Below are 72,089 nucleotides of genomic sequence, written 5' to 3' on the forward strand. Positions count from 1 at the left end.
CACACTTTAGGTGGTACATTGTTAGTCCACACAACTGTAGAAGGGAAATCAAAAGAAGAATCATGGTTGTCTAAAGCCGAGTAGCAAGAGCTTACCGTGAAGATATCGTCTTTCGTCCATTTCCAATGCCTTGCGTCCTCTTCCAAAGTGGGAGTGAAAGAATGAAGCTGATTTGTAAGAGCTGACGCTTCTATAATCTCATTGTGTGTCAGCCTCCTCCTCAAGTCTAGGTTCCAATGAACTTGCCCATTTGTATCTATGGAGTAAAATTGGCTCACTAGGTGTTGTTTTTTCCTAGAGACCCTGCATAGATTTGGAAAAGTAGCTTGAAATGTCCCCTCACCCATCCAATGGTCTTGCCAAAAAAGGGTTATATTTCCTTTGCCAACTTTGTAAATGATCCCCTGTTTGAACTTTGACATCCTGTTGCACACACCCGCCAAATGCTATTTCCATAGGAAATCTTTGGGATCTTGGTATCCCACCCCAAAACAGCAGCACCGTACTTCTCATATATTAAGATTCTACAAAGCACTCTTTGTTCCACAGAATATTTCCATAACCACTTACATAACAGAGAGTCATTCATGGTGATTAAGTCTCTAATACCAAGCCCTCCCTTGTCTTTGTCGGTGCACACCTTTCTCCAAGCCACCAAGGGGTACTTCTTAGCTTCTGAAGTTCCTTTCCACAGGATGTTTCGCATAATACTGTTTAGTGTTTTCTCCACAAATTTTGGCATTGAGTAAACCGACATCATGAAGATTGCAATTGCACTAAGAACGAATTTGATTAATATTAATCTTCCTCCATATGTCAAGCATCTTCCCATCCACCCTTAAAGTCTTGCCTCAAAATTTTCAATGACAACATCCCAAATTCTTCTACATCTGTATGAGGCCCCGGCTGGCATTCCCAAGTAAGGTATAGGGAAATCTGTGATAGTGCACCCTAAACTCGAAACTACAGGCTGTTGACAATGAGTTTCGCCCATTCCAACAGTAGTGCTCTTGGCAGCATTGATACTTAAACCCGAGCACAGACGAAAGCAAATAAGGGAGGCACTAATGTTGTGAATATGTTGAACAGAATCCGATGAAAATACTAGGGTATCATCCGCAAATAGTAAGTGAGACACTTGAGTTCCATTTTGGAGAACGCGAAAACCCTCATATAAACCATTTCCTTCCAGTTTGAAGATCATTTTGCTGAAAGCCTCCATGACCATAGTAAAGAGGAAAGGTGACAAAGGGTCGCCTTGACGCAACCCTCTAGAGCATTTGAACATGTCGCCTGGACTCCCATTCAATAAAATTGAAAAACGCGGAGTTGATACACAAATCTGAATCCATCTTCTCCACTTTATCCCAAAACCTATTCTTTGCATCACCTTGTCCAAAAAATCCCAGCTCACCTTATCGTAAGCTTTCTCAACATCTAGCTTGAAGACCCACCCTGGATTCTTAGACTTTAACCTTGAATCAATGCACTCATTTGCCATCAGAATACTGTCAAAAATCTTTCTCTTCGCCACAAAAGCATCTTGAGTTTCCGAAATTATTTTTGGAAGAACTAGCTTCAGCCGGGAGGATAAAACATGGGTCACAATCTTGTATGAAGTATTAATCAAACTGATCGGCCTAAAGTCTTTGACATCTTCGACTGTAGTCCTTTTAGGGATAAGACGAATGAAATCATTATTTGCTCTCCAATCCATAAAGTTTTTTTCCTCGAAGAATTTCACGAACCTCATGTAGTCCACCTTGATGATATCCCAGAAGTGAACATAGAACTCAACAGGAAAGCCATCTGGTCCCGGGGCTCTGTTCTTACCCATTTCGTTGATAGCCATCTTGACGTCTTCTTCGGTGATTGGACGTTCTAGACTTCGACAATCCTCCATATCGAGAGTAGTGAACTGCAATTCCTCCATGAAAGGTCTATTACGATCTTCTTCCTTGTACAGCTCCTCATAGAAATGTTTCAAGTGATGTGATATTCTTCGTTTGTCCTCTATTAACTCACCATCCACTTTTAAGCACCCTATGTTATTTAGTCTTCTTCTTCCATTTGAAAATTTATGAAAATAACTTGAATTTTTGTCTCCATCTTGAAGACAATGATCTTTAGCTTTTTTCTTCTTTCTTTTATCTTCCAGTAAAGCCCGCCCACAATAATCAGACTTCAAATTTACTCTCAAAATCCTGTCCTCTGCTGTTGTTGTACCCTCCGTGTCTTCTTCATCCAAGTTTTTAATTTTTACTAACAACTCTTTCATAACCTGATCCACCCTCCCAAAACTTTCTTTGTTCCAAGTGTTCAAAAGATCTTTAATAGCCATTAGTTTTTGGCAAAATATGAACCCTGGATTACCCATAAAATTAAGATTTTCCCACCACTCCTTCATCAAATTTGGAAGTTCTTCATTCTCCAGCCACATTAGCTCGAACCTTTTCGTCCTTGGACTAATGTCGCCCATTTCAGTAGATAATAAGAGACGAATATGATCTGACACAGGCCTCGGCTTTGCAATTTGAGTAGTACCTGGGAAGTAGTTGTCCCACTTTGAGTTCAGCAAGAATCTATCGATCCGAGTGAAAGTAGGAGGGTCCTGAAAATTAGACCAGGTGTACTTTGCCCCACATAACGGTAAATCAACAAGGTTAAAATCTGACATGAACTGGTTGAAATTCCGCATAGCACGAGATAGAGTTCCCTGTCTATTCTTTTCTTCAAGAGTTGATATTACATTCCAGTCGCCACCAAGACACCCCGGAATATCCCAAATTTCCAACACTTCTCCTAGATCCCTCCAAAGAATACTCCTTTCTTTTCGATCATTAGGAGCGTAAACAAAAGATACAAAGAACTCAAAATTGTTTGCAGTACATCTAAACATACACGAGAGAGAGAAAATACCATGTAAACTGTCCACTATATCAAATTTATCTCCATCACACATAATACATATCCCTCCTTTAGTGCATTCAGATGGTTTGAAGAAAAATTTTGCGCTTGGCTTGTTCCAGATTTCATTCCTTATCATTTCTGTCATATCTTCCAATTTTGTTTCTTGAAGCAACACTATGTCAGCATTCCATTTTGAGAGGACTGAGTTAACAACAATTCTCTTATTCACATCACCTAAACCCCTTAGATTCCAAGAAATAATTTTGTTCGTCATTTCAAACGACTTCCCTTAGCTCTCGCCCTCCGTTCCTCCCTGGATCCCGATGGAGTAAGATAATTTAACAGACTAGACAAACGGGATTTCTCCCTGGCAGCTCTAGGAGTTAAAACAATTTCGACTTCGCCATAAATCTCTTCTTGGGAGCCAAAATCTTCCTCTTCGTCACTCACTTCAGAATGTCCTTCTTTGTCCTGTAAAAGAAATTGAACTCCTTCTAAAGATTCATCTGATATTCCTCCTCCCACAAAACCCTTCTCTTTTCTAGTGAAATTAGTTGAATTTTCCTTGAGAAACGCTTCTTTAAGAGCATTCATAATACTATCATGAATTGCATCTTCTTTTCCATTGACCGGTAACCCCATAAGACCTCTAACAACCTTAAAAGCTCTGCAAAGTTGCTCCTTTTCCCGTTTGAAATTTGCATCTCCCTCTATAAGCTGAAATTGTTGTCTTAAGGATTCTTCATTTGAAGATTGTTCACCTTTTGGGGCTTCTATTTCGAAAAAAAAACTTCATTTTCTTCTTCTTCTTCTTCCTCGGAAGCTGATGCCCAAAAATCATTATCATTTGAGAAATTAGGGTGTCTCTGAGAAAGAGGGATAACATCTAGGGGTTCATGAAATTGATCTTGGTTTTCTACCCTAGCAACTAGCATCATCTGTTCATTGCAATCCCTAAAAACATCCCCCTCTAACTCTGTATGTTCTTTATTTGCGAAAAAAGAATTATCAGCACCATATGAACTAAAATCATAGAAAGGGAGTTGAGCTCTAACGAAATAAATTGAACCAACTTGCTCAAGATGGGCTTTTACAGAAATCCGTTGTACCGTGCCAAGATGGACTTGGTCTTCTTCTACCAAAGGGCCCTTGTTTTTGTTTTGTGTTATCTGATTTTGGAGTTTGTCTGTCGAACTTACTCTGTCGTCAGCTATAAGATTGTCTGTCGACGATGCTCTGTCGTCAGCTACAATTACCCAATGTTTCTTCGAACCCTTGAATGTAGTTACGACCCCAGAGGCTTCCCCATCCTCCCCCATTTGTGTGGTTCTAGTGGTGCCAACGTCTCCATCTTTTGTGTTCTTCTTGTTTTCCTTAATGTTGTTTCTCTTTCTCAATTTATTTCTCTTTTTCCTTACCTTTTTCTTCTCATAGTACGCATGTGACCGAGTTCTTTTATTTAGCTGATGGTCCTTCTGGCTCTTCCTCTTATCTATGTTTTCCTGAGTAATCACATCACCGTCCCCTTTTTGGGCTACTAGTTGACTAGGCTGATGACTCTCATTCATGCCGTAAACCTTCTTTCCTCTGTCAAACTCTCTCTTTCCCACATGGGATGTACTATACTCCCTATCTTTATTCAGAATAACTTTATTGTCAATAACTTCTTTGCCCTTATCTTCCCCGTTACCAGAGTGGTATGCCGGCTTCAAATCAAGTACTACAATTCCCACCGTGAAAATCAAACCCTCCTCATTCAATGTCAAAATGTGTGGCAAATCATTGATACTGCTTTTGCAATTAATAAGAACCTTAATTCCACCAATCTCATTAAAGTCGATCTCAATGATTGAGACATGTTTTTTGAGAATTACTTCCACTGTATTTTTGGACCATAAGTGAAAAGGTACTCCAAGCAGAGATATCCACACCTTTTTATCATTAATGGAGGAATTCATAGCATTTACTGATGGCCACCATCAGGAGAACTTGATTTCACCACTTAAGAAAGCAATGAATTTTTGGTTAATCAACATATCATGATCTTTAAATGATTTAATGAACAATACCCCATACTCTCAGAAAAAGTACTGATCTTAAACTGTTCTTGAATATGGAAAGTCGCTTTAATACGATCTTCCACCATCGTCCACTCTAACGGTTTTTGCTCCACGGTACAAATGATAACTTCATCCCAATGATCAAAAGTTCTTTCTCTCCCTTCATACGAGATTTGTGGACCTTCTCTTGTTGCAACTGTTACATATGAAGTATTCCCACCTACTCCTTGGATTTTGATATTTCCTCCATGAGTATTCTGACTCCGCAACTCTGGCCATCCATTGTTAAGCTTCAAAGATTCAATTTTGTTTTTAGCCGCTCCCCGCTGGTGAAAATCCTCATATTTGTTAAAACCCATTCGCAGCAGACCTATAAAATTCCTCTATCCTTCCTGTCTATAACTTTCCGGGATCACCAGGTGATGAACCTTTTCACGACTATTACCGATAAACCAATCAAGAGCAATATATTTCCCCCTGCTATTTCTTCTCTCAATCAATAATAGATAATATCCATGGCCTAAACGAAATCTCCATTGATACGGCTTGTTTGTGCTTTGACCTCTAGATTTTGCTTCCCTGATTATATTGAGAAGCCATAATGCTCCCTCGAATGGAATAACGCAAGAGTTTGTATATCCATTAGATCTCTCGATAATTGTAACTTTGGGTTTAATCTCTTTCCAGAACATACATACTTCAAAATTCTTATCCCCCACTTGAGCATAATATATTGACATCCCTGAACCTTACCACAGATCGAACGCTCCAATAGAAAAGTGGAGATTTACCACCATGAATCCCACTGACCAAGTACCCTCGGACCTAAGGGGAAGGATCGATACCAGACCCGTCCTTAGTCGCCGGAAGGAGTCAATCAGCACAGTCCAAAAAGACTCAGACCCAAGGGGAAAGAACAACACCGCTGCCCCGTCCTTGGATGCCGGAGTTTCTAGGAGGATGGATTCATGAAAAATTAATAGGTATTTTGGGGTGGTATTGGAATTATAAGAAAGCAGTTTAAGATCTCTTATCAACCAATAACAAGATTCTTAATAAGGGATGATGAGTTAAAGTTCTCTAAGCAAGAAAAAATTGTGTCTCCGAGGAGGAAAAGTTCTTTACAAGACGAGTACGATGAAACTACCTATTATGATTTCATTGAAACTCAGAAACTATGCTTTTACTGCAACACTAAAGGACAAGTTTAAAGAAAGTGTACACCGAGGTTGGAAAACTATCAGTTTGGTCGTCTTCAAAACACCTTGGATTTAATCCTGAAGAGTGTGATTGATATTTGGATGTTTAAACCTCCTGGGATGAAATCACATTCAAAAAGCAATGTTAGTACTTCATGGTCCACGAATATTCGAATAAGTCACCAAGGTAGTGAATAGAGTTCCTTAGAGCACTTCCTATGGACTCAACAAACTTGAAGTTTGTTGATTTTGATCCCACTATGGACTCAACAAACATGAAAAACGGATTTACAAACCAAAAAAATTTTGTTGAAATGTTGAGTGAGATGGAACATGTAGCGCACGCGAGATGTAAGATCGGACGATCTTGGAAAAAACGCTGGCGCGTGAGCCAAAAACGGTAGCGCTTGTGGCAAAACCGCCCGTTAGTATTTCACACGCCAGTGTTAGTATGAAAATCTCCAGCGTTTGACACAAAAGCGCCAACGGCTACATCTGGAGGGTTGTAAATCCTTGTCATCCAACGGTTAGAATTTTAAGTTCTATAAATACTCACAATTTCAACTCTAAATTCTCACATCTAGTCTTCTTTACTCTTCTTCTCTGAGCTTAAAAAAATTCTTCAACTTCAACAAATTTTTCAATTCTTGAAAATGTCTCGCCCTTGTTAGTTCGGAGAACTATGTATACTAAAGAAGAAGATGAATCTATTTTCAGAAACTATGTTTTTTTATTTACTCAGCTTGCTTCAGCAAACTATCCATGGGTGAATTTCTGGGAAGTTATTCACGATGGTTTATGCAATGACACCAATAATACGATTCGTCGTGTTATATGCGAAATAGAAAATCGTTTTCATATAATTAAGAAAGAAGTAAGTGAGTTTTTATCTTTAACGATGCATGCCGATCGATATAGACTGAGAGGTGAGACTGATGCTGAGATGGTAACAAGATCTTTGGATGAATGGAGAAGATGGAGAAATGAGGCTTTCCTTTCGAAAAATATTTCGAAATCCTTAATGTGTTGAACAGTTTCAACCCCTTCTTTGTAGTTGTTGTTCCACCTAGTACTTCTCATCAGTGAAGCTAATTTAGTCCGCCGTAATTCAGTGAAGCTAATGTAAAACTCATAATTTTAAACATATGTAATTTCATTTAATTCATACCGTCGTACTTTTAAAACTAAAATTACAAATGTAGCATAATTTAAAATTACAAGCTCTCTAACGTCGCTCATCGCTAGCTCTCCCATTGTTATCTTCTGGAGTCAAGAATTCTCCAAGACCTGGGGATAGACCTGGGATGTCCCCACTTGCCAACATATTAAATAAATTTCCATTAGGGGATAAAGCTGGTTAAACAACATTAGACGATTGGAAAGCACTCGGTCCTCCAAGCATATAAGATGTTTGTTGTTATGGTGGTCGTGGTGTAACATTGTAGCAATCATTTTGGTTGTAGGGAGAGAATGATGATGAAATGCGCCTAGGATCTAGCCGAAATACTTGAGGTTGAGATACATGCACAGTTTGTGGTAAATTACTGTGTCGTACACGTGGTGAAGAACTCTGTCGTACTTGTGTTTCTCCCACCATTGTATTATCACTATCGTGTAATGATCTGTTGCTCCTGGTGGAATCGGTAGACGGTGAACGCCTATCATCATTTACAGTTGGACTCAATCCAAAAATTATGTCCTTGTGCCATTTAAGACACACATTCAAGTGTATAGCCTTCATTTTCCAATTCACCCAATAAAAATCGTTCAGTTGGCTCCACAACTCTTCGTCATTGGAAGTCACGTTGTAGTAAGGATAATCACGTTCCATAGATTGGGATGTTATGGGGATCGTGGTTGGCTCACCTTGTGAAATAATACTTGGAATCTCCCAACGAATTTTGGGCATATTTGACGAATATGATGAAGAACTTTCACCCATGGTGGGTAAGTCATAAAGCATGGATCTTTTGGAGGTGGCTGGCTAGGAACGATATTTGCATCATGAGACAGGCGTGATAACCCTGGGAAATCAAACCCATAAATGTGCATGTTGTGTGTCCTAATTACAGGCTTCGCAATCGACGTGTACCAATTGACATACTGCGCTTCACCGATTTCCGTCTGTGTATTTAGTTCATACCTCTTCCAATTGGTTCTTCTCAGTCGATCAAAATATGATCCATAGGTTTGCGCCTGTTGTGGCTGGCTAATTTCAATTGCATATATACCTTGTATTTGGTACTGCAGTCTTTCTCCCAGGTACCAAACCCCTCTTTCTGCTTCTGGAGTGTAAAAAACAACTCTAAGCAGAGAATAATCAAGAATACGATATCCATCATTAACACCATACTGAGGAAAATCAATATAAGGGTGAAATACTATGTTGTTGTAGCTCCGAGTCATTTGATGAAACCTCTGAATAAAACTGGAACCCGAGACGTCGATGCCAGTGTCCTTCGCTAAGTTGGTCAAGATGTACATGTCCAACATTGGAAATCTAAGTGTATCGTCTTTAAGGATTGGTTTACCAACATGGAATTAGGTATATCGCCAATACTGCAAATTACTCCATAATTTTAGTAAAAAAGTTGATCTTTACCTCTATGATTCCCCAAAAACCAGTGAAATTAGGCATACATATGGACGCTTGATCCATCCAACAGTACAATTCTGCTAAAATTGCAGATCCTCAGTCATAATCAGATGCTTTGTCAAGATCTTCTAACGCTTGAAGCCAACCAACACGAGCAACATTAGTTGAGTTTGGAAAGAGTGTCTGACCCAGTACCCATAAGATAAACACCCTTTCAAGTGCAGAATAATCATCTACATCTTCTGGGTTTCTGCTTTGGATAAAGAAATACTTCAACGCTGAACATTTAGTCCCACCTCCTTTCAATTCTTTATAGGTCGTGTTTGGTATCCTGGATATCCCATTCTAAGTTGGGTTATCCAGTAAAAATCTGTTAAAATGTGTTTGTCTCGCTGCAATTCCAATCCTGGATAAGGATTACTAAACCTTCCTTGATTTTAGGAAGCTTAAAAAGTGAGGTTAAGGTATTCTTCCAAATACCTGGAATACATGTATCCTCACCTGGGTTAGACAGTGATTTTCCTTCAAAATAAGTATTTAGCTAAGAAATAATCATTTATATTAACCTATTTATGTAGTCAAACAAACACAACTTAACCTAGCCCAAGATACGATAGAATTTTAGACAAACACCATTAAAACTAACCATTAACAAGGTTATCATAAATTAAATTAAGATAAACTTTTCCAGGATATGTTATCCCGTTTCCAACCTCCCAAACAGACCCGTAATCTTCATGTATTTCTGATTCCATAAAAAAGGAAAAAAGCGTCTCCCATTTACTATTTGATATACATTCGTCTTGATTGAATGGTGCCAGCTCTCTGATTCCCAGAAATGAAATACAAATCAAAGGGCGTAATTCCTATTACAAGTATAATATCAACTATGATTAATTCTTTTGATTATTTAATAATTATTTAAAAAATATAATTTAAGTTAAGTTAAACAAGCTTACCAATTTCAAAATCCATAAAATGTATTGTGTGCGTCGTCGGCCACCACCTTTCTACCACTGTTTTCGTAATTATGTTGTTGTGTCTTCTAGGCTTCACACCATATATAAAGCGCACGCCAGGGATATCTGTCAACCCTTTCTCGGAATTGAGAGGGTAGAACTTCATAAACAACCTTTAAGTATGAAAATCCACCTCTCATTCTAAAATAATCCTCAGACCGATCTTGATGCCCTGATGAGTGCCAAATATTGTATATATTTATCCCATTTTGTTGGCATTTAACTCATCTTTTGTGCATTAATTCTACATTTTATCCCATATTCTGCATTTTCATTGTTTTCAAGAATAAATATTTTTATTAATTAATTTTGTATTTTTAGGTAATAAATAAAGTTTGGATGACTTGAGCAGAAAAGTGGTGAAAAGCCGGGAAGAATTACGCAAGGAAACCGCGAAGAATATTGTGTGCAAGACCAAAGGCTAGAAAGTGGGCTTAATAAGGAAGAGATTTGTTCTTAAAGAAGAAGTGGGCTCAACATATCCCAAGCCCAAACTTATTTCCCAAAACTAAACCCATTTTCCAAGCCCAGAACTCCAAAACCCAAACCCATTCTTTTGTAGCCGTCAGATTGGATCCATCTCATCATCCAATGGTCGCTTCATCATCGTGCATCGAAGTCTGAAGCTCCTGCTAAACACTACAGCACCTAACTCCATCTGGAGCCGTCAGCTTAGTTGTATCTCGCAATCCAACGGTCTCTCCAAGCTTCATCCCATCGCGCCGTTCATTTAAATCCAAATCTGGTCATCCGATGATTTCCCTCTCGCTGTGCATCAAACTCGCTACACTTGCCTCACACCCTAGCACGAAGCACATATACCCAACCAAACACTCCCTACATCCCAAAACACTCGAGTCTTCTCCTCCCTCTCAACCTCTCTGTCTGCAACTCCCTCTCCGCCTGCTCTCACTGCCACCACCACCATACCCTGCCGCACCACCACCCTGCCATCGCCACTTCCTCCACTGTCACAAACACCACCTACACGCCGTAGCTACCTCCCCTACCTCTATAGCCATCTAACTCATTGATTTTTCACCACTGAAACCCTAGGTGATAAATCAATAAATTAGGTGAGGCTATAAGACGCAATTGAAGGCATGGAGAGGAGCAGAGAAGAGAGAATAGGCATGGGTCGACATCAATTCAGGGATTAGGTGAGTGGACTTTTCAATTCAAAAATTAGGGTTTGCAAGTTAGGGTTTTGAAATTTGGGGATATTTTGTAAAACTATAAAAGGCAACTGATGTGTAGAGAGAAGGGGGTGCTTGGGTTAGCCGAGTCTCCCCCAATTTGGGATAATTTTTAGTTTAATTTTAGTTTTCAATTTTAATTTCAATTTCAATTTATGCTTGTTACTGTTTTAATGTAATGTTAATTTCTTGTTTGCATGTTGTTTTAATCCCACTGATAATTCCATGTTAATGTCTAATTTCAATTTCTTTTGATTTTCAACTTCAATTTCTTTATCAATTTCACTGTCTTATATACACTGTCCATGTTTAGTCTAATTTCTAGTTTCATGTTTAATTTGATGTTAATGCACTGTCCATGCTAGGTTGTTTTGTATATGTTAATCCTCATTGTTTTGTCATTGTTAGTGTTAATATAATCCCATGTTTTGTCACTGTTTTGAATCTCTTGTTTTGTCAATTGTTAGCTTCTCAAATGTTAGGATTAGTTTACTGTTGTGTGTCAATGCTAGGTTAGAGCCTTAGAGCATTGAGTTGATTGAGCAGTGGGGAGAAACTAGTGCTCACTAGTGACTGTGAGCAAGCTGGTTCTCTTCCCACTCTAGATGAATGCCTAAAGCCATTGCCTTGGCTTTGCTTTTTTTCCTTTTTTTTACTTCACTGTCTTCTTCACACCCCTGCCCTTGGCTTAGGCCTTGGTTCCATTGTTCTTGTTTAGTTTCATTGTTCTGTCACTGTCACATTTACTTCACTGCTTTGGTTTTTCTCTTTGCTTCATTTCCATTGTCTCTTTATTTCACTACCATCTTCATTGCTTTGTAAATATCACAGTTTCACTGCCACTATTTGCTCTTGCTTCTCTTTTCTTTCTCCTGTTCTTGTTACTGCATTCACTGCTTTTACTACTTGCTACTGCCTTGTTCTCCCCTAGTGCTCTGCTGCCTTGTCTCCCCCTGCTGTTGTGCACTGCTTCTGCTGCTGCTGTGCACTGCCACTGAGCTGCTGCTGAAGCCACCACTGCTGCTGCTGCTTCCTCTCCAAGGCCCAGACCACAGTTCAGGTTAAGGCCTAAGGCTCAGTTCACTACACTGAGCCCAAGCCCAAATTCAAAATCAAAGGTCCAGTTCACTGTTACAAGGCCCAGTGCTATTCAAAAACCTAGATCCCAATTCACAGTCACTGTTAGCCCAAGGCCCAGTGCAATTTCAAAGGCTAAAAGCCCAGGTTCATAGCTAAAAAGCCTAGCTCTAGTTCACGGCCCAAATCATTCAAAGGCCCAAGGCCTAAAGCACTTCATCATTACAACAAACCCATTAAGCCCAATTTACTCAAAGGGTATTCAAAGCCCAACAATAGCAATTTTAGAGCCCAAAATAGCTAGAAACTCCAAACACACCCAGTCTTTGTGGATCGACCCGTACTTGCACGAGCTACAACTGACGACCGTGCACTTGCGGTATTACTGTAGGCCTGTTTTCATTTCGCTTCAATTTTATACGCTTTCCCGGGCCCACCAAGTTTTTGGCGCCGCTGCCGGGGACTCGGGTTGTTTTCTCTAGTAGTTTTATTAGCTATTTTTGCATTTCACTGTATAGCACTTGCATCTGCATCTGCTTCACTTCTTTTGCTGTTGGACCTGCTGTTCTGAACCAGTTTTTCCTCTGCTGGGACGCCACCAAGGAAAAGAACCAAAGCCCAACTGGGTTTTTGCAACAATATCAGAGCAGCTGGGCTGTGCTAAAAAGGTAAACCCATTTAAGAGAACCCGAATTGTGGGCTTCCAATTTTTAATTGTGGGCTTGTAATAATTAACCCAATTTTTGGGCTTTTTATTTTCTGTTGGGTTTGTAATTAATTTTTGTGGGCTTGTTTGTTTAATTTGTGGGCTTGTTTAAATTCTTTCATTGGACTTGTATTTTGGACTCTGGGTTTAAACCCAGCTGAGCTTGTAACCGATTGTGGGCTTGTTTCCACTCAAGAGTGGACCTCGAAACCAAAGTTTTAAAAGAAACGTCGGGCCTTAACCAACTGGGCCAAATTAAACTTTCAAAATTAAAACTTAGTGTTTCGTGGGCCGCAGCCTTCCTCCCATTCCATTAGAGGACCAACAGTGGGCTTGCTCCCAATTTCAAAAACCAAAAATTTCTCCCATAAAAACCAAAGTTTTCCAAATGTTTCCCTAAAAAACCAAAATTTTTCTTTTTCCATCAAAGCCAAACGTCTCCCGACAAAACCAAATTTTTCCCAAAAAGTCCAATCCCATTAAAAACCAAATTTTCTTGTAGATAATGTGTTAGTTAAAATTCCTTTTGTATATATTTTGTGCTCATCCATTGTGACTCCGAATATGTTGGAGTTTTGCCTTGGATAACGAAGTTTTAATTCTGCTTTCGCCGAAATCGGGTATTCTCTCTCCTTTTACTCTACTCAGCATGTCCCTTTCCATATGTTGCATTCTAATTCTTTCCATATTTTTAAACATTGAGGACAATGTTTAGTTTAGGTTCGGGGGTATAGAGTAGATACCACGATAATATGCTATAATTGAAATCGAACTCCTTCTTTTTTTTTTTTTTTTTTGAAAAAATCGAAAAAAATTCAAAAAAATTAAAAAATGAAAAATCATAAAAATGGAGCTCATTTACCTTGAAATGTTGACTCTTGTGCAAATATGTAATTATTAGGAGTCTTAGTCTAGATATTTAGGCACCCTGATTCTAGCACAATTCACACAGTGATAAGAAATTTGCACGCGCACGATCTACCAATACATGTATGGCCTCGATCTTCAAGGTGTTTGATAGGAAGTTACGATTGCCAATCACTTTAGAATACTGAACGAAACTTGACTAGCTTGTTCTTTGGTTGGTTGGGATAGAAGGTGGAGGTTACATTAAGAAAGACAACCATCGAATTTAACTGGGTGCATCAAAAAGGGCTACCTCTTGCAAAGTGTCATGTAATCTTTTGTTTCCTTTTGTATATGTATCAAAAGTGTTTCCTTATGTTAAAAAAAAAAAAAAAAAAAAAAAAAAAACGATGTATATATTCAGAAAAAAAAAATCAGAAAAATACAAAAAAAAAAAAAATCAAGTATTTATCAATTCCATCATCTCTTGTTCCAAAAATAAAAGAGAGTAGTCAATGTAAATAAGAGTCATGTAAAGAGTCATTTTGTTGTTTCATTGTAATAAGCAAGGAGGGTGTATGCCATTGATGTACAACGCGAGTAATTGTGAAATACCTCCAACTCATTCACAATTCTCGTAAAGTCCGGACAGCTAGCTAGATTTCGACCTTGGTTCTTAGCCTGAGAAACTATCTCTTGGTGATTAGTAGTCATAACTTCAGATCTTTCTTTACACATGTGTAGATACACTTTACACTCTTATCACATGTCTTTTTTTGTTATCAGTGCTAGGATTGTGCCTTTGATAGCTAGATTGACATCTCCATTTTGCTGTGAGCTTAAACTATCTTGCACATGTCACATTTGATGGAATCTAAGCTTATATTTTGACCTAGAACTTTGTAGGTACGTTCTAAGCAAACCTTCACGAGACTTAACTCGTCCACTAGGGACACTTAGTGGTTTAAAAGGCTTAGTGCATACGCTAAATGCATTCGAGAGACCAGCGACAGTGGTATAGATAGGATTTCCTTAGTTTTGTTTTACTTGAGGACAAGTAAAATTCAGGTTTGGGGGTATTTGATGAGTGCCAAATATTGTATATATTTATCCCTTTTTGTTGGCATTTAACTCATCTTTTGTGCATTAATTCTACATTTTATCCCATATTCTGCATTTTCATTGTTTTCAAGAATAAATATTTTTATTAATTAATTTTGTATTTTTAGGTAATAAATAAAGTTTGGATGACTTGAGCAGAAAAGTGGTGAAAAGCCGGGAAGAATTACGCAAGGAAACCGCGAAGAATATTGTGTGCAAGACCAAAGGCTAGAAAGTGGGCTTAATAAGGAAGAGATTTGTTCTTAAAGAAGAAGTGGGCTCAACATATCCCAAGCCCAAACTTATTTCCCAAAACTAAACCCATTTTCCAAGCCCAGAACTCCAAAACCCAAACCCATTCTTTTGTAGCCGTCAGATTGGATCCATCTCATCATCCAATGGTCGCTTCATCATCGTGCATCGAAGTCTGAAGCTCCTGCTAAACACTACAGCACCTAACTCCATCTGGAGCCGTCATCTTAGTTGTATCTCGCAATCCAACGGTCTCTCCAAGCTTCATCCCATCGCGCCGTTCATTTAAATCCAAATCTGGTCATCCGATGATTTCCCTCTCGCTGTGCATCAAACTCGCTACACTTGCCTCACACCCTAGCACGAAGCACCTATACCCAACCAAACACTCCCTACATCCCAAAACACTCGAGTCTTCTCCTCCCTCTCAACCTCTCTGTCTGCAACTCCCTCTCCGCCTGCTCTCACTGCCACCACCACCATACCCTGCCGCACCACCACCCTACCATCGCCACTTCCTCCACTGTCACCAAACACCACCTACACGCCGTAGCTACCTCCCCTACCTCTATAGCCATCTAACTCATTGATTTTTCACCACTGAAACCCTAGGTGATAAATCAATAAATTAGGTGAGGCTATAAGACGCAATTGAAGGCATGGAGAGGAGCAGAGAAGAGAGAATAGGCATGGGTCGACATCAATTCAGGGATTAGGTGAGTGGACTTTTCAATTCAAAAATTAGGGTTTGCAAGTTAGGGTTTTGAAATTTGGGGATATTTTGTAAAACTATAAAAGGCAACTGATGTGTAGAGAGAAGGGGGTGCTTGGGTTAGCCGAGTCTCCCCCAATTTGGGATAATTTTTAGTTTAATTTTAGTTTTCAATTTTAATTTCAATTTCAATTTATGCTTGTTACTGTTTTAATTTAATGTTAATTTCTTGTTTGCATGTTGTTTTAATCCCACTGATAATTCCATGTTAATGTCTAATTTCAATTTCTTTTGATTTTCAACTTCAATTTCTTTATCAATTTCACTGTCTTATATACATTGTCCATGTTTAGTCTAATTTCTAGTTTCATGTTTAATTTGATGTTAATGCACTGTCCATGCTAGGTTGTTTTGTATCTGTTAATCCTCATTGTTTTGTCATTGTTAGTGTTAATATAATCCCATGTTTTGTCACTGTTTTGAATCTCTTGTTTTGTCAATTGTTAGCTTCTCAAATGTTAGGATTAGTTTACTGTTGTGTGTCAATGCTAGGTTAGAGCCTTAGAGCATTGAGTTGATTGAGCAGTGGGGAGAAACTAGTGCTCACTAGTGACTGTGAGCAAGCTGGTTCTCTTCCCACTCTAGATGAATGCCTAAAGCCATTGCCTTGGCTTTGCTTTTTTTCCTTTTTTTTACTTCACTGTCTTCTTCACACCCCTGCCCTTGGCTTAGGCCTTGGTTCCATTGTTCTTGTTTAGTTTCATTGTTCTGTCACTGTCACATTTACTTCACTGCTTTGGTTTTTCTCTTTGCTTCATTTCCATTGTCTCTTTATTTCACTACCATCTTCATTGCTTTGTAAATATCACAGTTTCACTGCCACTATTTGCTCTTGCTTCTCTTTTGTTTCTCCTGTTCTTGTTACTGCATTCACTGCTTTTACTACTTGCTACTGCCTTGTTCTCCCTTAGTGCTCTACTGCCTTGTCTCCCCCTGCTGTTGTGCACTGCTTCTGCTGCTGCTGTGCACTGCCACTGAGCTGCTGCTGAAGCCACCACTGCTGCTGCTGCTTCCTCTCCAAGGCCCAGACCACAGTTCAGGTTAAAGGCCTAAGGCTCAGTTCACTACACTGAGCCCAAGCCCAAATTCAAAATCAAAGGCCCAGTTCATTGTTACAAGGCCCAGTGATATTCAAAAACCTAGAGCCCAATTCACAGTCACTGTTAGCCCAAGGCCCAGTGCAATTCCAAAGGCTAAAAGCCCAGGTTCATAGCTAAAAAGCCTGGCTCTAGTTCACGGCCCAAATCATTCAAAGGCCCAAGGCCTAAAGCACTTCATCATTACAACAAACCCATTAAGCCCAATTTACTCAATGGGTATTCAAAGCCCAACAATAGCAATTTTAGAGCCCAAAATAGCTAGAAACTCCAAACACACCCAGTCTCTGTGGATCGACCCGTACTTGCACGAGCTACAACTGACGACCGTGCACTTGCGGTATTACTGTAGGCCCGTTTTCATTTCGCTTCAATTTTATACGTTTTTTCGGGCCCACCATGCCCCGACACATGACCTTGGACTAATGATGGAGCAGCAACGACACTCAGCGAAGCAAATTCTGCTTCCCGATTTTGAGAAAAATCTACACATGTGGCAGGCACGGTGCCTGTTCATTTCTTCGATCTATTCTCTTCTTTACATTATTGGCCGCTTTTCTTAAAATGCCACTCATATTGTATCAAAAAAATTTGATGTAGAAGAGTTTTAGAAGAAGAAAATATAGTGGTGTGACTGAAAATGAATTGAGTTAAAGGAATTTATAGCTTTGAAAACTATAACGTTGAGAATATGGACGTTGGAAAATCGATAGTTGGCGTTTTTGTTTCCCAATCCCATGTTGATAGGACCAACGCCAGAGGTATTGTCTTGAGCGCCAGCGTTTTCTCTTCTAGCACCGCATTTTTCCTACACACGCCAACGTTTGACTTAGCTCGGGCGCTTGATGATCAACCACGCAGCGCTATTCCCACAGCAGAGAAACCTGTTTGGCCGTCCACCTGGCTTAACAAAAAATTTCATTTGAACATTATCATACAAATTGCCCTAACAACGATAGTGTACCCCTTAGTATACAACAAGGCACCGACTAACAATGCATTATGGGTAAACTGCGGATCTTTTTTATGTATCCGATCCATTTCACTATCCACATTAGCCCATTTAACCACCACAGTGACCACACCTCTTCCATCATCTTCTTTATTCAACATGAGCCTATTAATTCAACTCTATAACCTAAGTATGCCTATTAATTCAACTCTATAACCTAAGTATTTATAAGGGTAACGCATCTTAGATAGACTTAATTCACTCTTCTGCGGAGATGGTTCTAATGAATCGTACGTTATAGAGTAGATTACTTCCTTGAGGTTTATATCATAACCTCCAACCAAGAGATTGTAAGAGTTATCTCAGGGAAGAAAAATTTAGATGAGCTATTATAAAACTTGGATCAGATATAATGGAAAACCAACTCTTACAAACACACTTGCATATGAAGGTTGATCTCGCTGGTACCCTTAACAAGATGTCGAGGTAAAGATCTTCTGGAATGCTTGACATCCTCGTTTCTCTGTATCTCCCCTTTCTTAGACGTCGATCTTAAAACCTCCAAACTGATGATGAAGACGTACAGAGGAAGTATGTTACCTAGATTTGGGGCTCAGAATTTGGATGGCCTTTATTGCTTATATAAGTCGTTGGGTACGGCATACTACCAAGGGATATACTCGGCACCCTAGTAGCAAACACTATGGAAGGGAATTTTCTTTGCTTTGGATAGATTATATGCCACAATAGGAACAACTATGGCAAGAAATTATAGCCAAGTATACAACACCCAGTAGCCAAGGCTTGGTTTCCGTATTTTGTCACAAACGGATACTTATTTGTACATTGAAGAACCGATATGTTGGATCAAATAACAACTTTAGAAGTGCTTGACCACTGAAAATTCAAGAACTGCTGCCATTTCCCATCGGCCGTGGAACAGTTCTGCTTCTCTGTACCACTTGAGGAATGCTAGGCTAATTTTTTTGCGAAGTATGTTTAATTAGGAGACATTGTTTCTGTAATTACTGCTACTAGTATTGTATTTAGTTCTGCTGTATTTTTCTTGTATCTTCTTCTTGTATAGCTGACTTATCTAATACAAATACAGTATATTTCTCCTTTTCATCAAATTAAAAATGAATCAAACTAGAAATCCGATCTCCCGGAAATCTGCTATTACCATAAAAAAAATGTTAAAACTTTGCAAATATATATTCATATAAATTTGGCCCTTATGTAGAACATCTTTCCTTTTTTTTCTTCTTCTTTATTTTAAGAACTCTTGATGACTTGTTTTACAAGTCTAGTCATTTACAGTTTTTAGACTTCTTTTAATTTTCCTTTTTTAGAATTCTGATTCATGCCTATATAAACAGGCTAATATCTTGTGAATAAACACGTTAAGATTATTATTCGAAAAAGTTATTAACTATCTTCTCTACCGCTTATTCTTCCTGTTCTTTAGAAATTCTTCTCTTTGATATTCTGTATTTTCTAAAACCAGAAATATCATCATGGCTTCCTCTTCTCTTTTTGAGCATTTTGGTTGTCCTCTTAGTCGCCACAACAGCAACAAGGGAAGTTAAGAATTTCGGCAATATCAAAGTCTCGATTGATCGAGTTTGTTCACTGACGAAAAAACCTGTTTTCTGCATGGGTGTATTAAATCCTGAGGTAGAGCAACAAAGCCTTGAAACCGTATCAAGCACTCTTATTAACGAAACAATGGTTATAGCCACTGAAATACATAACCAAATAAAAGATTGGATTCCGCAAGCTGCTGGTGCTCAACAGGGTCATCTTAGTGATTGTCTAACGCTTTACAGTTCAGCTATTAGTGATATTGATGCAGGTGGCAGTTTACTTGGATCCAAGGATTATGTGGGACTCAACCAAAAAACTGTTGAAATTGCAAATTATGCAAACACCTGCGAAAGTTCGTTCAGTGTATCTCCATTATCGCAGCAGAATATTGACTTCATTAATTTGGTGGATGTGCTATCAGCCACTTCTTGTCTTCTTAGTCGCTATGGTTAGAATTTTTGTCTTTCGGTCCAGAATTATGTTCCACATTTATGGTTAATGAAAGTAAAATCAAACCCAAAATTAAGATAAGCGTTGTTTCCATAATTTTGTTTTGTTTAATTCTATATTGTTGCTACTAGTGTTGTTTTTAGTTCTGCTGAAGTCTCCTTATACCTTCATCTTCTTGTATGGCTGACTTAATCTAATATAACTATAGTATATTGCTCGTTTTCATCAAATAAAAAAGGATCAAACCCGAAATCTCCCGGAAATCTGCCATTACCATAACAAAGTGCAAAACCTTGTAACAGTATGTACACACTGTGGTCTAATTATACTTCCCCCCGAACAGATAAATTATATGTAGTATATAAAAAAAATTGCTAAACCTACGAGCCATCCATGCCATTAAGGTACAGCTTTAACAGCAGGAATCCATAGATTTCGATATATATATGGAATCCATAGATTTCTATATATGCACCAACTGCAGCAACGAAAACGAGTTTGCTTGACAAAGATTAGGCCCTAACGTGTACTGTTATGGCTGGCATTTGTTCCCTTGTGTGCTTGGGAGTATATTGATTTACAAAGATTTTTTATTTTATGTTTTCATTAATTGCGTCGCTATTACTTAAGTTAGTGAGATTTCAGAATTATTTTTTTATTAACTTAGTGAAGACTCATGATATGGATGTTAATTCATGAGATCCTGTTTTCGAAAGGACTCGAGATATTCTAAAAAATATATTGATTATTCATAAACTTGGTTCCATACTATATAAGACAAGCAAGCTTCTTCGAGTTGATTAGAGAACACACACTGCGTGTATCTTGTAAAACCAGAATATCATCATGGTTTCCTCCTCTCTTAGTCTTATGGGCATTTTGGTTGTTCTCTTAGTAGCCACAACAGCAACTGCAACAAGGGAAGTTATTAAGAATTTCGGCAATATCAAAGTCTCAGTTGATCAAGTTTGTTCAAGGACAAGAAACCCTGGTTTCTGCATGGGTGTATTACCTCCTGGGGTAGCGAACCATAACCTTGAAACCGTATCAAGAGCTGTTATTAATCAGGCAATGGTTGAAGCCATCGAAATATATAGCCAGATAAAAGATTGGATTCCGCAAGCTGCTGGTGGTCAACAGGGTCACCTTAATTATTGTCTCAGGCTTTATGGTTCCGCTATTAACAGTGTTAAAGCAGCTAGAGATCTACTTGGATCAAAGCAATATCTTGGACTCAACAGAAAAACTGTTGAAATTGCAAATTATGCAAACGGTTGCGAAAGTTCGTTTAGTTCTTCACCCAGGGCTGTATCTCCATTAACGCAGCTGAATAGCGATTTCTCTAATTTGGTGGATGTGCTATCAGCCATTTCTTACCTTCTTAGTCACTAATGATTCGAATTTTTGTCTTTTGGCGCTGCGTATCTCCAGATTTATGTTCAACATTTATGGTTAATAAAAGTAAAAATCACGTTTTTGTTTAACCAAATTTACAATTTTTACTCTCCAAGAGAGCCTGCAAATTTACAAAATACCTATGTGTGTAAGATTTCTACATTGGTTCCAGAAATCTTAATTTCTACTCCATTCCCACACAGCTTCATAATGTTGGGCTGCCAAGTCTCTGTTGTCTGAGCATCGATCTTGTTCTAGATTTGGCAGATGGCTCTTCCTCCTGAAAACAGCAATCTGAAAGGCGAACCCTGGTTCAACATCCCCCATCCCACCCATTCCACTGAATTTAATTGTGTCTTGTGGCTAAGTCGGGAGTCCAAGAGTTAAACTGCTCTCGAGCCCACTCAAATTTATGGTCATTGTTGTGGAATTTGTAGGAAATAGACGATTTCTTCTTATCTGCTTCATCATCTCGGGAAGTAGAAATCTTCTGTTGTATTGGGTTATATTCGTGATTTGCAGTCGACACTATCAATTTTTTTGGGACAGAAAGCATCTGCTCAATCGCCTGCACATGATTTCAACATGTTAATTACATTGTGTAGCTGAAATATAAAAATGGAACTATAACCATCTCATATCTTCGTGAGTGTGTGCAACCTAGACGGCCAATACATAAAACTTCATTATAGACCAAAATTCTAAAAAGAAAAACAGAACATCTATAGGTATGAGATTGGGATAATATTACAAAACATAAACTGTACGAAAAATTTACCAATGTTGCAGCACATGACTCATTGATGTGTTTCACTGCATATTTAACCCGTTGCTTCAAATAGGAAGGCTAAATAATGCCTGCTCCATTCAATCCTTAAGAGGCTCTTGTACCCGCAGCAAATTGATAGAGTACTCAAGGACACAGTCTTCTGAAAAGGAGATAGTTTTTGTCAAAATAAAGAGAAGAACATTCAGAAATGCCTGAACCAAATATGATAGACTTAGTTTAAAAAGATTAAGTTCAGAATTCACGTGATTATACTCGTGAAACTAAAAAAGACTGTAAACAAGAAATGATGCAGGAGCATAATCAGTTTTCTATTTCCTATCTTTTAGCTGAATTTCTATTCTTAGGCGTTAGAAGGTTTTCTTATAGTAAAGGCTAGGATTTAAAGTATCGTTATTTGGATGCTTAGCCAAGAAACCCTAGTAGTATAAATAGGTTTATGAAACTCTTTTAGAGGCAGTTTATTATTATTATTGAAGTTATTTCAGTTGAGTTTATTATTAGAACTCTTCTTTTCTACGTTCGGTTGAGAATCAAACCCTAGTTTTCTTATCTCTATCTACTGCGCCATAAAGAAACCTGAAGAAGCAATAAGACTCTGTTATATTTATGTGGAGGCGAGTTGATTTTCACAATCCAAACAACACATAGAGCTGACATGAACATAGAGGAATTGATAACAACAGAGACATATAGAAACTCACTTAAAGATGGCAATCATATAGGCATAGCAGAACCACCAGCTGAACGAAGAACCAAGAGCTGAAGTAGCAACTCAGTGATGAAAATACAACTTTATGTGTTGTTTGGATTGTGAACATCAACTCTATGTTTTATGCTATATGTACTACCAAGCTGGACAGTATGTATCGAAAACACAACTCGTAGAGAATTCAGGCTCAGGTAACCAATGCAGACGGCAAAATGTAGATAGAAGATGCCTAGGATAGGAACCTCTCCAGTTCTTTCGTGTAGTGAACGCTGTGGGCAAGTCTGCTGCAATTATTGCATCTCTAGACAACTTGTAACCTCCATCAGGAATCCTACCAATAAGCATTCTGAATAAGCAGTTTCATCAAGAATATGCAATAACTAAAAGCTGGAATTTAAGAAAATAAATATAAAACAGTGGAAAAAATCAAAATATGAGAAGTCATTAGCTATAATTCACAACCTTTTTTCCAGAAAAAAAAATTGATAAAAATAAAATCATTCAAGCAAGTTTAAAGAAGATGGAAAGAATAAATGATGTATGTCATGTACACGACATTCCCACATTTCTTCATCCTAAATGCAATTATACATGACTGACATAATTGGTGGGCAAAGCAAACATTGTGACAAGCAGAGGAATACATACCTGTAGTAGGTACCTAGTGTTACGTCTTCATGAAAAAGATACTTTGATTTCCACGTGTATCCAAAAGTTGCCATGATTGCACCTCCATGAATATTTTGACCATAAAAATATGATTCCCTTAAATTTATAGTTTCTGCTTCATATGAAAAAACTACCAGTTTTGAATCAGATTCCAGCGGAAGGCCCAACGAAGAAAAATACAATCTCATCTCAGATGAAGATTTTCCAATCGTCCTGCAAAAATAAAATTTCCGTTAATGGCAACACGACGTGGTCAGAAGATTGGGGACAAGATTCTATCCTACCTCCCCTGTGCATCTAGACCCAACAAAAATCTCATTATTTTCCCACCTATAAACCCGACTAGTTTAAACCTTACTTGAAGATAAACAACACAGCTAGCAGTGTATACAGGTCATGGGTCAAGAATGCTCAAAACCTAGCACTGAGTTGTCCTGCTGTTTTAGTGTGTTCCACCAATAGTTTGGCAAATGTAAACCGTCCAAAAAATGTTTTACTCTATCTAGTTGAAGCAGATTGAGATAAATGTAAAGCAACCACAAAATGTTGCTGTAGTTTATGTTCTACCCACCTGGATAGATGTTCTGCAACACCCAATTTTTCTGCAATGACATCAATGTAATATTCCTGGAGGGAATATTGAGAGATAACAGTTGAACAGGCTTTTGAAGTGAGCAAGGTATGCATATGGCTTCAACACGAATGCTTTCTTCTGAAGGATTCCCAGCCTCAATAGTATATGGAGAGTACGGGTTCTGCTTCCGAATCCAAAGGTTTCCCTCATCAGTGGCTACTGAACCAGATAATGTAGCAGCCCCCATGATAAGTAAGGCAAGTGATCAGTTTCCACTAAGTGATTAATGCAGTTGCATAAATTTTTAACCTTTTGATCACATGCAACAAGAATAGACGCAGGAACTAAAAGATGACATTTTGTCGCTAATGCAGCTCGTAAGTGCCCAGCCAGCGGATGAGCAGATGGAAGAAACTTTACCACATAAATCAAAAAATAGAAATTAGTTAAAATTCAAGCACAACATCATGAATGAGAATTATATAACATGGTAACAATATAGTAAACTGACTGTCAAAGCATGAAGAGCCACTAACCTTATCTGAAAATACATAAGATACACGAGTGACTAATTCATCACTTGGTTCTTTTAAAGTGAGACCATTTGTCGTTGTCTGGATACCAAGCTACATAATATCAGATAACACGAAAAGATTACAAAACAATCTTTGCGAATACAATCAACATTCAAATCCGAACAGTAAAAGGGAAAACCAAAAACAAAACATATACCTTCACAAAAGCAATCCTTGCAGCAGACTGCTCAGCGTCTTTCTTTCTTTTGCAGACCTCGGAAGTAACAGTCATATCCGGAAGCACAACATCATGAATGGGAATTATATAACCTGGTAACAATTTAGTAAATTGCCGTTAAAGCATAAAGAACCACTAACCTTGTCTGAGAATACATAAGATACACGACGAGTGACTAATTCATCACTTAGTTCTTTAACAATGAGACCATTTGTCGCTGTACTCTGGATACCAAGCTGCATAATATCACATAACACAAAAAGGTCACAAAACAAAACAATCTTTGCGGTTACAATTAACATTCAAATTCAAACAGTAAAAGGGAAAACAAACAAATATACCTTCACGATAGCAATCCTTGCAGCAGACTACTCAGCATCTTTCTTTCTTTTGCAGACCTCTGAAGTAACGGTCATACCTGGAAGCTGCAAGCAACAGCGGAACAAACAAGGACCTTGCTGCGGAATGGTTAATTCTGGGCAAACATTTTGTGCCACTTCTTTCACGTCTTCTGTCTTGTAAACCGCCTTGACACCAAATTTCTGGTGTATAATAGCTTTAGGAGTTGGTGGTGGTGCCATCTTGGGCACAACCGATTCAGTTCCAATTAGTCCTTTTCAATGTTTATAACACAAATCAAAATACCTGTTAGATGTAAACCCAAATAAGTCAAAACTATAACCCATTAGGCCATTAGAGAAAAACAACAAGCATAATCAAGATTTCTCCTCATACTCTAGGTCTTCCTCTAAATACTAAAAAGGGGGAATAAACCAAGTGACCTACATTATCATTTATACTCATAAAAGATGATCTTTTTTCCATTAACCCAAAGAAACTCATCTTGCATTTTAAAGAAACAACACAAAGATCTCAGATACATAATCAATCCCTAATTTCTTTAATTACCAAAAAAGAAAAGAAAACTAGCTGCACTGATTTTATACTCTAAGGGTTAGTTCAAAAGAATCAAAACATGAAACAGATACGATCTTGGATCATTCTAACAAGTAAGGACTGTTAACCTCAAGAAATCGATCTTGCTCGATGATGAAAAATAATCAAAATTTCAACAATGTTAAACCCCCTAAATCCTACTTCAACCATGAAAAATAATCAAATTAAGGGGCTTCTTCGAATTCGTACTAAGAAAGAATGAAAAAAACTTCAATGCAATTTGGCGATTTAGGGTTTTACCTCTAATTTCTTGTTTTCGGTTCCATTTCCTCCTTCCTGCTCAATTTCAGGCAGTGTGTGTGACTAAATGTATCAAAGGGGATTCTGTTTCTTAATAGCCTCGTGACTTCACAAAATTATTAATATATGGAGTTTATTAATATAGGGAGGTATATTCAAAAAAATTGCTTGACAAGAAGCTTTAAAAATGCTCGACGAGTTGGAAATATTTTGGCTTCAACAAGAAGGGTGCACGTAGTAATGAGGTCTTATGCATACGCAAAGATGCAATAACAATCCTACATAAGTTTCTCAAACAACTATAAATACATATTATTTTTTATCTTAAATTTTGATGTAAAAAGATGTATAATTTTCCGATTGAGGTAAATTCCTTATGGTGGGACTAGAAAAAATCTATTAACATTAAAATGTGGAGTTTAGTACTATTTATAACTGGCCCAAATTGGGACCATGATTTTTTATTACTCCCTCCGTTCTTTTTTTAGGATGGTTTTGTTTTTAGCGAAATTTAAGGAAATTAAGAAAACTAATCATTGGAAGTGGTCTCATGACACTTGTCAATAAAAGAAGTGAAGTGAAATGGTCCCCGTGACACTTGTTAGCAAAAAGAAGTAAAATGAAGTGGTCCATATGACACTTGTCATCAAAAGAAGTTAAGAGAAAAGTGGTCCCAAAGTAACATTTGACTTTCTCAATTAAGAATCTGGCCTATTTTTTTGAAATTTTTATTTATAGAAACTGGCCTATTAAAAAAGAACGGAGGAAGTAATATATAGAGTTTATTAATAAATGGATTTTTAACTTTAGAAAGAAGGTGAGGAGGGAAATAACAAGGAAATACCAATTGGTCCTAAGAATAATATATTAGAGAGAGTCTAGTCCAGATCAATTGTTTGTTTGGTCCTATTTGGTAATATAAGTTATAGTTTGGTCCTAAAAATTATAGTTTGGTCCTAGGGTGATGTCATTGATGATGTAAATGTCATCTTGTAGTGGCAGAAATACCCTGTTGGGACCATTACATCATCCATGACGTCACCATATGATATATATAGTCAATTATCAAGAGAGAAGATATTATTTTCAGATTTATTTTCTCTCACCTCCATATTTTCAGATCTACTTTCTTTCTCCTCTTTTTTCTTCTCCTGCTGCATAAACAATGAAGATTGTGTGAGTTCTAAGGTTTTGATTTTGCAGAGATGATGAATACAATTTGCAAAGATGATAAACGTCATGAGTATATCAAGATGATGAACAAGACGACGATTTTTTGACAAAGATTTTGTGTTTTCTCCCTGTTTTGATGTTGTTTGTGGTTGAAGATGATGATGAACACGATGAAGATGATGAAAACGATGAAGATTTATGTTCTTCTTCGTCACTGCTGCTGCTACTGTTGAAGACGATGAATTTGATGAACTTCATTCTTGAAATGAACTCTATTTTCTTTAGAAGATGATGATGCAAACGAATGAAGATGATGAAGATCCTGATTTTGATGATAAAGATCTTGTTTTTGACGATGATAAAGATGACGATGATTTTGATGTTGATGTTGAAGATCTTGATTTTGTTGTTGAAGATCTTTGTTACTGATGTTTGCTGCTCGTGTTAAAGATGAATTTCTGCTGCTGTTGAAGACGATGATGTTTTGTTGTTGCTGTTGAAGACGAAGACGAAGTTGATGATGCTGCAATTCATTTTTACGAATGAACTCTATTTTTATCAGGAGTTCATTTCTGGAATGAACTCTGGTTTATGTAGGTTTTTATCAGCAGTTCATTCTGATGAATGAATTCTGGTTTGTATAGGTTTTTATTAGGAGTTCATTTCTGGAATGAACTCTGGTTTATATGTTTTTTTATCAGGAGTTCATTTTCTGGAATGAAGTCTGGTTTATATGGATTTTTATCAGGAGTTCATTTCTGGAATGAACTCTGTTTTTTTTTTAGGTTTTTATATGGAGTTCATTTCTGGATTGAACTCTGTTTTTTTAGGTTTTTATATGGAGTTCGTTTCTGGAATGAACTCTGTTTTTTTAGGTTTTTATATGGAGTTCATTTCTGGAATGAACTCTGTCTTTTTTAGAATTTTATATGGAGTTCATTTCTGGAATGAACTCTGTTTTTTTAGGTTTTTATATGGAGTTCATTTCTGGAATGAACTCTGTTTTTTAGGTGATTTCTGAAAAAATAAGTAGAAATTAACAGGAGTTGATTTTAAAGAATGAACTGCTACAAAAAAAAAAACTAACACGAAAGGGTATTTTTGTCCAATTAAATATTTTTAGATAATTATGGACCAAATAGTAAAGGCGTTTGACCAAAGGACTAAATAGACATGGGCCCACCTAAAAAAGTACCAAATGATATTTTTCCCGGAAAATAATGGGACCGACTTATGGACTCCGGTGGGACTCATGGTTTGGGATACAAAATCAAGACAATGACTAAATACAACCCCTAATAAAGTTAAATGCAACCTGTAACTAAAAGTCTAGATATTTGCGAACCTAAGTATCGCGGGTGATCAAAACCTGCTATTCTCACCTTCTTCTTCGTGTTCTCTTAAATCTCTGTAAAACGGATTCACCAATAACTGTAATCTCGAGTTGTTTTTCATGCATACAGAACCGTACTCCATTATTATCCAAACCATATTTAGACAATACAATCAAATGGCAATTCAAAATCATTAAAATCAAATTAAAATTTAAAGTCACGATATTAAAATTAGGGTTGGTAGTAGCAAGAAACTTTAACTGGTAATCCTCATAAGATAACGTGGTCGTTTATGTAAATATGGATCTAGTCGAAATCTTATTATTTTACTCGAAGGTGTTCTTGTCAATCACGTTTGCACTATACTAAAATTTTACAAATGATTTAGCAAAAAAAAGAAAAAATACCTTTGCAAATGTAAAAAATCATGTTCCGACCTGTTGGTAGTTGTCCAAGGAGTTGATTATGGCAATAACAGAAAGAAGAAGATGATGATAATAACGGCGGGTTTGGTTACCCACGTTTCTTAGGCATACAAATATCTAGCATTTTAGTTATGGATTGTATTTAACTTTACCATGGGTTGTATTTAATCACCGCCAAAATCAATAACTTTCCGAAAAAGAATGGATCCACACTTATATGCTACCCTCACTTTTCCACACTTAAATGCTACCCTCACTTTTCTTATTTACCATGATTGTCAGAATTTGCTTTTTCCTATTTATAAAAGTCAAATTAAATACAAGTATAACTATCACCATTTTATTTTGTGTTCTTCTTCATTAGTCCCTATTTTCAATAAACATCCATTAAAAAAATATTAATCCTACGATTAGATCTCTGATCAATTAGTTCACAATTATATATAAATTTATTATTTCTTTAACTTTTATCATTTAACTAGTAGAAATCAATGATTTGATCGGAAAATAATTCGTAAACCATTAATATGGAAGATTCTACGATTGACAATCTAGGGAAAAATATCCAAACCTTAGATGAATGGAACATCCAACAAGATGTTGTTTAGCTGAAAATACATCCATTGAAGAAGATTTAGAGGTAAGTAACTTTTTTTTTTGTTTAGTGTTTTTTTTATTTTTCGTTGAACAAGTCTCTGATTTCTGGACGACCACGAGATATTTCAGTCGTCCAAACAAGGACGACTTTGTAACGAAACAGTTTGCTGTAACTGAACGACTATGTGCTTAAGCACGCGGTTGTTTATGGACGACTGTAGTTGGTTCTTCTTGAGTGAACGACTTGAACTGTCTGACTTTTTTTTTCCACAAATACTTCCCAACTCATTAATCTGTCATTCGCAATTGGAATCAGCTGAAGAAATTATTCTAGATGAAGAAAAGGCGGATAAGACAGTTTTAGATATCGCTAACCAACATAATGTGGAGCAACTAGAACCTATCGATGTTGTTGCCTTCGATTCTACTGATTACTTTACTATAAATAAGGTAGTGTATGTCCCTTTTTCCAAGTGATATATCAATTATTTTTTCGTTCTGTAATGGTCGCGTTGATATATGTTTTGTTTGTTGTGTGTAGACATTTGACTCAAGAAAAGAAGTTATAGAAGGTGTCTTCGGTATACAAAAAAATATAGTTGTCGTGATTGTGAAGACAGTGAATAAGAATGAAAATCAAGGTGTCAAGGGCTTGTCCATTGTATTTGGGTGTGAGAAAGGTGGAAAGTATAAGAAAGGAAAGCAAACATCGAGTCCTTCTAAATGTAGAAAAAGAACTGGCACAAAAAGATGTAAATGTCCATTTAAGTTGAGGTCGACTTGCATAACTGCTTCAAAATGGAATTTGGTTCTCAAAGTTGGACACCATAACCATCCTCATCCTGATGAACTTTTGGGTCATGCATTCGTTGGTAGATTAACTAAAAATGAAGAGAAATATGTTATTTATTTCCACGAACACGATATGCCACCTAGATAGATTTATGTTGCTTTAAATAAAGTATTTAAAAACAATCTTCTGACTGTAAAGAACATCGATAATTGCATGCAAAAGCATTGGCAAAGTGAAGTTGTTGGAAGGATTAGGATGCAACTTCTTCAAAATTATCTAGATGATGCCCATTATGTGACATATAATAGGCGAAATCTTGATACAAATGAGGTAACTGATATCCTTTGGGCCAATATCAAATCTACCATATGTGCTCAATGTTTTCCATCGGTCGTCATTATTGATTGTACATATAAGACAAACAGATGGAAAATGCTTTTATTTCATTCGACGGGTATGACATCTACGGGAATGATGTTCTCCATTGATTTTGCATTTATTAGTGCCGAGCTAACATAAAATTACGAATGGGCTTTGCAGAATTTGAGATCACTTTACTCTCCAACAAACTTGCCTTCTGTTATTGTCACTAAAAACAAATAGGCGTTGATCAATGGTATTGGTACTGTTTTCCTAGATGCATGAAGATTATTATGTACATGGCATATTCAAAAGAATGTGTATTCTTATTTCCGCGAGGCAACTAAAAAGCAAAAAAATCGCGAAAGAATTAAAAGCGAGGGAGAAAAAATAACGACGAAAGTACGATTCTTAATAAGGATCGGGGAAAAGTGAATCAAGAACATTATGAAGAGGAAAAAGATCCTCTGAAGGATTTAGAAGATGATTGGATACGCGTTGTTCGGATGGAAACAATATCTCTATTCAAAATGGGTTTGGAGTCCTTCATACATAAATATGAGAAGAGGTATCCTGAAGTCGTTAAATACATAGGTGAGTCAGTTCTTGTGAATAGGAATTTTTCGCGTATGCATGGACTAATGAAGTAAAACATTTTGGAGTCACAATTTCTAGTCGTGTGGAAGGTGCACATAATGTCTGAAAGCGATTCTTGGTAAATAGTCAAGGTGGGTTTGTTGAGTGCTGGCAATAAAACAAGATGCATGAATCTCAACTTGTAACTATCAAAGCTAAATTTCAACAATCTTTGACTTTCATCAAGCATGAGCACAAAATCGACGACTTTAAGGGTCTTCATCCCCATGTCTCACAATATGCCTTAGACTTTATCACCATTGAAATAAAAATATGGGAAAACGTAATAAGTGTTGTTGATAACTTGTGTGGATGCTAAAAAAGAGGGGGTACAACAACCACACCCAATATTTCATTCAGCAATCTGAATAGACAAACTCCAATATACTTTCAAGAGAATCAACTAGACAGTCAAACTCAATCTAGAGAAAAGTATATCAAAGAGTTTATATCTCTATTTCTTAATTCAATCCGCAATCAGCAAATAGGAATTTGCGAGCCCGATTGAATATAAGAGAAATAACTTGAATAATATCAAATACCAATGTTCAAGGATCAATCAATTTTAATCAACAATCAAATGTTGGATTTACCAATTGATCGATTCAACACACAACCTGTGATATTTCAATTGTATAACAAAATATAATGCGGAAAAGAAAAAACACAGACACCAGAATGTTGTTAAAGAGGAAAACCACAAATGCAGGAAAAACCCGGGACCTAGTCCATCTTTTAAAACCACACTGTATTAAGCCGCTACCGACACTAGCCTGCTACCAATGAACTTCGGACTGGAATGTAGTTGAGCCCTAATCATTCTCACACTGATCAAGGTACAATTGCGCTCCTTACGTCTCTGAACCACAACAGGATTTTATGCACTTGATTATCTTAGATGATCTCACCCACAACTAAGAGTTTCTACGACCGAAAGTCGAAGACTTGATAAACAAATCTGTCTCACACAGAAAAGTCTATTGGAATAGATAAATCTGTCTCCCACAGAAATACCTACGAGTTTTGTTCCGTCTTTTGATAAATCAAGGTGCACATGAACCAATTGATAAACCTGACTCATATTCCTGAAGAACGGCCTAGTATTATTAATCACCTCACAATAATCTTAATCGTATGGTAGCGAAACAAGATATTGTGGAATCACAAACGATGAGACGGAGATGTTTGTGACTACTTTTAATCTTACCTAATGGAGATAAATCTCAAGAACATCTTAGAAAAGATAATACTCAATAACGATAGTAAAAGTAAGATCAGAACACGCAACTACAGAGAAAATAGTTGGGTCTGGCTTCACAATCCCAATGAAGTCTTTAAGTCGTTAACCTACAGGGTTTCGTGAAAAACCTAAGGTTAAAAGAGAATTGACTCTAGTCGCAACTAGTATCACACAGGAGGTGTGGAGATTAGGTTTCCCAGTTGCTAGAGTTCTCCTTTATATAATTTTCAAATCAGGATTTGTAATCTAAGTTACCTTGGTAACAAAGCATTCAATATTCACCGTTAGATGAAAACCTGATTAGATACAAGCTAATATGTTTAAACCGTTATATCGAACTTAGCTTGTTATACACAAATGAAATGTACCCTCATTTAGGTTTATGTAAACGTATATAAACGTGTACACCATGTTTCCATAACTAGTTCAAATGACTCAAATGAAACTAATTAAATAGTTGTTCAATTGTTATATTCTCATAAAAGTATATAAGAACACAATTGAAGCAAAATCGGTTTGATTCACTCGGATCAATCCATGAACACTATAGCCACGGTTTTCAAAGAATGCATTCTTAATTATATAAATGTATTTTTTCATGTTACAACCGATTTTAGAACTTTCACCACTCAAGTATGCAGACGGGTACGCATACTTGAAGTAGCCGGACCAAGTTTGGTTTTCGCCAGTATGCGAACGGGTATGCATACCTCCAAACCCAGCAGAATTTTCCGGTCACAAACCTTACGCAAGTATGCGTATGGGTACGCGTACTTAGGTCCCCTGACTTCTCAAACCAACAGGTACGCATACGGGTATATGCATACTACTATATACTACATGTCAAAAAAGATTCATAATGTTTTACCACCAAACTGTGAAGTAATGACATGTCAGTATTGGTGTCGTGTCGGAGTCAGATGCGCTTCGTACACAGGATGTACCAAGGACATCGACACAACGCGTGTAAATATATATCAAGCATTTTATTAATTGGGTGATTTAGTGTGTCATGGAAATTAATATAATAGTTAATTTTTCTACATGCGGGTTAACTTAAAGACATAAATTGAATTTTTTGCATATATTTGTATGATTAAAGTATTTGAATACTATAACAATCTTATCTTGATATATATTAAATTACTTAATCAATATAGATATATATATATATATATATATATATGTGTGTGTGATCATGTCCTGGTTTTGCGGATCCGCGTGTTCGTGTTTGTGTCCTTACTTCCTAGCCACCAAAACGTGAAATTTATTGAGTCAAAAAAAAAAGGTGTAGCTATCCAATGCCCAGCTTGTCGCTAGGTTTCCCACCAACCTCTTGTTAAAGTATGTTGACGATTTGTAAGTTTATTCTGTTTTTTAAATGATAAGAATTAAAATATATTTAAAAATAAAAATAAAATAGTAAAAAAAGCTTGATTTCAAGTTTTTATTGGACAAAGAAAACTTATTGTATCTTAATTTTTTGCATAAGGCTCGATGTGGGTCTAAGTTAGTTCAAGCATACCAAGGCTCCATGTGTGTCTTTAGGATAATTGAACGGTCCTATAACTATAGAGTAACTTGTTATGCTACATCTGGCTACATCATAAGATAACCTTGCGGAGTCTCCCAACTTATTAGTTTTTAGGGCTTTCGATCAAAAAAACTGAAATCTCTCTTTTTCTCTGTTCTTCCCTAAATCAATTATTCCCTGAAAATAAAGAAACTGAAACCTTGATGATGAATGGTGGAGATTAATGAAGTAATTAAGACTTTGAATTGGTTAGGAATACGGTTCTGACTTTCGATTTATAAGGCAAGTTAGGAAAATATTTGGAAACAGCTGACGAAGTGTTGCGAATTTGATTTAGCTTGGATTTCTTATTTGAGCTTGGTTTCTCTTTGTAAAGTACTTGTTTTCCAAGCAAGTACACCATCATAGAGAACTAAAAATACAAGCATTCATGAGGAAACCAAGCACAACCATATTCGTCACATCTTCCTAATTCTCTGGATCTGGACGACTTAAGGTGAAATTGAATTCAAGTCTTTCAAGGTAACCGTTCTGTTCATAGTAGTTCATTCCTTGATTAATCATATTTGGAAAAGGGTTATTAGTGTTGACAACTTTTCCTTCACATCCAGGAAGAAAAGAGGTAGAATTTTAATCGGAAGAAGGGATAGAGACGAGGAAGTGGTGCAAAGAAAGATTAATATTCTTAGAGGATTAATGTCTTGAACTCCATATATCAAAAGAGGGAGATACAGAATTATATGTTGTAAATAGGGTAGAGTAATATCGTTGTATCTCCCTTTTAATAACATCTTGATCAAAAACATCCACCCCTCCGGTCTCCAACTTAGTGGTGTTGTTTCTTTTCCTTTTTTCGTTCGCTATCTTATGAAATCTTATGAAAATACTGCGTATTTTTATCACCCTCTCTAAACCCATTCACCATCGCCCTTTGGAATGCCATTCTAGATCTTGTGACCTTAACTCCATTCAACCTAGTCAACAAATCTGCTCTCTCTTCCAAATGAAACGTAAAGAGAGCAGCATTTTCCTCAGCTAAGTTTAAGGCCTTAACTTTCTCTGTCAGATCTTCCTCCTCCCTTTTAACATTGTCAAAAGTTGATCTGCTCCAATTCATTATAAAGTATTTCAAGTTTTGCAGCTTTCTAAAAAGAACATATCCCAGAGTACCTATAAAATACATTGCTTCCCACCAAGTACCCAAAAGCTTCACAAAATCTGGATGGTTTAGCCAGCTATTCTCAATTCGAAAACTAGAATTCCTTCTAACGCTAGTAGTAAACTACAGAAGTAAGGAATTATGATCCTAAATTGTCTTACAAGTGCAGTTTGTGTCGCATTACTGAATTTTGTCTCAAAGGCCGTACACAAAAGAAACCTATCCAACCTACATAGCAACGGATCGTCATGCTTGTTGCTCAAAGTATATGCTCTGCCACTTAATGACAAATCAACCAACTCTTGGTCAGATATAAAATCATTAAGAAAAGTCATATTCCTTGTATCTCCACCCCCCTGTTTATCTCCGCATCACTTCTTACTGAGTTTAGATCCCCAGCAAAACACCAAGTGATAGACACATTTTTGTGTCCGAATTGTCCTCAGTGTCTGTATTGCTATTGCTTGATTTTGTACTTATTATGGTGTTTTTATGTTTGTGTAGGTGTTTTTGGAGAAATACACTTGTGTGGAAAAATTTGCTCAAAAAGTGCTATTTGGACCCCTGGAGGACATTTGCTATACGAACCCTAGATTTGGCTAAGGGACACCCAAGGTTATGCGTAGCCCAAATTCATCCTCAGCACCCAAATTTGTCCTCAGCACCCATCTGATATTCGCACCCCGGAAAAGGATAGGGGCACTTCATCTTCAACATTTCAAAAATAAAAAATAGCGGGAAAAATATTCACTTCACTGCAGATTTTTCGATCGGATTTTGGAGGAGTTTTTGTGCGACTCAATCGCTGAAACTGCATGGTTAGTTGTGATATGTCCTAACAGAGCTGGTATGGGTGTTTGTTTCGATCAAATTTGGCTAGATAACCCAATATATGAAATCAGAGCATCACGGGTTGGTTTTCCATTCCGAGTCCTGATTGAGTAACCAAGAGATTTTCGAGTGGCTGCTGCATGTTAGAATACTTTTGGACAATGACTGGATGCGTTGAGAGTAATTTGGCGTGGGGAAACAACGTGAGAAGCTAAATCAGGGAAGAAAATATTCCCAGAATATTTTTCATCAAGGCCGAGTTAAGAGAGAATTATCTTGAGTTATAGCGAGATTTCTTGGTGCTACTGGGTATAAATAGGTTCCTAGGATCACATAGAAGCGGTCTGGAGAGTTTGGGAGAGTTTAGAGTAATAACAGAGGAGATTGATCATGTTGCAGAGAAAACTTTTCTGCTGCTAGGAAGAACACGAAGAACAAAAGACCACCAGAGGCAGTCGTTTATCAACAATGACAACGATAGACACACGAGGGTCGCAGAGATACAACAACAACAGTTCTTTTGTATCGTTCTTTGTAACAGTGCTTTGCAACAATTATAAACGTTGCAAACACCCGATTTTTCATTATTTTCTCTCCTTTTCATCTTTGTAAACAAATTTTGAGCATAAATCAATACTTTGAGCAATTTTATACAATGATGAGCTAAACCCATCCTCTGGGGCGATGGAGGAAACTATTTCGCCAATAAAATCTGGTAATCTCTATTTTATTTAATTTATGCAATTATTATATGATTATTTTCCTTGATAAATAAATTAAAAAAAATGGTTTTTGTTAAACAGTTGTTATTTCAATTGATGGAGTATGCTAGTCTAGGGTTTTGATGTCCCATATTTTCGATTTACAATTGTTATTTCTAAAAAAAATCAACTTTTGCAATATTTAGAATCAATTTGAATGAAGTATTTCCATAATTATAATTAGATAATATAAAATCACTTTGATATTGGTAATTAGTGGAATCCATAGCCTTAGTCTTCTCCATATTTTTCATATCACTTTTATTTAAGTTTCCTATATTTTTATTTAAAATTAAGTCTAAAATCTGCTTTCACAAGTCTTGAAGAATCTTATTACTAAAACAACTTTGAAAACACATCACCAAGCCTCAACACACCAACTTCTCACTTCAGATAAATCATTCCAGAATAATTCTCTCAAGTTGTAATCACACGGAGAGTATGCATTGGTCATGATGAACTTAAAACCAGTACATCAAAATCTGAAAAGACATGAAATAGAATTTAGCCCCATTCGTTTATCTAGCAGTTCTAACCTTGAGTTATCCCAAATAGAGAGTAAGCCACCTTTGTTGCCTGTATTTCCTTGAGAAGGAATAAAATCATAACCAAAATCAAAATCAAACTATAACTACCTGATGAACCAAGAAGTAAAAGATGTAATTTTAGTCTCTTGGATTGTAAAAATTAAACATACGTGCGCTGCAATCAAATCTTTCACGGAAATTTGTTTATCATAAGCATTTAGTCCCCCTTATGTTCCAGATAATGATTTTAAAATCAATCAGAAACTATATTCTCCCTGGAATTAACTTCCTCCATCTCCCCTTCCGTCTCCTTGGAGTTAATTGAAGCGTGAGAATCACAACTGTCTTGCACCAATTTACCATCAGCAATAGCTTTATATTTGTCCCTATACTTCAGCAGAAATTCATCAATAACCTCCTTAGCTTGCTTTTCATCCTTCGAAGCGATGCCACCCAGTTTGCAGCACATCTCAACAACCAGCTTAGAAGTAGCAAAAATTACTTCGTTTGAGTATATATTCGTACCTTGAATGTCTCCTGATCTGATAACAATTTGGTCCTCCACAACATTAAACAAACTACCAGACTAAGGCATCTGAATAAGTAAAGGTTTCGTTACAGATCTTGCAAGTTGAACGCTCTCTTCCACCACTCCTTCATGCATAACAATCTGTAGGTCGTTAGATAAATCTGAGGATTTAAAACCTTGATTGTCACATATATCCAAACTGATATTCTTAACGCCAGAAATGCCAGCCTCCCCTCTACCAGGCCTAACACTTCTAAGTGAAGCAATATCATGGCTAACTGAATTAGATTGGACAAACAACTTCTTGGGAAATTCATCACCACATCCAACCACAAGATGTGATCCAGTCGCTTCAGTAGCCAGGACACTATCAATTAATTCCAATCTAGAGATGGTGGGAACATCTCCTTCACATCCACCAATATCCATCAAGTGAAATTTATTAACAGTAGAAGGAATAATCATGTTTCGTGAACAAAATTCTCCTCCATTATTCAAACATAGAATTATTCACCTCATTCTGAGTAGTTCGATTATTCCTTCCAACAATCAAACCCTGAGTATCATAAAGAGTCTGACCAACCTCCTGGTTATCTCTTCCTAAAATAAAACCATCTTGAAGACTCGAGTTTGTTCTCAGAAATTAGTGATTTTTGTGCCAGCTTATTATCCGAAATACGACAATCCTGATCCGACCCGTCAGAGACCAAATCTGATACCCGCACCGATCTAACCGCTGAAAAAACGGGAGTAGTATAATTTGAAATTGAAATAATATTATCAAACTCAGTTACCAGTATACTAAACTCCCCCAATGATGGCTTAAATTTAGGACTAAAATTATAGTCCCATTGAACTGAAATGACCCATCTCTGGTCTCCGTCTTCAACGATGAGAATCGCCGATATCATAGAAAAATCTCCTTTGACTAAGATTCTGAAAAAACTGGTATTTTCTACTCGCAGAATGCTGGTATCAATATCCGTGAGCCCTCCTAATGATTCTCCAATGGATCTGAATAGCTTATAGGACCAAAATCTGTTAGGAATCCCACGGATTTTCAGCCACTTTCCCAACTTTGCCATAGCTCGGATTGGTATAACATTCTCCTTGACCGTAATTGTCTTACATGTTGTAGTCTTCACATCCACAGCCTTATCACGAAATTGTGATAAAATGAATTACTAAGTTATCTAACAACAACTTCTAAGGCCTCCACAAATCGAGACAGTACTCCTTCTCCACCTATATCTTTGCAGAGTGTTCATCAATAATTTCCAAATCTAAGAATGAATCCCATTGCATATGAGTGCGGATCTCCCTTGCAACCCTCTGCCAGTTGACCTTGACTTCAAACCTAATATAACTTAAAAAGGTTCTCTTCTGTGCTGAATCCATTAACACCAAGGACTGAAAATCAGAACTTTTTGGTATAGGTTGCTGAATTGTCTTGTGCAAGTTATTCTCCTTCAGAAGTCTCTGAATTTCTTTGCATATAATTAACCAGTAGTAACACCCCTCCCCACAAGGTGTACAAAGTGCATATGATTTTGGTCCATCACCCCTTGAAACCCTTGAAAACCTTAAGTATGTTCCTGCTTCACTACTCCCCAGCTCGCAAAGATAAGAGGATTCTCATTCTCTCCTTGGACATCTTATTTTCTCACACGCAGAGCTTCATGCTTCTTCCAGAACTTCATCAAACCATCCCGCAATAACGTTTGAACAATGGATCCAAGTATTGAATCCCGCAATCCGAGGATGTTAGAAAGTTTTCCATATCTTAGTAGGACAATTTATTTTAGCTTCATTATTTCTTATATTTTCAACAGAGTATGCAGTAAAGAAAATACCCTTACATCACTATAGCAAACCATCTCATCATTACCTCCTCACGCAACTGGAAGCAATAATTAGGAAGTAAAAGTGTATTTTCCATATGAATAGACCAGCCATTCTGATGTAATAAATCGTGTGCCTTTAGCAGAATACTACAAGATCATTTAATCCAATAGTATCAATTAGAGTTGACTCACCTACCCAAGTGTCAAACCATACAAAAATATCAGCTTCATTCCAAATCTCAGCTTCATCTGCAATAGGTACCATCTAATATCCCTTTTGAAAGAATTCCAATCCCACTTCAAACCAGACCATAAATAAGAGTATTTCCATTTAGAAATCCACTACCCATTTATGTTCTTGTATTTAGCAGCAAAGAACAAAACCCATTTTTCCTTAGACAGAATTATTCTCCACATCATTTTTCATCAAAAAGGCCTTATTTATAGTCTCCAACCTTTTAATACCTAGCCCCCTTCATTGTAAGGAGTAACCACTTTGCACAATCACAAATTTTCTCACATCGATCCCCATCTCCGACCAGAGAGTTTCGTATAATTTTCTCACATACTTTAATCAGTCACTTTCACTAGTTAAACACAATTCCCGTATTATAGATTATAATACTACATAAAACAGCTTTAACCAAAACCAAATTATCTTGAAAAACTAAAAATTACCTTTCCAAGCAGCTAATTTACTTTGAAACATATCACCGTACGATTTTTCTTTTGCATCGCAATATTTACCCTCGCGAGATTGAGGTATACCCATATTTAAATAGACATGTGCCCTTACTAAGGGGAGGCCAAAACTGGATGATGTTATTTTAGTACCCTGCACTAATTAACCTAAAATTAAACCATAAACTTAAAAACTAAAAACCGTTTAATCTTCTTCTAATCTATCTTCTCTAATCCCTCTCCTCTTCTCCTTCCTTCATCTTATTCTATCAACCAAAATCAACCAAAAATTTCAATTTTGATATTCTACAAAAAATGGTTCGATCCAGTAGCAAGAGAGATTCCACAAGTAACATGAGAAGATCCAAATCAAAGGGAAAAGGTAAGGAAAAAGTTGGAATGAGTAAACCCGAGAATGCAATCCCTGAGAATGTTGAGAAGGACCATCCACCGGCGAAAAGAAGACTGTAAGTGATTTATAAACTCAAACCCATTATTCTGATGTGTTGTATGATTGTTATATTAGGTTAGAAATCGAAAATTATGATTTATGTGTTTTTAGTCGATAAGGTCGATAATTTAAAACCACGCCGACTATTGATATTATGTAATAGCCGGCATGGTTTCATGATGAATAACTTGCCGACTTTTCATAGCATCCATGGCGATTGTTAGACAATAACCAGGGCCGGCAGGGTATAATAACCGACCCTGCCGACTTACAGCTAGTCGGCATTGTCTTAGACTTGTATCATGCCGCTTTAGGTCACAAAAACTTTAATTTCCTGAGTTAACCGTCGGCATCTTTCTTGTATAGGACCATACCGACTGTGTGTTGGTCGGCTTGGTATATGATTACAACCTTGCCGAGTAAGTATTAGTCGGCAATGTATAGATTCTCGACCTTGCCGACCATATGACCAGAACCATGTTTCAATGTGTAAAAATTTCATATCTTTTATTTGTGCATTGTTTAGGTTGCCACAGGAAAAAAAGAAGATCTACCTTGCCTTGTTAACAATGAAGAAGAGCTATTAGAATTTATTGATGGAATTTATCCCAATTTAGAAGATCCTAAAGATGAAACTGAAGAGAATTGCCCTGTAAGAAAGTTACTTCTGATGGGTAAGAAAGATCCCGAAGAATTCCTAAGGTTTATGAACAGTCCTAGCAATCCCCTCAACTATGTTGAATACACATCATCAGAGGAGGAGGAAGAGGAGGTTGATCCAAGAACTTTTTCCAGGGCATGTGACTTTTCTGGAGTGAACCCCTATTACAATGAGGTCGGTGACTACATAGGTCCAGATAAGGGAAAAGCAAAAGTTGATGCTGGTGAAAAAGGTAGTAATGTGGAGGAAGATAACAACAACAAGAAGGATCCATGAAATTCTTAAATTTTATTATGTTTCACTTGGTTTAGAAACTTAGATTGTGGTTTGAACTCGTACATTATGTTTTGAACTTTTAAATTGTGGTTTTAGACTTGTTAAACCTGACTTACGTTCATTTTCAGTTTCAGTTGCTTTAGAACTTATTCTTTTTTGTGCAGTTTTATACAATATTAGAGTTTTACTAAGTCGGCATGGTTTGTAAGCTCGACCTTGCCGACCATCCCATGCTATATGCTAAAGTGCTGTCAGGGATATGTAGTCGGCATGGTTTGAAATATCGACCTTGCCGACTTGAATGTTAATAGCATAAATTTATTACTTTTTAGCTACAAAGTACAAGCCATTGAATGCTCAACGGCTATAAATTTCAAAATCAAGACATTAGGCGTGTTGTTATTATTAAAGCATTCTCAACTTCATCTTCAACCTTGCATAAAAAATGGAAGTTTCAAGTGCAACACAACCAAATATTTGTAGTCTTTCTACACTAAGTGGTCATTTTACAAACGATTGTCCCTCTAAAGGAAGCAAATGCACTATTGAAGGTTGTAAGGGATTCTTATTTCTCATGAAAGCTGCAATAGGAGATGCATATCAGCCGTATGCTTCAAAATGCACTTTCTGTGGGTTTTTCTATTGGATAGATGAGCACTAGCTCTCTATGAAGATGAAGTTCCTAAAATCAATCATCTACCATGCACAGATCCATGTTGTGACGGTAAGACGAATCTAATTACCTCTCCTAAGAAATTATGTACCGGAAAAAGATACTATCTATGTCCCAAATGTGTTAGGGTTAAGTTTTTAACGTTTGTATGCTTTAATTAAGGTTTTGTATGCTCTAATTAAATTTTTAAGGTTTGTATGCTCTAATTAAGTTTCTAAAGTTTTTTAAGTTTTTAAGAATCATTATATTCGATTTTAGTCGGCATTATACTAAATTCAAAGCTTGTCGGCTGCTTAACAGTCGGCACTTAACAGTTTACTAACCCTGCCGTCTGATATCTAGTCGGCATGGTTCTCCTCATACACCCTGCCGACCACAATGTGTGAGGCACATCCAGGAAAAACTTCTTTTTTCCAGTTTTGATCGGCATGGTTGTCCTCATAAACCATGCCGACCACAAAAAAGCCGGCAACCTGACGAAATCCAGACCTTTCCGACCCTGGGACAGTCGGCACTGTATGAGGGAAACAACCTTGCCGACCGTCCCAGGCCTTTTTTTCTTGTGTTGTCATGTAGTGCAGCCGACAACCTGATGAATTTATAACCTGCCGACCCTGGGACGGTCGGCAGGGTCGGGTGATAAATACAATTCCGACCAAAGGTGTATACACCAAAAAAACCACATCCATTTCATTCATTTGTAGTAATCCAAAGTACATTACACAAAACACGAATACGACTACAAAAGTACTCCAAAAAGATTTCTTATTCCCTGATCATAATCACTCATCACTCAAATCTATGGGAGGGAGTTCATTCAAATCTATTGAACCTCCTTTAGTCAAATGTATGGGATATTCCCTAGACTCATCTAACGCATTCTAATGGTGCATGTTGTCCTCATAAAGTTTCATCCATTCAATGCTCTTGTTGATTATGAACTTTTCCCAAAAACTAAACCTACAAAGAGGAGGTAATGGACATTCCTTGTTGAGTTGTAGAACAATAAAATGATTATTATCCACCAAAGCCATAATAATTCTTTTATGCTTGAGCTGCTCCACACAAACCGCATTTTTCGGTGCAAATGACATACTTAGTCCTTTACTAAAAAAATATACCACGCATGACCACGTATCCGCGAATAGATGGCCACACTCCGACATTCTCAACCAATCCTCCCATTTGACCGCTGCATTTCCCTCCGGGCCTTTAACACTAGTTAGAAAATCTTTAAAAGTCGCTTCTTTATTTTCCATGGAACCTTCTAGCATCATTGAGATATAAAACTCCTTTTCTTTTTCTAGTCGGGCGGCAATCTTCTTTCTTATGTATTGACATTGGGTGAGATTCTCCTCAACCGCTCCACCTAGGTGTCCCAATTGTTGGTAGGCAACGTGAAACCCACAATTTCCATCCTTTGGGACGCCGACGGTACCAATAATGAACTCTTGAATAATTTTAGGGAGTTGTACGCGATACTCTTCCAATACCGGTTTTACTACCTTCCTCGGACGACCTCTTTTCTTCACAACATCTCCTTGACTTGCTTGACTCTCAAGAAGTGGAGTTTTATTTGGATTCAAGTTTGAAACGGTTGGTGTAGTTGTTTCTTTGCTCGGTCGACCCCTTTTATTTACAACACTTGCTTGACTCTCAAGAGGTGGAGTGCTATTTAGATTCAAGTTTGAAACTATTGGTGTAGTTGTTTCTTTCCTCGGACGACCTCTTTTCTTTTTAGCCGGCTCCTCTTTGTATTGCGCCTCGGTATACTCATGTCCGGATGGATCGCATTTTGTACTCAAATACTCTTTAATTTGTTCCCTTTCTTCCGCTCTTGTCTTTGTGGTGGGTGGTCTACCACAAGGATCTTGTTTCGCCGGTTCTTGAAGTTCTTCCATAAAATGGTAAACAATAGGCATCAACTTGTGCTTCATAGTTTTTTTGTCTAACCTATTCAACTTGGGGTACTTGCCGAGGATTATTCTCCCAAGTTCCATGTCGCCAAACTCTTCACCGCGATCTTCTCTTGGAGTCGGTTTGAAAGATAGTTGCTTCCAATGAGGATCGATATCTTCAATCGGAATGGGAGTTTTATACCTACCAAGCATATGACGACATGGAAGTCCGATAGCCTTCATTATCCTACACTTACAAGGAGTGTCCGGCTTGTCATACTTTTGATACAACTTGAGATGTTTCATCATAAAACGTATTGCCCAATGCGAGACGTTGCAATGTATACCAAAAAGCAACCAATTATCCTCCTTAAACTCCTTCAACTTATCTTGGAATTTCTTTATATCTTGTTGATATCATTATTAGTGTACTCATGGATAGCATGTTGCACCGTCACAATCCCATTTTGACTCGTGAAAAGTAGACCTTTTAATCTACCATGAGCTTTCTCTACCATACTTGTGGATTCAAGTTTGAAATGTTTATAGTCGTAAGTAAAAGCTTACAAAAACCTCTCTTTGTGTGGCCTCAACCATTATCTCTTACAATATTCCACTACTTTGGGGTAATTAGTCCCCCAATCATCCTCGAACTCCTTCAAGTTGATCTCATATCTTGCCACACTCATCGTCCAAACCAACTTATCCCACGCTTTCATGAATAACCCAAACTTGATCTCACCTTCTTCCATTCTTCATATTATTTCTTCTTCTCTTTCTCTCTCTCCTCTTTAGTTAGTTTACTAAGACGTTCATCTTCCTCCTTTTCACGTTTAGTGCCTTTCTTTGCCTTTGTATTTTGGATATGATTCCTACAATTCTTTCTAAGATAGCATTGTATATGCCAAGTGCAAAGCAAATTTTGTGCATTGGGACTATCCTTACGACTTTCGTTATTGCTTGCTCATTGTCGGTCACTATAACTCCGGGAGTCCCGTCTTCGTGGTAAAGAAGCTTCAAAGTTTCCAATGCCCAAATATAGCTATCATCCTTCTCACGATCCATAAAACACCATGCCACCGTGAACGATTGCTTAACCGAGGTTTGTCCAACAATGTTCAACAAAGGCATGTTGTACCTATTCGTTTTATAAGTACAATCCACGAACAAAACTTGGTAAAAGCACCGCGCCAATTGAATCATATCGGGATGCGCAAGAAAAATACGATCCACCTTCCCCTCCGAAGAGTCATGGTGTCTCACCGTGAATTTTTATTTGTGTGCCAACCATTGTGATTCTTCCATTACCTTTCTTCCATCTCATTCAATTCTTTTGATGGTTACCTTGGACGCATAAATTGTAGACAATGAAAAAAGGTTATGCGGGTCGTCCCTCTTGAACTTACTAAGGAGCTTGCTTGGTTTAATTCCCAAACTTGTTCTTCCATGTTCGAACTCATGCGGTTTCAACTTGGCAACTTGGCAGTGCCCAACAAAACTTTCCGGATCTTTATGGTTATGCCAACCAACGTCAACTCTATTCATTCTCCACATGTTATCGATTTCTTTTTTCCTCCAAAAATTAATCTTGAATGGGCATCCACATTTCTTTGACTTCGTCTTGTACACCCTAGTCGTCTTCTTATCATACACATAACCCTTTCTCTTGTGACTTGCGTCCAACGACCCACTACACTCGGATACTATTTCAAACTACGTATCTCTTTGTTGGGTGTTTTTCACTAGAACGCACATCTTCTCTTTTGCTTTCTCAACAATCCAATTTACTGCGTCATCTTTTTCCTTCCATTCCAAATTATTAGCATAATGTGCGGAAGTATCAGGACCCCTAACATTGTGAGCTTGAGGTTGATCCGTCATCGGTACCAATGCTATCTACAAAGCAACACAAGTTAGTTGATATGTACTACAAAAGTCGGCAGGGTCGATATATAAAACGACGTCGGCTAAAGAACCGCCGGCTTGGTCGAAGAATAAAAGAGTGTCGATCAAACAACAGTCGGCAGGGTCGACGTATCCAGAACAATGCCGACTTAAGCATGTTCCAAATTCGTTTCATGTGCTGCAAAAAATCTTGTAGTCGGCAGGGTCTATATATAAAACAACGCCGGCTACATAACAACCGGCTTGGTCGTAAAATAAAACAGTGCCGACCAAATTATAGTCGGCAGGGTCTACGTACCACTACGATGCCGGCTTAAACATGTTTCAAATCACGTCTTCGGTGTTGCAAAAAAAACTTGTAGTCGGCAGGGTTCATATTTTCGACCTTGTCGACTAGAATACTGCTCATGAAAAGTCGGAGCATTGGGTAATATATACCACGCCGACTTTTACAGTCGGCATGATCGACAATCGTCGACCTTGCCGACTCTGGGCAGCAAAAGTGAAAAAAAAATAATACCAAAAGGTCATTTGCATGGAAAAATCACAATCTTCACCATGTATGTTGTCCACCTGATTACTTGCAACTCTATTCTCTTCTTCTTGGTCTTTGGATTCTACGTTTGGCTCAAGACATTTATCACTTCCATACCCATCTTGAATTTGAGGAAAATAAAAGTGAGGATCATGCATATAATCCATTTGATCATGATCTGGTAGATCATCATACAAGTATTCATTTGTAGGAGGAAAGTTAGAAGACTCCCTCACTTCAAAATCAGGATTTGAATTATTCATCTGACTCATATCACAAATTTCTCAAAAACCCTCCTCTACTACTTTGTACTCTTTCCTACTCTCGGTTATTTCCAAATCCACTCATATAAATCAACCGGCTAATCTAACTAATCTAATCATTTCAATTAAATTAGTGGTAATCATTGTAGGGGCAATATTACTATTTAGAAAATACAAGATTAAAGGATGGCTTATTTTACTTCAAAATAACCTAATTTTTGTCTTATTAGATATACCCCAATTAATTTGGGTATTACCGGCGAGATATTTACTAATCCAACATTTCTAAACCAAGATTTTTACGGCATACTGTGTCACAAGTACTTACAAGATGTTCATGCTTTCTTGACAGCTACATGGGCCCACGCGAGTTCATAACTTTGTTTTATTAGGACTTCAGAGGTGGAGGTCAGGTCACTGGACTGGACACATTATGGAAGCTAGAATTGCAAAGATGATGTACGGAAGCTGGAACTACATGGTTTGACAGTGCCCGAAACCATGGCAACATTGAGAAATGCATTCTTGTTGGCATCATCCTATTGAAATCCTCAGCTCCTAGAAGCAAATCGCATTTTGTTTGATCTAGATTCGCGGCATATAGATTTTTCTATGACTTACAAAAACTTAAGAGCTTAAAAATCTAAACAATGTTTCATTGATTGCAACCAAGAAAAACCAAAAAATTGCATCAAATCAAACCCCAAAAGAGAGATAGTCATCAATCATGTCTAAGATGGCAAAAAAAAAACAACAGAAAATCACATTTTACTACTCCACTCAATAATCCGAGAACTTATAAAAATTCAGCTTCATCCGGCCCCAGATGCACATGAAAAAGTAATTAAGGAATGAGAATCCGACAGTGGGTTAGCTAGCTTCTACCGGATTTTGGTACATGCACACGCTTGATTTCTTAGCCGTTCAATGTTCATGTCTCTCTTCTTGATTAACTTTTTGAAAAGATGAAAATTAATGATGTGATTTAATGACTTGTCACTAACTCCCAGATTTACCTCTGATCCTTACAAAACCAAGAAACTTGAAGAAAAAACTCAACAGAGAAAAATGAAAGTCCTTTAAATTCAAGATTTCATTTCTTTAATATAAATATCAAACCCCCTAAAACCCAAAACAGTTTCCTACTATTGTCATATTTCCTCCGTCTTACTCATCCGGTGTCTAATTTGCAGTTAGTTCAGTTATACAGTTGTGAAAGTTAATTGTGAAACAGATACAGAGACACGAAGATGTCAAGCATTCCGGATGATTGTGTAAGTGTGTTTGTAAGACTTGGTTTTCATTAATTTCTGATCCGAGTTTTGCTAGGATGCATCTTGATTTTACTCCCAAGAGATATATTTTTAGTAATCTTATTTTTGAAGATCATAAAAGTAGGTAATCTACTCTATAAATCATGATTCATTAGAACACACTTTATATACGAGTCTACAAAGCCACACACAAAAAAAAAAATATCCACATTCACCAACCTTGAATTGATTGCAACCAAGAAAACCACAAAAAACACTAGTCACTCAATCATTTTATTCAAGACCAAATTTCAGCAATAACACACAGTGACAATCATCCGATCACTCACTACTAGACCACCACCCAATCAAGCAAAAGATTAAAGTTTACATAGACTGATCCGCAGAATGAGAATCATGATCAGATAATTTGTGATTACAATTATTCTTGATAGCAGTAAGACTATAAGGAGATCTATCAAGAGCAAGCCAATCTTCAACTTCAAAATTCTGTTGACCACAGTTAATATGTGCCCCGGTAGTTGTAACTTCAACATAATTCACATACCATCCGTGACCGGAACCAGTACCATCGGAGGTTAGATTCATCGCACAAACCGGTGAACCAAGACAATAACCTCTTCCACTGAAAATATCAAGATTACCTCTTTCGAAATAATCGTAACCAGGACCCATTAGTCCACCCCATGATTCAAGATTTGGGATCTCGATGTACTTACCGTATTTGCTGTATAGTCTTAGTGAGATTTTTGAATCTGTTCCTCCTTTGATGATTGATCCTGTTCTTGTGTACACTGTGTATACACAATCATCCTGCAATTATAAACAACAAACAAGTGAATTACAGATTGATCTGATAATGTACTTGATTGATCATCAGGAACTAGAAGAGATGGACTTACAGCAGATTGAGAGAGGATTGCAAAAGAGAGAAGAACAGAGACAAGGAGAAGAGAGAAGCTCTTGTTGTTGACTTTAGATGTAGCCATTTTTTGGATCTCAACCGGTGTGTGTTTCGGCTAGTGGGGTGTTTTATAGAGAAATGCGGTAGCTGGAGGGATCAGGAATTTGATTTATTCATTTCCATATTTATTACTTGGGGCCAGAAAAACGTGCACCCCTCTGATGAGTCCATGACTCACGAGCATCGGGGGCTTGTGATTTACCAAGTTTGGAAAATTGGACTTTTATGGTTCGAGTTCGAGAAAGCATGAGCTAAGCTAATACAAATTCAAATAGGACTTTTTATTTTTCTTCAAAGTAAACAAGGAACCTTTTCATTAATGGAAATTCAAGGTTACAATGAGTTTAAGATCGAAAATAAGAGAATATAAAACACAAAATTGTTTAAAAAGATCAAAATCAACAATTTCTGGGTGTAAAGGATACTTAGATTTTGATATTGTTTAAATGGACAAAAATGTAAAAATAGCCAGGATGTAAACAGGTTCTCATACCCATTTTCAAATACTTTTTCTTATTTTCAATTTACATGAGGATGTATCAAGTTTCATCCTGGCTATTTTTTAAGTTTAAGTCAGGATGAATCTAGTTTCATCCTTGCTATTTTTTTGGTGTCCATTTCACCCATACTAATTTTTATCACAAAATTGGTTAAAAAGACCAAAACCAATAATTCCTGGGTGAAAAGGACACTTAGATTTTGATACTGTTCAAATGGACAAAAATATAAAATAGTCAGGATGTAAATAGTTTCATCCTGCCAATTTTCAAATACTTTTTCTTGTTTTTTAATTTACACAGGATGCATCCAGTTTCATCCTCACTATTTTTTAAGTTTAAGCCAGGATGAATCCTGTTTCATCCTTGCTAAATTTTTTTTGTCCATTTCACTCATACTAATTTTTATTCGTCCATTTGAACCATGTTTTAAAAATATTTGGACAAATGACCCATTTTCCGAATTTTTATTTGTCCATTTGAACCATGTTTTAAAAATATTTGGACAAATGACCGATTTTCCGAATATAAAATAACAAGATTAAACCGTACAAGTACAATACCGAGAAATCCGACAAGAGAAAGAGAAGGATTACCGGAGTAAGACAAATACAAGTATGAATAAGATCCGATTAAATCGGAGGAAGAATGGTTTTTCGCGGAATTAGAATCCAACCATTTAGTTTGTTTTTCTTCTTTAGAAAGATGAGAAAATGGGCTTTTTAGCCAAAAAAGAATATTTTCTGGTTGATATGGACGAGTAAACTTTCCATCTAGTTGAAATGGACGGGAAAAAATTAAATAGTGTATTGGCTATTGTAACCTTGAAGCATCTTTTACTTTACAAATGGACGAAAAATCAGGTTCTGGTGGACAACTAAGATTCGATCTGGGTCAAATGGACGAGATCCAGCTCATTCTTATACTAACCATCATATCCCTGAAACAGTTTTAAAATTCTTTCTATAACATTGCTCATTCTTTTCCATGGCATCGAGAGACTCATTCACCACCACACTCAACACGACCATCATCAATTAACCGGTCACCACCACCAATACTACCACCTTTTAACTATTGCTCAGTCACCATCGCTACCACCTTTATTAACTCTTTTCTCAGATCACACCACCTTCACCAACTCTCCACCCGATTACAACCACCACCGTCTTCACCATCTTCTGTCATGGTTACTACCACCGTGACTAACGATGAAGTTTATAACATCACCACCAGTGACATTAATTTTATCAGCCAACACCACCAATATTTAGACTTAATATTATTTTAAGATCCAAAAATATTTTCCCTAATTGGTATGATTACAGATTTATCAAAGTCTAAACTGGATGCACTTGCACACTTGCAGAATTCACTACATCCTTGAACATTAATACCACCAGCACTAGTCACATCATCTCTTCTAAATAACTGCAACAAAACAATTCAATTAGGAACATTTAACCCAATCCAAAACAGGATGAAATCAATATCACCCCAATCTAAAACAAGATGAAATCAATTTCATCTTATTTTAAACATAGGTGAAACAAATTTCATCATATTTTAAACATAGATGAAACCAATATCAACCCAATACAAGATGAAAATAATTTCATTCTGGCTTAAATATGGATGAATCCAACATCATCCCAATATAAACAGGATGAAACCAATTTTATCCCAATCTAAAATAAGATGAAATCAATTTCATCCTATATTAAACATAGATAACACCAATATTAACCCAATCTAAAACAAGATGAAATCACTTTCATCCTGGCTTAAATATGGATGAATTCAACACCATCCCAATCTAAATAGGATGAAACCAATTTCATCCTAGCTTAAACATGATGAAACTGATTTCATCACGGCTTAAACGTGATGAATCATCTGAATTTATCTTGTTTTATCACCTACAACCCTTCACCACCACCACCACCATCATTAATTAAGTAATCTCCTTTAATAAACCAACTCATCATCACATATCGATCAAGCTGAAAATAAAAAAAAGAAAAACAGATCGACCAAGTACAAAAATGAAGAACTATCAAAACAATTAAAAAAATCGATATAGGTTAAGAATGAGAAGCTCCAATTACGAAAAATAAAAACAGATTAATCAAATTTGAATATTAATTGATTGAGATGATTGTGTGAATGGTGCCCTAAATTGAAAATTTTCCAAACTCTTCCGAGAAAGAAATACGGAACGGGATGATGGATAAGTAATGAAGATAAGTAATGAAAAGAAAATCTATCTAAGGGGAGCTAGGAAGTCTTATTTTAGTCAACCAATCAATTTTTAATTGAACTCGAGTGTCGACATACATTCACTATATAAACCGTCCACGTATCTATACTTCACGTACACTCAATCTATAAACAGTCCACGTATCTATTGAAAGGGTAACTCTGTCAGTGTGCATTAATGAATCAGATTTAAAAGATAAAACCTTGGATGATATATCTGATCCAGGATATTAGAAAAATATATTTTCATTCTCTGAATATTAGAACAATATCATCTATTAGTTCCACTGATTGATTCGCTTCGATGAATTCTCATAAGCATCATGCGATTCAATCTGGTATTAAGGCATCCGCAACTATTTAAAGAAGATAGCAGCATATTGGTCTGTTCCAGTTAATTAATAAAAAGAATTATGGGTGAAATATCCAAAATGGATATTTGAACAATATCTTTTTGATTCATGTCCATATAAACAGTATCAAAATGTACAAGTCTGTTTCACCCAGGAATTGTTGATTTTGGTCTTTTTAACCAATTTTGTGGAGAAAGATATGCTCCTAAAATAGGAGTGATTTGCTCAAATCTCTTGAAACTAGTGATGAAGCTTCTATCATCAAAGAAATCACCGATGAAGATGAAGATTTCGTCGTTGGAGAGCATCACTATCGATCTTGAAACCCAACCCAATAACCATAAACCGCCATTAAAGCGAAGATAAACCTCAAAGGAGTACATAAAACCACCATAATGGTGTAGATAAGAAGAAAACATAATAAAAATTAAGCTACAACTACTAACTAATCTAGAAAACAAGAAATAGTGAAGAAATCTACTCAGATCTAGTCCAAAATGGACTAGATCTGAGCAGAAAAGGGCTGTTCTTGATGGTTTTGTTGTTGAAGAAAAAGAAGGAATAAAAGAGGAGAGAGAGGATAAGGTTCAAAACTTCAAGTTAATCCTCGTATGTTCACCGAGACAAATAATACTTGTGTTTTGGGGAGGTTTTTACTAAAATGTAAATTAGAATTGGTTGCCAAAAGTGATGCGCCAACGAACCTGAGCCATACCTAAGGAGAAATTTTGGAGTTCCTGTTGCTGGTATATAAATGAAAAAAAAATAGTAAATGTTGAAAATTCCTAACTCCGTCATACTTGATCAATTCCATCAAGTAAATTTTGTACACCCAGATGAAGCCTTCTGTGCTCACCGGGACAGTTGAATTTTTCCGGTGGGATTATTTTTTCCGAAACTCTGTTTAACAAAAGCAAGATAATTTACCTGGTTAAATTGGGGCCTATGGATTTTTCCATGCACCTCATAAAGAATGATAAGGGATGTCTAAGTTTGATGAAACTACCATTTTACCCTCTATCAAATATTAATACTATTAATTTGTCCCCATCAAATCCTAATCATAAAATTAAAAACTAAAATCAAAATCATAAAATTAAAGTCATAAAATTTAAAAAATAAAATCAAAATCAAAATCATAAAACTAAAATCATAAAATTAAAAACTAAAATCAAAATCAAATTCATTTCCATCTCCACTTCAACTGATTCTTCTTCTTTTCTTCTCAACCCAATCCTATAAACTAGGTTTTAGTAACATAAAATTGCTCAAAAACTGAAAATTTTGAAATCAAATTTTTTCTGGTTTATCAGAATCGATTAACGTTAATGTATATGTGATCTGATTGCAAATAAAAACGGTTTATGTTCATTCCCACAAAGACAGATTGTCCTTGATATGTTTTCTGGTTCGAGAAATTTGAACCAGAATCGGATTACATTAGCACTTATAAAAACCGATTGTTGATGTATAATGTTAGAATCAGATTTTATATGTGTGTTGAGTAAACCGATTGTTGTTCTTAATTTTTCTGTATCTTTTTTTGTTAGAATAGGATTACATGAGCATTCCTGTTGTGCAATGTCAGGAATCGGTTTTTACGTATGTATCGTGTAAACCGATTCTGGTTAACCCATTTTTTTTCCAGTTAATACTCGATCATAAAATGAGTATGAAATTATACTCGATTTCATTTCATTAACTCGGGTATGGAAAGAATTTTAATTTTATTTGATGTTTAACAACACGTAATTTACAGATAAAAAAGAAAAAATTTACCCACGATCGGTTTACGTTCATGCCAATATAAACCGATTATGGATAATCTGTTTATTTTCATGTCCATATAAACCGATTTTGGGTAGAAGCTAGTTTAAAAAAATCTCTGTATGTTTTTGAGGTTACAATCGGTATATGTTTTTGACAACATATACCGATTCTGAGTTGGTGTTCTTCAAAAAATTTCAAATTTTCAAATTTTTTCATGTTCAGATGATTAATTAATACAAGTTAATTTCACATCTAACACTATACTTTACCACTAATCACCCGAAGTAACACTAATTAATCAGGGGTAAATTAGACATTAAGAAAATAGTTGGTTAAGGGATTTCTATGAATTACTTCTTAATGACCCTATTTTGTCATGTAGCTAAGTGGCATAGGCCCCAATTTAGCCAGGATAATTTATATTTGAAAAATAGAATCCCGGAAAAAGAACTCATGCCAACAAAAATAGAAAGAAAATGTCTTTGGAATTTCGAACGCTTGAATAGGCAGGCAATACAGTTAACAAATTTATGATCGACGAGCATCAGTTTATGGGAGAAATTTTTTGATTGGGGCGTTTTTCGAAGGGGGTATGGAGGACAAGTGATATGTTGACACGTGTCTTTAATATTAATTGATTCTCATGAATTTTGTTTCCAAAAATATAAAAGAAATGTATTTTTGGAGAAAAAGTAGATATCTTAATTGGTGTTTGCATTTTTGGAAACAAAATTCATGGGAATCAATTAATATCAAAGACACGTGTCAACATATCATTTGTTCCCCATGTCCCATTCAAAAACCGATCCATCAAAAATTTACTCAGTTTATTGAAGATGCAAATCAGTTTATCGAACATACAAGTAAGTACTAGCAAATCAATCCACTCCACAACGCACACCCACATAAAGATATGCCAGGACAAATTTGGCTTCGCCGTAAACAGAAAAAGAATCTCAATATGAATCCCGCTGGTTTGGAGACTGACCGTTGAAGCTCAACAACAACAGCTCACGCTTAAAATCACAAAATGTTCAATATCTTCATCTCATACTTTAACAGCAGCTTAAGCTTTCTCCATGGTACTTTTTCGAACCCGTTCATACCAAATATTAACCATTTGTTTATTCTTTTTTTTTTTTTTTTTTTCATTTTTGTCGTCTTGGATTAGTATAAAGAAAATATGATCGGACACAATTGCGGCTATTTTTGATCTTAGCTATGAAATTTATGAAAATTGAGATATGGGTCTTAGGCCTATCCCTATGCACATGCCAAAAAAAAGCTATTTGGCATACCAAGTGGCATGACAAACCAATTGCACCACTATGGGAAAACCAATAAGCGATAGACTTTCTAGCGAACGATATTATGAATAACGCTAGCGATATTGTGATTATCGCTGGCGTTATACATTAGACCGAGTGATATAAACAGTATCGCTGGCGATATTAATTATATGGACCACTGGATATTTTGCAACGGCTATTCCCCCTACTGGTTCCTATATATACGCCCTCGTATTTCTCCGAGGTACTCACACCTACTTCAACCTATATTTTACCAATTTCTATATCTCTATTCTCATTTTAAATTTCATAATCATCAATGGAGAGATCCAATGAAGAGAGGAATGTTATTATGAATCGGTTTAGGTTACAACAAGAAATGCATCGAAGGAGGTTGCAAGAACTTGACGATGAGGAAGCTGAAGATAATAAACTCACCGACATTTTGATGCTAGTACATACAGGCCAAATACCTAGAGTTCCAGAGACACAAGAAGTATTCTCAAGAAGGTGTACATATCGAGGAAGGGAATTTTACCATCAGAAGCTGATGCACGATTATTTTCTTCACAATTGTGTGTACTCTGATCAAAAATTTCAAGGTCGATTCTGTATGCCTTGTCATCTAGTGATAAATATTGTTGAAGAGCTTTGTCGAGTAGAACCTCAATTTAATTATCAGTTTGATGCATTCAATATTAGAGGTCATAGTCCTGAACAAAAAGTTAATTCGGCTTTAAGGATTCTAGGTTATGGCACTCCAGCGGATGCGAACGATGAGTACCTTTTTATGGGTAAAACAACTTTATTCACTTACCTTTCATTGTTTTGTGAAGTAATGATTAATCATTTTAGTCCATTTTAAGAAAACCAACCGAGGAAGATGTTAGAGAAATATTGAGGGAGAATGAGGAAAGGGGATTCCCGGGAATGCTAGGTAGTCACGATTGTATGCATTGGGTATGGAAAGGATTCCATGTTTATTGGGCCGGTCAATATAAGGGTCATTATCCAAAACCAACAGTTATCCTTGAAGCTGCTGTTTCTAATCATTGTTGGATATGACACGCTTTTTTTGGTCTTCCGGGTTCACAAAATGATATCAATGTTTTGTACAAGTCGCCTCTGTTTGAAGATTTGAAGCATGGAATTTTCCCCCAAGTTCGTTTCATGATCAACGACCACCAGTAATGACTATTATCTTGCGGATGGTATCTACCCAAAATGGTCCACTTGGTTCAATGCTACTGTCAGCCTCCTGCCGGTGCATTGGGCCGTTCATACCGACATTTTAAGGATGCCCAAATGGCAGCAAGGAAGGATGTGGAACGCGCTTTTGGAATTTTAAAGAGGAAGTTCATTATCATTTGTGGCCCATATCGTGGGTTGAGTCCTCGTGAAATACACAAAACTATGCTCACTTGCATAATTCTTCATAACATGGTAATTCAGGGAACCCGTCGTGATCCAGAGTGGACTAACTATGAAGATGAAGATTTGTGGACGGAGTTTCGACCACAAAGAGGCGTCCCTGCAAGGAATTATTCTCAAATGACTAATTACATTCATAACCGAAATTTGTATGACAGTTTAACAGAACATCTGAGATTGAATCTTTGGGCAGAGCATGGAAGACAATGAGTTATGTATTTTAATTTAAGTTATGTATTTTTATTTAAGTAATTTATTTTAATTTAAGTTACGTATTTTTATTTAATGATCAATAGACTTATTTAAGTTATTGAGCAACAACATTTCAAATTAATCAACTTTTCATTTCAAACTAATATTAAGTAGAATACAACAACAACATATCAAATTAAAATGCAGTACTTTAAATTAAAACTTAATTAAATACATCAATTATATAGAGGAACTACTATATCAAACTCATCATCAGTTTCATCATCATCATCATCACCATTGTTGTAAGTAAATCCAGCTTTTTGTTCAATCTGTGCTTGTATTATGTCAAATTCAATTTGCCACACATGTTTTTGTTGGGCGTTCATAATTGAAGTGTTGGCTTGAAGAATGTTATGCTTATCATAGTCAAACCCGAATCTTTCTTGAGAAAGATGACTTTTTTTACTCTCCCTGTTTTGAAATTTCCTATCAACTGCTCTTTGCTTCTCGATGGTCTTTTGATGTTCCATAAACTTCTTCATGTTAAATCCACCGGAACTCCCTCTTTCTTGAGCTAATTTTCTAGCTAGTCTTGCATTTTTCCTCCCTGGCAGTTTTCTCTTACCATCATCAAAATTATTAAAAACTAAGTTACCTTTTGGGTTTCTTGCAGTATCTGGTGAAGAATTTGATGGACCTGGTGAAAATGGTGAAGAATTTGGTGTTGAGGGAGAAGAATTATATGGTGACCTTTCAGGTACTTGTTGATTAGTTAATAAGAAATATGGATTATATTTGTGCAACACCTTCAAAATATGATAACAACTTCCGAAAGCGAACTATTTACCATGTTTTCACTGCCAATCTGTACGAACCTGTCTTTCAAAATCAACATCCACCTGACCAATCTCCTTACCTGTTCTCTTGGCTTGCATTATCAACGCAACATAAGCGGCTACTTCCCTGTTGATTACAATGAAGTGTTCTGCCAATCCTTTTGCATCACGAGAATTGATGTTCATAGTTTGTTCTTCATATTTATGAAATATATTTTTCCACATGGTGTTACCATGTTGTTGTGCACCATCGATACAATCTTTGGTAAAATAAACATAATTACGACAAAAGCATTCATCCTCTATCATGCTGTATTTTGCACCACAGACTTTGTTTTTTCTAGCTTTGCCTTTGTCTTGAATTTGAGATTGTGAATCCATATTACAAGAAATAAATAATTGTAGAGAATGATTGATTGTTTTAGATTTGAATAAGAAGATTGAGAAATGAAAAAGCGGGGATACAACAATCACACCCAATATGTCGCTTTGCAATCTGTATGGACTAACTCCAATATACTTTCTAGAGAATCAACTAGACAGTCAGACTCAATCTAGATAACAGTATATCAAAGAGTTATAATATCTCTCTTTCTCGATTCAATTCTTACTCAAGCAAATAGAAATCTGCGAGTCTAATCGAATACAAAAGAAAATACTTGAACGGTACCAAAGACCAATGTTCAAGTATCAATGAATCTCAATCAACAATCAAAGATCGGATTTCCAATTGATTGATTCTAACACACAACCTGTGTTATTTCAATTATATAAAAAAATATAACGCGGAATAAAAATAACACAGACACCAGAATTTTGTTAACGAGGAAACCGCAAATGCAGAAAAACTCCGGGACCTAGTCCAGATTGAACACACACTATATTAAGACGCTACAAACACTAGCCTACTACAAACTAACTTCGGTATGGACTGTAGTTGAACCCAAATCAATCTCACACTGATCCAAGGTACAATTGCGTTCCTTACGTCTCTGATCCCAGCAGGATACTACGCACTTGATTCCCTTAGCTGATCTCACCCACAACTAAGAGTTGCTACGACCCAAAGTCGAAGACTTTAATAAACAAATCTGTATCACACAGAAAAGTTTACGGTAATAGATAAATCCGTCTCCCATAGAAATACCTACGAGTTTTGTTCCGTATTTTGATAAACCAAGGTGAACAGGAACCAATTGAGACTTAAATTCCCGAAGAACAATCTATTATTATCAATCACCTCACAATAATATTAATCGATGCGGGGAAAGAAGATATTGTGGAATCACAAACGATGAGACGAAGATGTTTGTGACTACTTTTATATCTTGCCTATTGGAGATATCAATCTCAAGCCAATCTGATTGTACTCGTGCGATAGAAACAGTAACATCAAATCACACAACTACAAGAGAGTAGTATGGGTCTGGATTCACAATCCCAATGAAGTCTTTAAGTCGTTAACCTGGTTTTAGAGAAGAAACCAAAGGTTAAAGGAGAATCGACTCTAGCTTACACAACTAGTATCACACTTAAGGTGTGGGGATTAGGTTTCCCATTTGCTAGAGTTCTCCCTTATAGTCTTTCAAATAAGGGTTTGCAATCAATGTTAGCTTGGTAACAAAGCATTCAATTCACCGTTAGATGAAAACCTGATTAGATTCAAGCTAATATCTTTCAATCGTTAGATCGAAAACCTAGCTTGTTACACACAAATGAAATGCACGTTTCTAGGTTTGTGTAACCATACCCAAACATGTACATTTGTTGGTTCAACAATAGTTAACCAAATGGTTAGCTATATGAGCACTTTCATATCAACCAGCTTCTTCTTCACCATAACTAGTCCAAATGACTCAAATGAATTAGTTAGAGAGTTGTTCAATTGCAAGGAAATCTTATGCAACTACACAAGACACCATTGAAGCAAAAACAATTTGATTCACTCGAATCGGTTCATGAACTTTATAGCCACGGTTTGCAATTAACATTCCTTAGTTTATATAAACATGAGTTCACAAACAATCGTCTTTAGATATAACCAACTCAAGTACGCGGACTGGGTTCGCGGACTTAAGTTCCCGGAAGGAGTTCTCAAACTCCAGCAGATTTTCTCGGATCGAGAACTTCCGCTAGTTCGCGAACTGAGTTCACGGCTCTTGTTCTGGTTCTCTTGATCAAAAAAGTTCGCAAACTTTGGTTCAAGGAATAAGGACTTATACATATATGTGTTTCCACAACAATGCTTATATCCAACAATGGTTATATAATCTAAATTCTCATTTCAATCATTAAAACATTCTTAGAGGACGTTATATAGTTGTTATTTACAAACCATTTTTCGTCAAAGCAATTTTCAAAGTGATTGAAACATAACATGACATAATTCACTAGGTAAAGATGAACTTGGCCAAAGCGAAAACTTACCAACACATATTTTGAGAAATAGATAGGCGAGATAAACTCGGCTCGAAATAGCAAATATGTATAATCAAAGTCTATATAGCAAAACGACTTTTATACCAAGATAGGAGATATAGTAGATAGACTTTTGAGTGATAGATAAGTTCAGGTATCCACATACCTTTTTGTCGATGAAGTTCCACCAGTTCCGTGAGTAGTTCTTCGTCTTGTATGATGATCCGCCATGGAGCTCTTGAGCTCAACTACACTTTTTATCCTAGTATGAGACTTAGATATAGTAGACTAGAAATCAAGACTTATAGTTTTGATCACTAACATTGACAAACATGCTTGAGATAGCAACGCATGCGACTTCGACCGAGAAATGCTCTAACAAGAAATTATATAGAGATTTAGAAATTCTGGTGTGAGTTGAAATGAGATTGAAATTAGGTATTTATAGGAGGGGTGGGGGGTGGGCGGGGTGGTGGGAATAATAGTCGTTGAATGAATATCTGATAAGCGGTGATCAGAGAGACGAGCGATAACTTGACTTTCTATCGGTCGCTGGAAACTCTGTCGTGTATGCCTATATGTTATTCCTGGTATATAAGCATATGAGTTTGGCAGTTTGGCATATCCATAGTGGGTGAATATATGCCAAAAATCAGTGTTTGCCATATGCATAGGAATAGACCTTAGGAAGTTGGAGAAAATTAAATCGTGGATCAATAGCTGAAATCTCTATGTTTTTGGTTTCTTATGAACTTCTTCTTCTTCTATGGAGAACATAAAGGCGGAGAGAAGTAGCAGCAGTAATGACCACTGATAGAAAAAATGTTTGGATGAGAAGATTTCGATTCTTCTAAGTTCCATCGGTTGAGATTGAGTTTGGACCACATTTCACTAAAGAGTGAATTGTTGAAAATTTCACTTTTTCTCGGGTGGGCGTTGATAGAACGCGCCTACTCCACTTTTCATTTAATCAAAAGGATGCGGTGGGATAGGTGGACATTGATGGAACGCGCCTACTCCCCCTTTCTTTTTTATTAGAAGGATGCAGTGGTATGGGTGGGCGTTGGTGAAATGCGCCTACTCCCCCTTTCTTTTTTTAATTAGAAGGATGCGGTGGGATGGGTGGGTGTTAATGGAACGCGCCTACTCCCCTTTTCTTTTTATCAGAAGGATGCGGTGGGATGGGTGGGCGTTGATGGAACGCGCCTACTCCCCCTTTGGCATTCCCATGGCTTTTTGTAAATTTGTCAGCCAGTTGGGCGCCTTTGGCATTCCCATGGCCTTTTGTAGATTTTTCAGCCAATTGGGAGCCTTTGACATTCCCATGGCCTTTGGAAGTTTCCTCAGCTCTTGCTCTCTCCGGACGTGGTTCTCTAGCTCTTTTTTCATCTCCTTCAGAGAAGGATGTATGGGTGGCGTGTTCTCGACTCCCTACTGTTTGTTTTTCTCATGTGGAGAGTCCGGTCTTCTCACCTGTGTGATTGGGTCCTACACTGTCCCTACTATCTGACTTTCTGGGTTAAGTGGCGGGTCGTTTGGTTGGTTCTCTACCGCACCTGAGCTAGCGCCTCTTAGGTGTGTCATGGTGATCTAGGCACAAGCTTCCTGGTGTGGGCGCCATATTGTGAAGGGTGATTTCAGTTTTTGGTTCTACCCGTCCTAGTCCCACCAAATGACCTCACTTTGCTAGGAATGGTAAGAGAGAGAGTTGCCTTTCCTTTGTACCTTGTCCTTCTTTATATAGACTTTCCTCAAAGTCCCTCCTTTTATTACATCATGACACATGTCCTAAACCTCCACCTCTGACGCCATTCCTTAATATAATCCCTTTCTTATCCCTTGATTCCTCCTTTGTCCCTCCTATCTCATGGGAATTTTCTCATTGGACCTGGGCCTAGTCCCCAAGTCTCCACACCTCATATTAGGCTTGCCTCCTATTCTCAAAGGCACCCCGAACCCGTTAAGGATATCATTTTTCATGTATCAACAGAAAGCAATGATGCTTACCATCATCATTGAAATTGCAATGTCTATAGTCACTGACATGAATTTTTTATCGTCATCAGGATCATCTATAGTTATTATTAAGTGTCGTCATTCATAGGGTTATATAATACAGGGATAACATTATATTATAATTCGTACTCCTAATATTCGTGAGACTATTAATAAACTTGACAACCAATTTTGCAGTTTCAACACTATTCTGTTTGTTTTTCTGAAATATAAGGTTGCGTCTTGCTTTCCACACATGCCAAATGACAATGCTACAGAAGGCAGACCATTCCATAACCTTCCTGCATTCAACAAACATCCATTAATGACATCTCTTCAGAGAAACCCTGTGAGAAAAAACGCGATTATAAAAATTTCTGGAAACCCGAGATAGATTATCAAATTCAAAAACCAAAAGAAATTCTACAAGACACTGTCTCGCACTCTGCTGAAGCGGCATACATTTATGAAAATTTCAAACATTTTCCTTTTCTTTCTTTCTCGTCTAAATTGAAGCTTCCCGGAGTGTAGGGTTACATTTCTAGCTGGCCCACAAATAATCTTGCATCCAAAAGATTATTCATGGACACAGAAAATGGCTAATTGATACTCATAGGAGATGCATCCGTTAAGTGGACCAACGTAGAAAAATATTTTACTATAATTATTAACCATCAACAATCTAAACTAGCATATGAAATGGTGATGTATAGTGCTACATTATTATGCATCTATTAGTAGAGGGAACAGAAAATTATTACAGGGGATACCTCTCTCTTGGGTAAAGATCATACCAAATTCCAAAGTATGACTCCCCTAGTCCATAACTTCTATATATCTCTTTAACAATAACATTTTGGTGCCAATTTGCGAGGCAATTCTAATACGTTGTTTAAGTTTTTATACTTGTTGGCATCACGATGATTTCTAACTTACTCGAGCATTTTTCAACATAAAAAAAGCAAAACCCATCTTTCTGCGTTCTGCCTGAAAGAAAATGTCTTCGAATTTCGCATATGCACGCAATACATTTTACTGAGGATACAAGTAAATATAAGTAAATCCACTCTACAAAGCACACACAAATAACTTAGCACAAACGTTCCATCATTCTTTGCAAGAACAAAAAAACTTACACATACAAAACAGACTTATACGCTTCATTCTGGCTTCAATTCTGCTTTCGTGTACGACAATCTGGTAGTAATACTATCGCAATTATCCCGAACAGCCGTGAGATTCCAAGGCCAAGTATCAGTAGCTAGCCACTGCTCAACAGTGAATAGTTGCTTACGACAATTCTTATGTTTACCGGTACTTGTAAGCTCAACATAGTTGACATACCAACCATGACCCCAACCTGTTCCATCTGAAGTAAGAATCATTCCGCATATATGATGTTCGAAACAGTCTCCTCTCCCACTAAAGATATCGAGGTTACCCCTCTCGAAGTAGTCGTGACCTGGTTCCATTAAACCACCCCATGTTTCAATATTTGGGATCTCAAAAGTTTTGCCATGTTTGTTGTAAAGTGTTAGAGATATTTTTGAATCGGTTCCTCCTTTGATGATGTTGCTTGTTCTGATATAAAGTGTGTGTACACACTCATCCTGCAATAACAACAACAAGAAAAAATTAGAAGTGGAAATTAAGTAGTTTAATTTAAGATTAAGTAAATTAATTAAGCGATGATTAACTGATCATGATTCGAAGGAATTAAGTAAATTAAGAGATGATTAAATGATCATTCAAAGGAATTGATGAATTTTTATTGGACTTACATCGTCAGATTGGCAGATGATTGCTAAGGAGAGAAGAAGAGAAATAAGGAGAAGATGGTTGACTTTAGATGGAGCCATGTTTTTGGAGATGGTGTTGTGTGAATGATTTGTAAATTGTGTGGCAGGTGATTTTGGATATGTTCTATGGAAGGCATAGACTTAGAAAGACAAAGAATATTCGAGACACGTGGTGACATGTAAGTTGAGAAATTAAATTCTTCATTTCATGCCGACGCATTAGATTGAATTCAAATGATTTGTATTCCGAGGATAATCCGAGTGAGGGCTTCCCAAGCCGGTAAGTCTATCAGTGCTCAAGATTTGGAAGTCTTGTATGATGTCATACAAAATTGAAGCCGTATTTGCCAGAATCATTTTTTCACATCAAAAATGCTATTCGAACCGTGATTTCAAACTAATAGAAAACCGCGGACTCACACCAACTGATAATGGACCCCCTGTTTGCTTTGGCAGGGACGGGACCCACAATTTTATGTGACTGGCGGTTTTCGCCTAGTATGAAATCTCGGTCTTATAGAATCATCCTTTTCACATTTACATATGCTGTCAGCTGATTTAATTCATGAGTTCTTTTTTTAGAATAGAAATTAGAAAAAGAGGTAACCTCGTAACACATATGGAAATGAACCACATATCGTTCATAGTTTGAGCTCTGATAAACCATTACATCTTGATTTCAGTTATGTATATTTAGATAAGTTAGAATCGTCCACAAAGCATTTCCTGAACAATTATGTTTAATAGCATATTTGTTGCAAAATACTGCTAATTTAGCTGTCCAAATCATGTTTGATCTCACAACTAAGGTAAATGATTGAACTAGAAAATTGATATCAAATTTTGTGTTGTCGAGGAAATTTGCACTAACTTTTTGTCTTTGTTCTCTTGTCTTTGTATACTTTTCTATAAACAAAAATAAAATAGGTTTTGAATCGCTTCTGAAACTAATGGTGTGTCCGCTCCATTTCGTGGCTCATTTGAAAACTGCCTCAGCTCCTTCCTTTTCTAGTTGATTTCTGATTGTTGCTGTAGAGTGTATCCCTCTTGCTTATATGATAAACAATGTATAATCACATAAAGTAAGCCCAATTCTAGAATTTGGGCTGGACACCTAAAAATTAACTGAATGTCATGGGCTACAATTTATGAGACCTACCAAAAATGCTTAATTACGTTAAAAAAAAAGAATCCTGATTTTGGGCATACTGAAATCTTACTAGGCATACTGCATAAAGACAAAAAAGATTGTGAAATAGCAAAATCAGATTACCCCTTAACCCAATTTTTTTTAATGGCAAATCTGCCCTTTACGTATTAGTGTTAGTAATATTGATTAGTGACTAAATATTTTGTTTAGTGATTAAGATAATTTTCAGAATTATAAAGGTTGTTTAGATGATTTTTTGGATCATGGTTCGGCGAAACAAGTTGAGATTCGGCTCACATGTGTGAGCCGAATCTACCAATTGATGAACGGTTCGGCTCACTGAATCTGTTTACTGCACGCGCCGAACCTATAATTTTCAATTCCAACCCTTTTGCTAGACACTAGTTCGGCTTATATGAAAGTTTCATAGTAAGCCGAACAACATCCTGAATAGCCCGGAAAAAAAAATAATTACTGGTTCGACTTATATTTCGAAAATCATATGAGCCGAACATCAATTTGTTATTTTTTGGGTTAAAATACTGTTATTGGTTCGGCACATATTGGTAATATCGTAATAGACGAACCTCGTAAATGTGCTAGGTTCGACACATATTATGATTATCGAATACGCCGAACCCATATGCATCTCTATCCGTGACTAGGTTCGGCTTGAAATTTCATGAAATTTCATGCCGAACTGTTCATATACACTTACAGGAAGCTTTTGTGAAGAACAGTTCGGCTAAAAACGCAACTCAATTTTGATCCGAACCCAATACTATAACCGTCATTTAATCGATGAAAAACAGCAAATATGAGATTGGGTTTGTAAAACTTACTTTCTTATCCTCATTTCCGGCGTTGGAGATGCAGTTAGTTCAATTTCTGGTTCAATTGGTGGTTGATTTTCAGTTTCTACACCTTCATCTTCAATTGGTTCTTCTTCTTCAATTGATGGATTAGAAGACGATTTGGTTTGCCTAGTCCCTGCTTTTCTTTGTACGAGTCATTATGTGGTTGAGTTTAATCGACGATCAAATTTTTACGAATCGCAATTAATCACGATGATGAATTTTTTTTTCGCAGGAGGGGGAAGAGTTCGGCTAGAGGAGGAGGGAGAAGAAGAGATGTTAAGGGAAACTGATTTTGATTTTTTAGAAAACTGATTTTAGATTTTTGTATTAAGGGTATATAGGTAATTGAACTACCCATAAGATAACCCTTATAAGATCACCCAAGATGGGACTATTGTTTTGTATGCTTAGAAGGATTTAGGTATGTTCAAAAAAAATCCAGTTTTGCAATGTTTTAATAGTTAGTCAAAAAGTCGAGAATGATTTTTTATTTTGATCGGTAAAAAAAAGTCCCGAGTGATTTTTAACCTTACTGAATTGGAATTTGATAGCCAGACAAGTAGCACAAGTTTGACAATGAGTTTGATTTTCAAGCTAATAATACCTACTACATTTTGATTAACGTTGGGGTCAATTGATTTAATTAATAAACGTGATCACCATTTACATCACACCTGGACTAAAATATACTACCAGTAGAAGAAGTCATGAAACAAAATGGAGAGTCATGGACATGTAGTTTCCTGTTTCAAAAAAAAGACACCCGAAATTTCGCCATCATGGCCTGCTTTTGTGAAGAATTGATTATACAGGGAATCAGGGCAATCAACTGGAGCGAATATGCTACGAAATGTGCGTCATATGGATAGACTCAGTAACATATTGTCCAAAATGTACATCAGCTGAAGTTGAATATCTAGCTACCATAAAGTGGAGTTGGTGATATTTCTCTAGGCCACATGTTGCATGTTAACTAGACCACTAAGTTATGCCATTATTGCATGTACGATGCCAAAATGGTCTACATCATGGGGACTATTTCTGAGTCGAGTTTCCCCACACTGACCTTGTGTGGTTCATAGTTGATACACAAAACAGAACACGAACAAGCAATACAAGTTACAGATCCAAGATCTTAACTGTTTATTAGAGAAAACAATTCCATGCTACAACACACACAAATAAAAACTTCCCTATAACTCTTTCACTAAGGTTTACACAATTACATACATGTAAAACCTATGTGCTGGCTTCTGTCTTTGATTCCAGTTTGGTGTAGGAAAACTTGTTACCATGACAATTGTCTCTAATTGCTGTGAGATTGTAAGGAGAAGTATCAGTAGCAAGCCACTGCTCAACATCAAAATACTGATTCTCACACTTTTCATGTTTACCGGCAGTTGTGACTTCAACGTAGTGAACAAACCAACCGTGACCCCAACCTGTACCATCAGATGTAAGGTCCATCTTGCACACTGGATCTTTCAAACAGTAGCCTCTCCCACTGAAAATATCAGTGTTACCTCTTTCGAAATAATCATGTCCCGGTTCCATTAGTCCACCCCATAGTTCAATATTTGGAATGTTAATGTACTCGCCTTTTCTAGTGTAAAGTGTTAGAGATATCTTTGAATCGGTTCCTCCTTTGATGATTGATCCAGTTCTTACGTACAATGTGTACACACAATCTTCCTGCAATTATATACAAAAAGAAAAAAAGAGATTAGATCGGAAGATGTATGAAGTGAGTTGAAATGGTGAGTACCGAGTAGGAACTTACATCAGATTTGGAGATAGTAGCTAAAGAGAGAAGAAGAATAGAAAGAAGGAAAAGAGAGATGTGGTTGATTTTAGATGTGGCCATGGAGTTAGTTTTGTGAATGATTTGGTGATGTTTGTGAGGGTTTTTATAGTAAAACGAAAATCCAACATTGTGAGACACGTGGTGATATGTGCGTAGATATTTTAATTTGTGAATTATTATACCGACATACATGATGAGCTTCATACCACACATAAATGCCAAAAACAAATAAATTTTCTTTCTTAAAAACATGAACTCCTTAACAGAGTAGCATGTTCGACGTCGAGGAATGTTGCGACACACATTGAATCAGTGAAACAAATAACCAACTTTAGTGGTTTACCTGCTGCCAATTAAGAAAAAGAAAATTCACGTTTTGGTCGTAGAATTTGCAGTTTTGAAATTCTATACTAGCCTAATAAAGGTAGAGATGACAAAAGGCCAAAAGTCATCTAGGTCTTCGCTGGTAAATAGAAACTTCACCGGAAACACGTGGAAACTTGTCAACAGTCGAGAAAAAATCTTTATCGATTTTGCACATCTGCCGAGAAGATTTTCAACATACAACCAAACGGCCAAAACAATCGTAAAACCAAAGCACCTTAAAACAACCCATCATTATACAATAAAAGAAGATGTGCGTGAGTCACGTGGATGTTCTTTTGCTTGGTGATGGTAGTATGTATCATTCATTCAATTCAATTCGCCGTTGGGTCTTTTTGGTATACGAGCTGAGTAGTTGTATAATTCAATACATAAATATCCCAAGCCAAATAATATGTCGGTATGGGAAATCTTTTCTTTTTCTTTTTGGGGTCCTCTTATCTTGTTCAATTTGATTAAGAATTGGGATCTACTGCATTGATGAACTGGGTGTTCTTTGATTTATCATTTTTGTATATGTTGTCTTTGATTAAAGATTGTTTCGAAATAATATGTCAGTTATCTTATTAATCTTGGTAAATTAGATCACTCTTTCGAATCTTTTTCACGGTGAGTCTCTGCTTAAATAAAAAAACTAGTGATTTGGCAAATAAATGAGTGGAAATTTTAATCTCGTTTGTTGATGTTCTTTTTAATCTCGATTCTCATGAAAACATAAAAACAACTGAAAGTAAACTAGCCTAATTAAATTAGGGGTATTGGATGGAATTTTACCTGTTATCGATAAAGGAGACGTGCATTTCCAATATATTCAAAATTCCAACAAAAGTATCTACATTCTAGACAATAAACTAATTTTTTAATCATCCTTATCCTCTATACGGAGTTAACATTTGCCTTTTTTCTGAACAGTTCCCTTTTTTGAAGCAATCCGGTATACCAGATAGTGAATGGACACAACGTTTCTTTTAAGAGCAATCGTCGTATAAATCCAATGATTTCTATTTTTCCCAACAGACGGACAACTTCTGAGTCAACCACAGTTGACGGAAAGAGTCAAATAAGTGCTCCTGGTTCGTGGAAACCTTACGTGGTTAAGTTAACTAAACCGGTCAAGTACCCGTTAATCTGAACCCGATACTCAACTTGCTATCCCATTTTATACGTCTTTTCTTCTTCGTGCCCCTTCCTTGTTTTTCTTCGTTAGGTGAAAAACCCAGCAGAGGCTTTTGAGATCATCGTTACTTATAGCTTATCGTTAAGTTTATGCTATGAATAACATCAACCATCTTATCTAGATTAAAGTTCTTCATCCTATCATTTCCGCTCTTTAAGTCTTATGGTGATTACAGACAGTTTTCATTTAAGTTGGTCAAAGCTTTAGCACCGTAGACAAATTCAAATTGATATATTGAAACATGGTTCAGGTGCAGATGTTAATCTTTATTTATAATTAGGGACCTCTAAGTCTCCAAATGGCAGCACCACAATCATTCTTGATTTTGATGAAGCCATCTCACCGGAGTCATTGCAATTTTAACGCCATGTCATCAGACACATATCATGGCAACAAAAAAAAGAAACGCCTCTTCATATCAAGCACATATTGAAACCCTTTCGAAAACAAAATTCTTAGAGACACCCTCGGAAAACAATATTCAACATCCTAAATGACGTATCCGTTTGAAAATCCGACACTATTTAGTTTGTGCATAACAAACTAGTAAAGCATTCCAAGTTCTCTAAACTCCAAACGACGCGTCTCCTATTGGTTATTTTTGGGTACTATAAATATCTGAGATAATGGATTCATATCTATTCACGAAAACCTTTTTTAGAAAGATATCCATCACTATCCATTGATATCACGAGTTGCATTTTTCAACGCATGCGATTATTTCAAAAAAAAATTGAAAAGCATAATAGTAATTGAAATTTCCATTATGCAATTTGTTTGTACCCAAAATTACTTTTGGGCACGAAACACGATTGAATCGATTACTTAGTGTGTATTTTGGGTTAGGAGGCGAATTGAAGAACAAATGATGAGACACAGGTTTAACGTGGTTCGACATTGTTTGCCTATATCCACAGACGAATCCTCTTGGGGAGCGATCTTTTTATTGATTATGGAATTACAATGTATTTTTTTCTCTCTATTGGCTCCTCCCTGTCTCCATCAGGGCGTCTCTATTTATACCGTTTTAATAACTAATTTCGAGATAGACTTAAATGGCATTAATATGCCCTGCAATCAATTCTGCATGAAACTGCTGGAATTAACTCTGCATGCCTCCATCTTCAATTCTGCATGAAACTGCTGGAATTAACTTTGCATGCCTCCATCTTCAATTCCGCATAAAACTGTTTGCATGCTTCTTTGAATAAATTCTGCATGAAACCTCCATTCATGCCTCCCTGTGTTAATTCTGCATGATGGACTGACTGGCTGACATGCATAATGGGTTGGCAGACAAGATTGACTGGCTGACATGTATAATGGCTGGCAGACTGGATTGACTGGCTGACATGCATAATGGATGGAAGCATGGATTGAGGATGGTTGGCAGTGCGACATAGTACTTGGCTGAAAACTGGTTAGCAGCACTGTTGGAAACATGACTGAAAATTGGCTAGAGGTGCGACGTTCAACCTGACTTTGAAAGTTGACCAACTGTTGACTTTGACCGTTGACCGAGCGTTGACTTTGACCATTGACCGGATGTTGATGATGACCATTTGTCGGGTGTTGACTTCGACCATTGCCCGGTCATTGAATTTATGTAATGATGGGTAGGCTGGTAGGATGCTTCGATTAACTGGTTAGCGGGCTTGGATGAGGACCAAAAGATGATTCAAGTACCAATTTGGCCAATTATGTGGCATTTTTACTTATGGTACAAACATCGCCCCCTCTTAACCTCCAACTTGTTGGGGTTAAGAAATTTTCGTTTTCCTTAGTCAATGAAAAAACTCGCCCCCAAGCATGGATTATTTCTGCTAAAGTGATTGGCAACCTTCTCTTGCTGTTTGCGGAACTCAAGACGCCCCCAAGAGTAAATTTCTGTTGTTGAAGCATAAAGAAAAATGCCTTCGTTGATTGTGGAAATTGTTATCAAGTCGCCCCCAAGTGAGGCTATTGTGATTGGAAGATCGGCGGGAAACAGTTGAGTATGAACCATTGTTGTTTGTACAGACAGGACTTATGGATGATCTGGTCTGCAACGGAAGCGTGTTGCTGGAGCGGAGTGGTGTTGAAAGTGAGCTGTAACCGTCGATATAAAACTGAACTGTGGTAGTTGTGAAGAACTTGACTATTAACTGTTGTTTGGAAAACATGAGCTATATTTGACGTCACTCGGATGGAATTTGTATGAGCTGCTGGTATTAAGATGCTGTCAATTATGGACTGAGCCTCTGTATTTGCGAGCGAAAGGGTGTGACCCTTTAGTAGTTGAGATGGTAACAAACTTTGCATGTTGTTGGACCTCCAATGGTCTTGGCTGTGCTACTGAATGTGACATCGATCTTTATATGTCTTCAATAGTTATATGAATCAGGATAACAACAGCTATGTCGACTAGATCACAATAGTTGCTATGGAACTGGATTGTAGTGATTGCGGTGAAATGGACTGTGGCGGCCACAAAAAGCTGTCCTCTGTAGTAATGAGCAAAATTGGGTAGTAACAGTATTGAGCAAAGATGGCCTGCAGCAGCTGTGATCAGCTGGACTACAGAGCTGCGAACAGAGCTGGACTTCAGAAGCTTCGAACAACTGGACTGCAACAGCGACGATCAAGACTGCACTGCAGCAGCTTC

The 72,089-nt window shown here is 36.9% G+C and overlaps 5 protein-coding genes, 1 long non-coding RNA gene and 1 pseudogene across 6 annotated transcripts; 3 read left to right on the forward strand and 4 right to left on the reverse strand.

The window, feature by feature from the left end:
• Positions 1 to 20,690: 20,690 nt before the first annotated feature.
• On the forward strand, positions 20,691 to 21,212 carry LOC113290437 (pectinesterase inhibitor-like). The gene has a single exon (XM_026540044.1). It carries the CDS (start codon positions 20,691 to 20,693, stop codon positions 21,210 to 21,212), a length of 522 nt encoding a protein of 173 aa, XP_026395829.1.
• Positions 21,213 to 21,272: 60 nt separating this feature from the next.
• Positions 21,273 to 26,001, reverse strand: LOC113290438 (annotated as a pseudogene).
• Positions 26,002 to 29,419: 3,418 nt separating this feature from the next.
• Positions 29,420 to 30,376, forward strand: LOC113290439. The gene is made up of 3 exons (XM_026540045.1): positions 29,420 to 29,483; positions 29,753 to 29,886; positions 29,978 to 30,376. Exons 1-3 carry the CDS (start codon positions 29,420 to 29,422, stop codon positions 30,374 to 30,376), a joined length of 597 nt encoding a protein of 198 aa, XP_026395830.1.
• Positions 30,377 to 48,077: 17,701 nt separating this feature from the next.
• Positions 48,078 to 49,573, forward strand: LOC113286869. Its single transcript, XR_003329553.1, has 2 exons — positions 48,078 to 48,267; positions 49,148 to 49,573. It is a non-coding gene; the product is annotated as an uncharacterized LOC113286869 (long non-coding RNA).
• LOC113286868 (PLAT domain-containing protein 3-like) lies at positions 48,462 to 49,314 on the reverse strand. Its single transcript, XM_026535503.1, has 2 exons — positions 49,170 to 49,314; positions 48,462 to 49,080 (listed from the first exon to the last, which is right to left on the reverse strand). Exons 1-2 carry the CDS (start codon positions 49,254 to 49,256, stop codon positions 48,634 to 48,636), a joined length of 534 nt encoding a protein of 177 aa, XP_026391288.1. The 5' UTR covers positions 49,257 to 49,314; the 3' UTR covers positions 48,462 to 48,633.
• Positions 49,574 to 63,227: 13,654 nt separating the features above from the next.
• LOC113285406 (PLAT domain-containing protein 3-like) lies at positions 63,228 to 64,257 on the reverse strand. The gene is made up of 2 exons (XM_026534297.1): positions 64,056 to 64,257; positions 63,228 to 63,884 (listed from the first exon to the last, which is right to left on the reverse strand). The coding sequence occupies exons 1-2, from the start codon at positions 64,131 to 64,133 to the stop codon at positions 63,435 to 63,437; spliced, it is 528 nt and encodes a 175-aa protein (XP_026390082.1). The 5' UTR covers positions 64,134 to 64,257; the 3' UTR covers positions 63,228 to 63,434.
• A 2,936-nt stretch (positions 64,258 to 67,193) lies between these two features.
• LOC113286870 (PLAT domain-containing protein 1-like) lies at positions 67,194 to 67,962 on the reverse strand. Its single transcript, XM_026535504.1, has 2 exons — positions 67,861 to 67,962; positions 67,194 to 67,772 (listed from the first exon to the last, which is right to left on the reverse strand). The coding sequence occupies exons 1-2, from the start codon at positions 67,942 to 67,944 to the stop codon at positions 67,320 to 67,322; spliced, it is 537 nt and encodes a 178-aa protein (XP_026391289.1). The 5' UTR covers positions 67,945 to 67,962; the 3' UTR covers positions 67,194 to 67,319.
• Between the last annotated feature and the right edge of the window lie 4,127 nt (positions 67,963 to 72,089).

Source organism: Papaver somniferum, chromosome 6 (assembly GCF_003573695.1).
Source record: "Papaver somniferum cultivar HN1 chromosome 6, ASM357369v1, whole genome shotgun sequence".
NCBI lineage: Eukaryota > Viridiplantae > Streptophyta > Magnoliopsida > Ranunculales > Papaveraceae > Papaver > Papaver somniferum.

What these genes read in the sequence shown, in the direction of transcription:
- LOC113285406 (XM_026534297.1), bottom strand. Translation starts at nt 64,133, where the DNA reads ATGGCTCCATCTAAAGTCAACCATCTTCTCCTTATTTCTCTTCTTCTC. An exon ending in TCATCTGCCAATCTGACGAT is followed by an intron (nt 63,885 to 64,055) that starts GTAAGTCCAATA and finishes TTGTTATTGCAG; the next exon opens with GATGAGTGTGTACACACACT.
- LOC113286870 (XM_026535504.1), bottom strand. Translation starts at nt 67,944, where the DNA reads ATGGCCACATCTAAAATCAACCACATCTCTCTTTTCCTTCTTTCTATT. An exon ending in CTACTATCTCCAAATCTGAT is followed by an intron (nt 67,773 to 67,860) that starts GTAAGTTCCTAC and finishes ATATAATTGCAG; the next exon opens with GAAGATTGTGTGTACACATT.
- LOC113286868 (XM_026535503.1), bottom strand. Translation starts at nt 49,256, where the DNA reads ATGGCTACATCTAAAGTCAACAACAAGAGCTTCTCTCTTCTCCTTGTC. An exon ending in CAATCCTCTCTCAATCTGCT is followed by an intron (nt 49,081 to 49,169) that starts GTAAGTCCATCT and finishes TTATAATTGCAG; the next exon opens with GATGATTGTGTATACACAGT.
- LOC113290439 (XM_026540045.1), top strand. Translation starts at nt 29,420, where the DNA reads ATGGAACATCCAACAAGATGTTGTTTAGCTGAAAATACATCCATTGAA. An exon ending in TGAAGAAGATTTAGAGGTAA is followed by an intron (nt 29,484 to 29,752) that starts GTAACTTTTTTT and finishes AATTGGAATCAG; the next exon opens with CTGAAGAAATTATTCTAGAT. An exon ending in ATTACTTTACTATAAATAAG is followed by an intron (nt 29,887 to 29,977) that starts GTAGTGTATGTC and finishes TGTTGTGTGTAG; the next exon opens with ACATTTGACTCAAGAAAAGA.
- LOC113290437 (XM_026540044.1), top strand. Translation starts at nt 20,691, where the DNA reads ATGGGCATTTTGGTTGTTCTCTTAGTAGCCACAACAGCAACTGCAACA.